A 53,407-nucleotide genomic window follows, 5' to 3' on the forward strand; every position below is an offset into this window, starting at 1 on the left:
TTTTGGTCTAAGCTGACTGATAAATCTGCTTCCCACTTTGCAATAGGAAGGAATATTGATTCATCTAATTTAGAAAGTGTTCTGTATATTTTAGATAATAATTTGGGGGACTTAAGAGTAAGAAAATGTGCCGCACTTAGTGGTGTTTGTAATTCAACTTGACTGAGGTTAAATTTCTTTTTTACTATGGATTTAATTTGTTGATATTCTAAAAATCTTGTCTTGTTGATCCCATATTGTGCAACTAGTCTGTCAAATGGAATAAATTCTGTTCCCTCTAATATATGTTCTAAGTATTTAATTCCTTTACAACTCCATTCTGGGAAATTAATCATATTATTGTTTTGTAATATGTCAGGGTTATTCCAGATAGGTGTACGTTTGCATGGGATTAATGAAGACTCCGTTATTTTTAGAAACTCCCACCATGCTGTCAGAGAAAAGCTGATGTTGATACTTTTAAAGCATTCATGTCTTTTGATGTTTGAGCTAATAAATGGTAGGTCTGAAATCTCTAGATCCTTGCATAGTGCCTGTTCAACATCTAGCCAGGGCTCAACTAAGAAGGTATGTTTTAACCATTCTGAGACGAACTGAAGCCTGTTGGCTAAGAAGTATTGGTGAAAATTAGGCAGATCTAATCCTCCTCTATCCTTGGTTCTTTGTAGCGTTTTTAAGCTGATACGCGGGGGTTTATCTTTCCAAAGGAATTTGGAAATACAGTGGGGCAAAAAAGTATTTAGTCAGCCACCGATTGTGCAAGTTTCCCCACTTAAAATGATGACAGAGGTCAGTAATTTGCACCAGAGGTACACTTCAACTGTGAGAGACAGAATGTGAAAAAAAAAATCCATGAATCCACATGGTAGGATTTGTAAAGAATTTATTTGTAAATCAGGGTGGAAAATAAGTATTTGGTCAATAACAAAAATACAACTCAATACTTTGTAACATAACCTTTGTTGGCAATAACAGAGGTCAAACGTTTACTATAGGTCTTTACCAGGTTTGCACACACAGTAGCTGGTATTTTGGCCCATTCCTCCATGCAGATCTTCTAGAGAGCAGTGATGTTTTGGGGCTGTCGCCGAGCAACACGGACTTTCAACTCCCGCCACAGATTTTCTATGGGGTTGAGGTCTGGAGACTGGCTAGGCCACTCCAGGACTTTCAAATGCTTCTTATGGAGCCACTCCTTTGTTGCCCGGGCGGTGTGTTTTGGATCATTGTCATGTTGGAAGACCCAGCCTGGTTTCATCTTCAAAGTTCTCACTGATGGAAGGAGGTTTTGGCTCAAAATCTCACGATACATGGCCCCATTCATTCTGTCCTTAACACGGATCAGTCGTCCTGTCCCCTTGGCAGAAAAACAGCCCCATAGCATGATGTTTCCACCCCCATGCTTCACAGTAGGTATGGTGTTCTTGGGATGCAACTCAGTATTCTTCTTCCTCCAAACACGACGAGTTGCGTTTATACCAAAAAGTTCTACTTTGGTTTCATCTGACCACATGACATTCTCCCAATCCTCTGCTGTATCATCCATGTGCTCTCTGGCAAACTTCAGACGGGCCTGGACATGCACTGGCTTCAGCAGCGGAACACGTCTGGCACTGCGGGATTTGATTCCCTGCCGTTGTAGTGTGTTACTGATGGTGACCTTTGTTACTTTGGTCCCAGCTCTCTGCAGGTCATTCACCAGGTCCCCCCGTGTGGTTCTGGGATCTTTGCTCACCGTTCTCATGATCATTTTGACCCCACGGGATGAGGTCTTGCGTGGAGCCCCAGATCGAGGGAGATTATCAGTGGTCTTGTATGTCTTCCATTTTCTGATGATTGCTCCCACAGTTGATTTTTTCACACCAAGCTGCTTGCCTATTGTATATTCCCTCTTCCCAGTCTGGTGCAGGTCTACAATACTTTTCCTGGTGTCCTTTGAAAGCTCTTTGGTCTTGGCCATGGCGGAGTTTGGAGTCTGACTGTTTGAGGCTGTGGACAGGTGTCTTTTATACAGATGATGAGTTCAAACAGGTGCCATTCATACAGGTAACGAGTGGGGGACAGAAAAGCTTCTTACAGAAGACGTTACAGGTCTGTGAGAGCCAGAGATTTTCCTTGTTTGAGGTGACAAAATACTTATTTTCCACCCTAATTTACGAATAAATTCTTTACAAATCCTACCATGTGAATTCATGGATTTTTTTTTCACATTCTGTCTCTCACAGTTGAAGTGTACCTCTGGTGCAAATTACTGACCTCTGTCATCATTTTAAGTGGGGGAACTTGCACAATCGGTGGCTGACTAAATACTTTTTTGCCCCACTGTATATGAATCCAGAGATCTGAACCAATCTTGTGATGGTTTGTTAGGGATCATCAAAAATAAGTAATTTATTTTTGGCAAGATCATCATTTTTATAGTGGCGACCCTTCCCATGAGTGATATGGGTAAAGATTTCCATCTAGTCAGATCGCCTTCTACTTTCTTTAGAAGTGGGATGTGGTTTAATTTAGTTAAGTCTGAAAGCTTAGGAGAGACATTAATACCTAAATATTTAATATTTCCGGATTGCAGTGGGGCAGAGGAAAAATTATGGAAGGAGCAGTTAATGGGGAGAACTGTAGATTTTGGCCAGTTAATTGAATAATCTGAAACTCTTGAAAACCAGTTTATTAAAGTAATTACCTCAGAGAGGTTGGTTTGTGTGTTTTGCAGAAAAAGCAACACATCATCCGCATAGAGACTGATTTTATGTTCTATGTTCTTACATTTTATGCCCTTAATTGTTGTAGCCTGTCTAAATGCTGCTGCTAGAGGTTCGATAAAAATTGCAAAAAGTGAAGGGCAGAGTGGGCATCCCTGTCTGTGTCATGGTCTGGGTCTGATGACCCAGAGCTCATGTATTTCTTGTATATGTTTTTCCATATGTTATGGTGGTTTTCTCTCCCTTTTTGTCCTTTCTCCCTGGGTGCTCCCGGATGTTTTGGGGTCGCTGAGGGGACTGCGACCCGGAAGTGTTCCCGCACTGGGGACTGCCGCACCTGCCGCCCATTAGCCCTCACCAGCTGATGGCTTCATGAGGGGCGCCTTATTTAAGAAGGTGGCGGAGCCCCAGTAGGCGCGGGATTATACTAAGTCGAACCTGTTAAGTACCTCCGTAGATTAGTGTGTTGTGATCGGCTTCGCTACTGAAGGCTGCCTGCTGAGCTGTGTGTGTTTTTGTGTCACCAGGAGTCGGGAGTCAGGAACGTCGTCACGAGGGGAAATCACAGAGTGGAATCGGGTTTTTGGAGTTGTCACCTTTTCACTGCTATGGACACGTGCACTGTGTGGGATTCTTGGAGGAATCGCCACAGGAGTCACAGTGCTTGAATTGTATATAGTTGTCGTTTCTGTCCACTCGCCATAAATAAATCCACTGTCCTTCACTTGAGTCTCGCGTTTGGGCCCTACTTTCTCTACAACTCCACGGTCTGCCGTCGCAGCCCGTGACAGTCTGGTGCCCCTCAGGAGATAGAAGCTGGAGGATGTCTGGTCATTTGTTCTGATACGAGCTGTTGGGGAATTGTATAATATTCTTATCCAGTTTATGAAAGAGTTTCCAAAACCAAATTTGTGTAAAGTTGCGAATAAAAATTTCCAGTTAACTCTGTCAAATGCTTTTTCTGCATCTAGAGATAATATTATGGTTTCGATGTTTTTATCGTATGAGTAGTCTATTAAATTAAGTAATCTACGAGTGTTTGTTGAGGAGTGCCGACCTTTTATGAAACCAGTTTGGTCAGGATGAATTAAGAGGGGGGTCATTTTCTCTAATCTCTTTGAGAGAGCTTTGCAGATTATTTTAAGATTTTAAGATTAATTTTTCAAAAATATTAATGATTTAAGCAAGGAAAGGGCTACATGTCAACATACAACTCTTTATTTCTATTAATGTCTTACTTCATTCCTACCTGATTGACATGTTTAGGAATTATGAGTGATTGGCTCACTGTAGTGGCAAAAGTTGCTACCAATCAAATTATGATATGTTAAAGTTAAAACAAAACACAACTGTTTTAGATGTTATCTAATATACATTTTGTAATTATCCTTATAATTACAAAATGTTTTATGTAAGATTTAAGTTTTGTGATTTAAATCTGACATCACAAAAGTATTTTGGAATTTGAATAATGTATTTTGTAACTGCAGTACACATAATACTGATTTTGAACAATTTTGTCCAGGTTCCTTGTCACCGGGGACTCCTTCACGACCAAGCATTCAGTTTCAGAGTCGGTGTGTCCACGGTGAGCCAGATCACCCCCCAGGCAGCGACGGCCATCTAGGACTGTCTAGTGGACGACTTCATGGCTGCGCCTTCACCTGGAGACTGGCGGTCCATCACAGAGGGATTCCAGGAGCGCTGGAACTTTCCTCTGTGCTGTGCAGCTCTGGATGGGAAGCACGTCCAGACAAAGGCACCCTATATATCATATAGGAGACACACACATTGATATACACTAAATATTTATTTCATTTCTTTTTTGTGGTGCCCAAATTTATGCACCTGCTTGATTTTGTTTAAACAATTATTGCACACTTTCTGTAAATCCAGTAAACTTCTTTTCACTTCTCAAATATCACTGTGTGTGTCTCCTGTATGATATTTAACTGACATTTTTTATTGTAACAACCAAGGATTTATACAGGAAAATAATGTCTATTAACAAGGTTGCCCAAACTTTTGCATCCCACTGTATTAGTATATTTTGTCATTAGTATAACATGAAATAAATTCTACATGTGTCAAGTCGTGTGCCAACATTTGCTGTGTAGTAGAACTGAGACATTAGTCATTATAAAAATTTATTTGAAATATTAGAATTCTCAAACAGAAAAACATTAAACATAAATATATAAAATATAAGAATTTACAGAGAGACAGGAATAAAAAGGACCAGCTGCTCTCCAGAGCAGGAACAAGGCTGAGGAGGAAATGCTCCATTGGAGACTGGTGTGGCCTCTTCAGGGACACCAGGATGGCCAGCTCCACCGCCGATGGACCGTCCTGGGACCCGTCCCTCATCTGCCTCGGAGCCGTCCTCCCCCGTGGGCCTGTAAAACAGCACAAAACACAAAGAAATGAGAAGACTGCTACTAGATTTTAATTTCAACATTGAAAAAACAAAACAAAACAAAAACAGGATATAATCAGATTGGTTGTAGATATTTAGTAAAGGTGATCACATGGCAATCCCACCGACTAAAAAGGTATCAGTGCTTGCTGTAGATATCTGTGGGTGCAGCAGCAGGAGCTCAGGGACTGGGGATGCTCTGCTGCAGAATCAGTTGGTTCTATCAATACAATATTAAATGTTAACAGGTTGAATATAATAATCATAGAGTAGACAGTGGTCCCTCATTTATTGCAGCAGGAGTTCTCAGAATAACTAGCCCCTGGTCACGCACTTTATACACTGTTTTCCCCACACACATGAACATTGGTCACAGTTCTCACAATTGATTCTCAAAGTGCAAACCTTTGTAGATTGCAAAACGTAAAAGTATTATTATGCCGCGGTTTGTCTTCATCTGCCTGCCACTTTCGTGCGCCTTTTTCCCTCGCGGTGCAGGTGTCTATTTCCGAATGAGGCTCATAGTTATGGGTGTTTTTGTGCTGTTTTTTCCATTGGACGTGATGGTTATGAAAACCAAACGTGATAAATTTGGCAAGCGCAGGAGACACAGCACGGAGCAGATTTGTCAATCAGGCTGCAGAATGCAATGCTGTACGGTGCAATAAAAAATCAGCGAAAAAGCGAGGCAGTGACGGATGAACAGCGGGACCACTGTGTGCTGTTTATTAATAAACAATAAAATATATTCCTAAATGACAACATGCATAAAAGCAGAACGGTATTTGTACGTCAGTGGAAAAATAGCGGTGGCTTGCTAGCTTTAGCGCGGCTTCCCCGGGTCAGTAAAAACTTTCAAAAGCGAAATGAATGAACTTACCAGGTTGCCCGATCTCTTCACATATCTTCCTCCAAGCTCGGTCCTTTATATTCCTGTCTCGGTACAGAAAGCAGCTGTTGTACAGCTCCCAGTTGTTTGCTACCGCATTGATTAGCCTTCCCCTCCATTGAAGTATGAAAGGCTTTGGCTGGACCTGCCCCTTTGACCTAGGTAACAGCCACGTCACCAGGCTCCTGATTGGTTGTCGCAGCGCGATTTGACGCTGGAATTCAGATTTTTCCAACTCGAGCGGTAGACGCGAAACACGCGTATGCACAAAATGCAACACAAAAACTCACGCGCGTGGTTTTATTCGCGCGCCAGACGCGCTACACTGACACGCGTTTCACGTGTTTTGGCATTTTCGCGACGCAAATCTGCTTCCGAATTTTCGCGGGACCCGCAATCGTGTGAACACACTGTAAGGCTGTCATGGGTCTGTAGCTCTGTCACCGTTTTAGGGAACATATTTAGTCTTAAAGTAAGTTACAGGGCTTTTCCTGCCTTTCTGGAGGGATTATATTTCACTAAAAAACGATCTAATATGCATGTCCACATAATTATGATTTATTGTAATATATTAAAACACAAGCTGTATTTTAAAGAACATACATTAAGAAGCAGATTATATTAGATTTATATTTTAAATAAGACAAAATTTGGATTTTACAGCAGTAAAATCATTGTATCTACAGTTTAAAAATGTAATAAGCTTTGCCCCTGCACAGAGTGGATGGTGAAACAAATGGAATCATGATAAATACATTATTTCATATTTATTACTTCCCCCTCCTCATTGCTTTATTATTGTAGCTCTAGTAATAAATAATAATGTAAGGATTCTGGGTCAGCACCGTGATGCCCATAGTATATACAGTATTCTGAAGACGGTCTAAAATGTCACTGTGTGTGCGTGCATGTGTGTGTTTTATTTAGATGGATTTTTAAAAAAAATATTACTCATGATATAACATTGTCCAGACATGCCTGGTGAGGACATGAGGAGGAAACAGTAGGAGCTGTGTGAGGCTACTAAAGGCAGGGCTATAACATTTTTCTGTCATCATTTTATTTTAGATTAAGTGCAAGAGTTGTTAGGTGTGGATAATTAGATTATAGTTTATTGCAATAACAAGTTGTGCCTTGTTCTTAGATAGAAAGCAAGTGGAGAGTGATATATGAAATTATGGGATGGAAGGAAGAAGAGAAGCAAAGAGTGAATCACAGGCAGAGCCTAAATTATTTCTCAAAGTTTTTTGTTGCCTTATGGTTCCAAGCGCTGTCACCAATCTTTTCATTTTGTTATTATCTCATGACACTTGTTTAATCAGCTACCATCTCTCCTATGGACTTTTTAATGTCTACAGTCTCAGATCAACACAGCCCTGCCCTCCAGCACTATCCACAGCAACATTGTACCCATCAGGTAAAGCATCGGCTACGTTTGCTTTGCCTTGTTGCCCATATTAGATTCTTGATGAATGTGTGTTGTTGTTATTCAGCCTGGTTCAATGTGCCCCTTTTTAACTTTGAGCACCCGCCCCTTTAAACCTCTCTGCACAGCCCTGCTTACAGGTATTCTTGCTGCAGAGATCAAATGCAAATGTCTGATCATTCAAACTGGAAAACTAAAAGTTGATTACATTTTTAGAAGCATTAATCAGTGTGAATTCCTTAAATGAGGTTAAACATGAGAAAACATGATTTTCTTCAGTGCCATGTGGTATTTTTCTGAAGTGATTTTAAACCAGTTCATTAAAAAAAACATACATAATTAAACATTAAATGGCAAAACATCAGATATACATTACATTAAGTCATTAAGTGCAATATTATATTGCATCATTAAAGGAACACTGACCATTTTGGAATCCATACAGCCGATTTGTACGGTGATAACACTTTTAACATAACTTAGCATACATCATTGAATCTGAAGGGACCGTGAGCATTGCGTTGAAAAATGACCAAAGACTTAATGGTCAAACTCAACTTTTTAACTCTGAGGGAGATGGAGAATGAGCCTATTTCCAAAAAAAGTGGACTGTTTCTTTAAGTACTATATTGTATATATTGTCAAAAACTAAAGTGTATATAGCAGTTGTTGTATTTTGTGTATCACTGACAGATAAAAGTCAAGTGAATGCTAATATTGTGTAATGTGAAATACTGTAAGCAAATTAATAAATAACCTAATTCTTGCCAGACCTTTGACGCTGTTTTGTTTGAATCCAGCTGTTTTTGCAGATGCGATGAGATGCAGATGTTGTTACTTTCATTATTATTGCACTAAATAAATTTTAAATAAGGGATACTTTGATATACATTCAACTGTAAGGTTGGAAATGTATTTTCTTCAACGTAAATATCTTTTGAAATTGTGGGATTATAATATTATTTTATGCCATGTTATACCCCTAATTAAAGATTGTGAATTATTATGTAGTTTTAGTTTGCATTATTCTCCTGAATTAGAAGAAGGTGATAACTATTGCGTTTGTTAAACTGATTTGCGTTACATTAGACTGCTGATTTATTGTGAATGAATGATATTGTTTTATAATGCATTATACTGCTGAGTTATAAGAAATACTGTTCGCAGAAAGTCATCGCCTTGTGTGTCTGATTAGGAGGGAACAGAACATACTGGAGTTTTCTGCTCCATCTCAGCAGGAGCAGATAAACAGGGAGCCAAGGTCGTAGCTTAGGCGCTGTGTGAGAGAAAGAATGTGAATGTTTAGGCTTTTATGATTAGGTGGGGGCCACTAGAGGCTATAAGAGGTTGATCAATGCTCCACCATTTTGAGATCTGATGCTGTCTGCGTACGGTGTCCATCTGTAGAGGAAAGTGTATATAATCATTGGTCTCCACTCTGGAAGTCAGAAGCTACAAGTTGATGCTTAAAAGAGGAGACAATATTCTACAACAGGTGTGTTACACATACAGGGAGTGCAGAATTATTAGGCAAATGAGTATTTTGTCCACATCATCCTCTTCATGCATGTTGTCTTACTCCAAGCTGTATAGGCTCGAAAGCCTACTACCAATTAAGCATATTAGGTGATGTGCATCTCTGTAATGAGAAGGGGTGTGGTCTAATGACATCAACACCCTATATCAGGTGTGCATAATTTTTTTTTTTTTTTTTTGGCCTGTCCCGTTTGGCTGTTTTGCCATCAGAATTGTTGTCTAAAGGCAAAGAAAGATGCCCAACGGATTTACTTTACCAAACTGACCATCCCAGCCTTGCCGTAATGGTCCATTTGATTCACCTTTTATTGTTTATTTTATTTTCACTTACTGAATACGGGACAGACTTGACTGGGGGAAAGAAGGGGAGAAAGAAAGAGGGAAAGAGAAACAGCTGAGAAGAAGGACGGAGGAGAAGGGCAAAAGACAAAAACCAACAGAACGGGCAGAGAAAAAAAAATGCATATATCAATCACCTGGATCACCTGCTGAGAAAGAAAAAAGAAAGCAAGCAGAAGAGAACAAGAGTAATAGAATAAACAACATCACAATGATATATGGGAATATGACAGTAAATACTAAATGTTAAACATTATTGTGCAGCACATAAGATCAACAGAACACAGTGTGCTTTGAGGTAGGAGCCAAAAAGGGTGTAGTTTGTGGGTGTGATCACCCGTGTGTACACCTGTGAGCATGGACGCGCTTGTTTTTTGTTTTTTTAAAAGGTTCCTTCATGTAATAATCTGCTAGAGGGTGTGGGGGGGCCACAGCCCCGTCCTCCAGGGCGTGAAGCAGGTGTGGAGGAGATCAAAACTCCAGACATCCAGAGGCCCCCAGAACACAAGAGACCAAGGAAGACCAACAGAGGGGCAGCTGCGCCACTGTCCCGGAAAGAGCTGAGGAGAGTCCCAGATGAGGGCTCACTCAGCAGCCGCGGAGCAGAAGCCAGGGGGAGTTGCAGTGACGCGCCCGTGAGCTCCGCCGGCAGCCAGCTGCGCCTGAGTGACCGAGCCCCAGGCCGAGAGGCCGGGGGCACCCCACCTCCGAAGTGGCCCGAGCGAGCCCCAGGCTCCAGGCCCCGATAAGCGGCCGCCAAGGAGTGAGCCGGTGTGTACCTGGACGCCCATCCCCGGACACAAAGAACCACCAACGCACCGATGTCTGAGGGGGTCCGCCACTGGCAGGGGAAGTGGTGGTAGGGGGAGATAGGCCTCCAAACCTTGGAGGGCCTGAGATGTCCCCAGAGAGGTGGCGCCTGACACCCAACCTGACATATAGACACAGACATACAGGCACACACAGATACAAACATCCATTCCCACCCTCATGCTCTCATATGCACTTACTCCACACTCAACCAACGTGGAGACAGACATAAAGAGACGTTGTACACACGATCATACTCCCCAAGCGTACTCTACAAACCGGGTCTAGGTGCCCCCGCCCCTGGAGGGGGGAACTGCACCCAGACCCAGGTGGTGTTTCCCTTTTCCCTGCGGTGGGGGGAGGCAGACCGCCCCGACTCCGCAGCAGCAGGAAGGCTCCACACTCCAGACCGCAGTCGGACGGCCAACTCCTCCTCCTAGTCCTAGCCCCCCTGCTCCAGCAGGTCGCAGAGAATGGGGGTGAGAGAAGACTCCAAACCTCCCTCCACCCGCTCATTGTAATGTTGATGCATGTGTGTTCTAAGGTGCATTTAAAACCCAGGAGGGCTTGGAGCTACCTGCCAGAGAGCAGCAGGTAAGTGCATGGTCCCTCCTGCTAGCCCTCAATGTCTACGTGTATTTAAAATTGAGAGGTGGGCAACGATGCCAGGGGTGGGGTGTACACCCTGATGGTACTTTGGACTCCGTGTATCGTGCCCACCCCCAAGATCCTATATGTATGTGTAATGAGAGTGTGAGTAATGTGAATGTCTAAGTTGTGGGATAAAATTGAGGCAGAGGCAGCCAGAAGGGGACAGAGGGGGGGGGGGGGTAGCCTCCTCTGCACCCTGGTGACATACCCCTACTCCAAGGCCCTGCATGTGTGGGTGGTTGTGGTGGAGCGGGAAGAGGGAGGCAGCTGGAGATGGGGAGGGAAGGAAGGGAGGGGCAAGTGACCCCTCCCTGGGGCCAGCTCCCCCGCTGACCCCAGTAGGCACCCCCATACTCCGCGACCCGCCAGGGAAAGGGGGCCCAGGCCCATCCAGACCGGGCCCAGTGCAGCAGCGCCTCCCGGCCCCACAGAGCCCGGGACAGTCCACCCAACCCCACCACAGAGAAAACTGCACCCACCCCACCATCCACTCATCTTCCAGACTACATAAGACAATAAACACCCAGGCTGAGATCTTCCTCCACCTCTCCTGTATCTCCCCCTCCTGCAGGTGTGCATAATTATTAGGCAACGTCCTTTCCTTTGGCAAAATGGGTCAAAAGAAGGACTTGACAGGCTCAGAAAAGTCAAAAATAGTGAGATATCTTGCAGAGGGATGCAGCAGTCTCAAAATTGCAAAGCTTCTGAAGCGTGATCATCGAACAATCAAGCGTTTCATTCAAAATAGTCAACAGGGTCGCAAGAAGCGTGTGGAAAAACCAAGGCGCAAAATAACTGCCCATGAACTGAGAAAAGTCAAGCGTGCAGCAGCCAAGATGCCACTTGCCACCAGTTTGGCCATATTTCAGAGCTGCAACATCACTGGAGTGCCCAAAAGCACAAGGTGTGCAATACTCAGAGACATGGCCAAGGTAAGAAAGGCTGAAAGACGACCACCACTGAACAAGACACACAAGCTGAAACGTCAAGACTGGGCCAAGAAATATCTCAAGACTGGTTTTTCTAAGGTTTTATGGACTGATGAAATGAGAGTGAGTCTTGATGGGCCAGATGGATGGGCCCGTGGCTGGATTGGTAAAGGGCAGAGAGCTCCAGTCCGACTCAGACGCCAGCAAGGTGGAGGTGGAGTACTGGTTTGGGCTGGTATCATCAAAGATGAGCTTGTGGGGCCTTTTCGGGTTGAGGATGGAGTCAAGCTCAACTCCCAGTCCTACTGCCAGTTTCTGGAAGACACCTTCTTCAAGCAGTGGTACAGGAAGAAGTCTGCATCCTTCAAGAAAAACATGATTTTCATGCAGGACAATGCTCCATCACACGCGTCCAAGTACTCCACAGCATGGCTGGCAAGAAGGGGTATAAAAGAAGAAAAACTAATGACATGGCCTCCTTGTTCACCTGATCTGAACCCCATTGAGAACCTGTGGTCCATCATCAAATGTGAGATTTACAAGGAGGGAAAACAGTACACCTCTCTGAACAGTGTCTGGGAGGCTGTGGTTGCTGCTGCACGCAATGTTGATGGTGAACAGATCAAAACACTGACAGAATCCATGGATGGCAGGCTTTTGAGTGTCCTTGCAAAGAAAGGTGGCTATATTGGTCGCTGATTTGTTTTTGTTTTGTTTTTGAATGTCAAAAATCTATATTTGTGAATGTGGAGATGTTATATTGGTTTCACTGGCGGAAATAAATAATTGAAATGGGTATATATATTTGTTTTTTTTGTTGAGTTGCCTAATAATTATGCACAGTAATAGTCACCTGCACACACAGATATCCCCCTAAAATAGCTAAAACTAAAAACAAACTAAAAACTACTTCCAAAAACATTCAGCTTTCATATTAATGAGTTTTTTGGGTTCATTGAGAGCATGGTTGTTGTTCAATAATAAAATTATTCCTCAAAAATACAACTTGCCTAATAATTCTGCACTCCCTGTATACTGAAGATCTTCTATTCTTTCAGCCACTAACTGCCAGTTACCTATTTCATCTGTTTCTTACAGAGATACTAAATATCATCATGAAGCTGCTGACTGCGTCTTCCTTGCTCTGTGCAATGATGGCACAGAGGGTGGTATTTGAGGCCACTAAAGCAAATGAGCGAACTTGGATTGGCAGATATTTTAGTTTTTACTGTACAAAGTCTGACAGTTAAAAAGAATCTTCCCATGAATATTTACTTTGAGAAAATAGTTTGGACATACATCTGTTTATGATCTGGGAGTAAAAATCCATTTATTGTATTATTCTGTTTTTAAGGAGGGTTACTGGTTTTGGATCGAGCTGGTATCAGAAGGAGCCTAACAACTACAGGGACAATGAGCAATGCATGGGGATGAAGTTTTCAGGTACATTTTCTAATAAATTCTTCTGCCCTCAGCTGAATGTCTCTATCCCGCTTATGCAGAGAGCTAAATATTAAATGACTTGAGTAAACACTCAGGAGACTGTGTCGTATTCTTCAGAGCCTTACTGATTGGCATTTGTAAATACTTTCATTCTTTAGTAAAACTGTAATTACAGAAACAGAGTAAGGTGTGTTTAGTCTCCATGTAAATACACAAATGTTAGGGCCAGGCCATCAGACTGCTGAACACGTCATGGACACCTCACCTTCACTACTGGAACTCCAACATTATGCACTCCATACAGTAATGCCACTGTTTTGCACATGTCTCAACTCTGTATATTTTTATATATTTTATTTATTGTTTACTCTATTTAATTTGTAAAATATGTGTACACACACACACACACGTAGAAAAATATTTAGTATACACATCCAGAAATGCATATACTATTATATATTGTACATATATTTATTAGTTACAGATGTAGCCATATTTGTATTTTGCTTGTTTACATTATTGTATTTTGCACAACTCTTTGCTTGTGAAGCTCGCACACAAGAATTTCACTCACATGTGCTGTACCAATGTACCTGCACATGTGATGTGACAATAAAAGTGATTTGATTTGATTTGATTATTCAATATTGTTGCCATGTGTAAACAACCAGTACAAGATCTCAACATCTCAATGAACTAATAAGTGAGATCAATCAATCATTTCGCCACGCTTACAGATTATGTCTTTTCAAGTGCAACAGATGCAGGAATTGTCAGAGAGACGGAGAAAAAAACCTTCCCTGTCGAGTGCTGGGAGAAAACCCCTGCTTGTGCTCTTGAGTGGCACTTCCTCTGTCTACCCACTAGGCAGGCTTTGCCATGAGAAGATCATTGAAATGTGTATCCCATTACTTAGAGAAGAAATGACTATGACCCATCATATAACAAACTTATAAAAAACATACCTCAGAAATAACTAGTTGCTAGTATTCTTAAAGAAAACAATGTAAAATTAAAATGTTAGAATTTGCCATTGTATTTTTAGTGCAACAAATACTATTAAAAAACAGAAATTAATAAGGAATTAGTAGTATTCTGATTATGTAGTATAAATGCTATAATATTGGTATTACAGTTTTTTTTTGTCATATTATGTTTTTGTCATATTATGTTAATTCTTATCAAAATTATGACAATTATTGTCATAATTTTGAGAAAAATATGTCCCTCAGGTCAGGGCTGGACTGGGGCAAAAAAATCGGCCCCTAACCCTAACCCATTAGGTATTAAAGGAAAAGCCATAAAGCATTTGAATGAAAACAAACGCTGTTGTCACAGTGATGTACACTGTCTTGTTGGTATATATGTATCAGTCTAATAAACTTAAACCTAAACCATCCTCCCAAATCTGGTATTCTAAACAAAAGACTGCTTGGTCGAGTTAACCTCCTGAACTATCTACAACACATGGTGGAAACCTGAAATTAAGACAGAGAAGACTAGAAGTGAGAGATGATCAATAATGAATGTTGTGGTGTATTGGAGAGCAGCTAGTTCTCTCCCATCATGCCTTGGGACATGTGCTGCTGTTTAAATGTTCTTGTTTTATTGTTTATGGTTAAGTTACTTTTAACTGTTGTGTTTATAATGCGGTAATAATAATAATAATGGACTGCATTTTATATAGCGCTTTTCGGGGCCCTCAAAGCGCTGTACAAGTCCACTCTTCATTCACTCTCACATTCACACACAAGTGAAAGCAAACTACAAGCTGCCCTGGGGCAGACTAACAGATGCGAGGCTGCCATATTGCGCCATCGGCCGATCTGGCCATCACCAGTAGGCGGTAGGTGAAGTGTCTTGCCCAAGGACACAACGACCAAGACTGTCCAAGCCGGGACTCGAACCGGCAACCTTCTGATTACAAGGTGAACTCCCAACTCTTGAGCCACGTTCGCCCCAAGAAAAAAAAAAAAATATTCTGACTTTCTTGCTAAGGACTGTTGTCCATATTTCTTCCATGGACTGCATTTCTCACCCTAGTATGAATTATACATGTCTCTCCAAACTACTAGACCTGTCCAATATACTCATTGCTAATCCTGTGCCTTTTGGTCACTTTGATTGAATATCTTGGCATCTTTAACTCTGCTACTTCCAGCTCAGCCTCCTGTCTTTTTGCCAGTGCTACCCTATCCTAACCATGCATCGCAGCAGGACTCACTACCATCTTGTAAACCTTCCCTTTCAACTCTGCCTCACTGGCTTGTGCAAATATCAGTTACATTACATAATGAGCCACAAGACTGAGCACTTTGGAGTTGTGGTGTTTAACAACGGAGGTATGTGCTGTAATTGTGTCTAACTCCTGCCTCCTTGTGGTTACCACTATGTATCATAAATAAATCAGTGTTTAGTTTTTTTGCAAAATAATTAAATAAGATCCTTAAATTAAAATCTATTTAAAAAGTTTAAAGTTTTCTCAAAATAGTTACTGATTCAATTAAATCACATTGGACAGTAACAGTTGTGTTCAAAAATGGGAGTCATTGTTTCAGGAAAAAAATAAATAAAAGAAACAGTATTTGTAGTTTTAAGATAATTTTTTTTTACTCTTGATTCTCTCTCTCTCTCTCTCTCTCTCTCTCTCTCTCACACACACACACACACACACACACACACACGGTTTGTGCACGTGTGTGTGTTTGTGACAAAGACAAAGAAAGAGAGGTTCTGGGTTCACTAACATCCTTTCTAGCAGATAAAGACATTATTAATTACATAAAGAGTAATGAGTCCCTTCAGCAGCCCGATGGACTCCACCAGGTGGTCTGATGAGAGAGTGGAGAATGATGTGATGTATACAGAGGTCAGATGGCACCAACCTCACTAAAATAAAGAGAAAAAAGGACTCCCACCTGTTAGCTATCAGGCGTGCATTGTGAAGGTATTTACAAAATGTACTAAGTTCTTCTGGGCATCAAAACATGGCAGTACGCACACGGTCTGTTTGACAGGTGGAAAGAAGGTGGAGCCAAAACACAGAGTCGACTCCTAAATCCGTGGAGACATAATCAGTTTTTATCCAATTTAAGAAGGAAAACACAAGATAGCATTAACACCATCGTCCTCGTGGAGGGAGGAACACAAATGATATTCCCACAATGCAAATTATGACCAAGGTCATACCACCGTTTTAATAAAGTACAAGCAAGTCTTCTGCCTCGAGAAATATGTGACCAAAGAGCCTACACAGGATAAACAATCTGGCAGTCGCTTCTGAAATGTTTAATCCAGCAAAAAAAAAAAAAAAACATCAGTCCCACAAAATAAGAAAGAACTTCCTGTACACAGTTTGTCACTGTTTCACATGTAGCTGCTGTTTGGTCACAGCAATAATACCAAAAACAGATATTTCCATAGGGAACAACAAACATTTCAGAAAGTTTAGACCTGATTTTAGACACGGAAAGAAATCACAAAGTGATGTCAGCTACACTCAGTGTGACCTACTAATGGCATCCATTGCTTATGGGATCATAATTATTATTTAACACTGCAGACAATTACAAAAGAAGTATTAAAACTGATCTTTGTCTTCATAAACACAGAAATCAGGGATCTAGGCATCAGTGTCACATGAAATAAATGATGAAGACAACACTTTAGACTTTAAACTATTCTTTAATATCAGTTTTTAGTTTTATTTATTCAGGCTGTTGGTTGAGCACATAACCTTAGAGCAACATCCTGATTCAGTTTCATGTGTGGCTGATGATGCAAACACAGTTTGTTTCTTTAACAAGAGTTGGTAACACATGTGATACTTTAGCTGATACAGTGGATCTGAAAACATTCTCATATTACAGTAAATATACTAACTGCAATTCTCCCACAATAGTTTTAATGTCTAAAGGGAAGGAAGGATGTAGATTTTTAAATTCATCACAGTTTACTCTGTGAACAACCTTTGAAACCTGACAGTGTACTCTTGCACCCTCAGCCTCATGCCATCCCAAAGATCTTTACAACAGAAACACTTTTTTGAGGTTACAGAATCTACAGCTTGCAGCACAATAATGTCAGACATTATTTCACCTGTAGCTGCAGTTTCCATGTTCAATAATATTACTCAATCAAAGATCCATCATTATCAAAGAATGACTTGAAAATACTGATAATACTATAATAACAAGCTTCAAACCATTGTTTAATTTCTCTGATATTTATTCAGTGTGTTGACTGAGCACTCAACCCTTTTCTAAACATCCTTATTCAGTATCATGTGAGACTGATGGTGCCAAAAACACGTTTCTTTAATGGGAGTTGGAAGAACATTCTCATATTACAGAACAGAGTAAACATGTGTGTCTCATGCACGTCAAGCATTTTGTGAAGTGATGTGACATAAATAAAACTGAACTGAACTGAAAATTATAATGAATTCCTGCATCTCTGTGGTCAGTATGAAAAGCACATAAATCACTGATCAGAATATCATTAACTTCCTTTTCTCTTCAAGTCTTCAGAGATACTGGTTTCCTAAAATACTTTTGTTCTGGTTTCAATCATGGTCATGATTTTTCCATTACTGTTAATCCAGACTGTGTCTCACAAATTTTTAATTCTATTAAATTTAAAGAACATCGTAAATCATCTCAGGACAATTGGTTGCGTAGCAATAGCAATTGTATTCATATATTATATTTCCTTACGTGTAAGCTTAACGTGCTTAACACAGAAGACAAAAATATAAAAACGTGTATCTTTTGTTACATTTAATTTTGTAAGGTGCTGTTTTTAAAATCTGTTTTTAAATCTAAGTGTGGAAGGACAACTATGGATTGGTTACCCAAATGGAGATGACATATAAGATGACACTGCCGCAGACTGCCATTACTTCAACCTCTGCTCATCCCAACCAGCCACACCATTACCTGTGAAGCACCTCTGTAAATACCTTTAATGGTAGTTGCTACATCAAGGGGTTTGTAGGAGTAGACTGCCTTTTATTTGATCCTAGTTTCCTCCCATTTATCTTAGTTAGGAAGGTAAGTTATTGTCATCTGATTCATTTTGAATCCAGTCTTTAAGTGATGATGTGATGAATCCTGCTTCCGGGCCCAAACTACCCTGTGTTTAATAAGGCTGTTGTGTTTTAATGCTTTGTATCCGTTTCTATTTAATCTCAACAAGCCCCTAAAAACAGTCATTGATCACTGTCAGCCTCTCTTAGGTTTTATTACCGCTATTCATTTTAAAGCTCAGTTTTTAAAACCTTACAATGTAACTACAGCTCAGCCCATGCAGCAGTATATTAATAACTAACCTCGTATTGTGGATGGATTATCTCAGTTGTTCTCCTGGCTGTAGTTTGGTCCTTTTACAGCATCCTGCCATGCGATTGCATTTGTCGCTGACCTTCGGGAACCCTCACATGAACTTTTATCGAGTGCAAAAAAGTTTGCGTTCATCCTCCAGCTTCACTGTTTATATTATGCTAACCATAGCTGAGTCGCTAGTGATCACGTAGAACATTTTTATATGCCAGCTACCCAAACTTCAGTAACCCTACAAATGTCACTGCTGTTTACTTTTCTGTCTTCATTTATGTCGGAAGTGATAGCACAGCTGTCCCTTTTAATTTGTTTCAGAAATCTCTCTATATAATGTTTAGGTGGAAACTAGTGAGCTAACTTCCTGCTAACTTCTAACTCAGTTAAATTTCATAAATTCAATTTTCATGGATGCCTGGATGTTAAACTTAATTGTTACACCTGGTAGAGCAGCCACACTGATCATTTTATTACAGATGAAAGAATTTAGACAGTTTTTCAACTATCAGTGATGCTGCAGTGATCGTTTGACTTTTGGACCTGCAGTGGAGTTTGGGCCCAGACATGGCTAACAGTGTTGGGGAGTAACGGAATACATGTACCGCCGTTACGTATTTAGAATACAAAATATGAGTAACTGTATTCCGTTACAGTTACCGTTTAAAAAGGTGGTATTCAGAATACAGTTACTTTGTTGAAATAAATGGAATACACTGGGGTACTTTCCTGTTTCATTTTGTCGCGGGTCAGGACTGTTTGGGTTTTGTTTGACAGCTACGATCTGTTGTTCCAGGCGGCAGCGTTACGGTTGCCATGGTTACAGGGCGACGCTCTCTCTCTCTGCGACTGTGTGTTTCCTGGGTGAGAGAGCGCCTTTTCGTTGTTGTTGTTGTTGTGCTAAGCTAACAGGCAGAATGCTACAAGTATAGCTCTAAAGAATGTAGCATCATGTTCAGTGTAGTCCGTGCTGCTGGGAGAATGGACTGCCATACGCGTTATGTGTCTGTGAGCGCTAGGAGGGAGAAAAAGGGGAGTGGAAAGGTACGAGCAGTCATCGAGCAAAAACGGGAGCTGGAAGCATGTAAATATAATAATAACCACTTCAGCCAAGAAGAGTGCCTGACGAGCCCAGTTGTAAGTAAGCTATTAAGACTCGACTGTACACTGTGTTCGTGTTTTCCTCCGAAAACAACAAGTTCCGTTGGAGCAGCCTTTCAACGCCTCTCTCTGTCTGTCGCAAGAAAAGCTGACCCACACAACAAAGTAGAGCTATTTTTCGGCTACCAGCCAACAGGGACCCCGCCGTATTATGCTGGGCTTACAATGTGCAATTTTTTCAGTCGCGCGATTCAGCTCCTGCTCAAACTGTACGATTGACTCGCAGGGGTTAGAAGTTCATAGGTCACGATGCAGGGTCTCACACTATACGGCCCGATGCTCTGATGCGACCTGAGTGCTCACACTGTGCGTCCATAAAAATGAAGGTTATAACAGAAATTCTGTCGCTCGCTCTCCCTCTCCGTCTTTCACTCACACAGACACACCACCACCATCAACTTTGCTAAATTGCTAATGAAAAACATTGGTCAGGCAGCTGTGATTGAGCAGCAGTGTCGATCCAACTATTTTCACGGTTGTTGTGGTCGTGATAATTTTGTGAGGCCACATCGAAAGGGCTCGGATGGTTCTACAGGTTGTGCCTCCATCGCTTGTGTCCAGATCACACGCTGCACTGCCGTGCTACGCCGTCTTTTTCGCTGACATTTGTGTTTGCGCGTGCGCAGTGTGGCAAACTGCGGTGACACCCTCACGACCAAGCGATTGATGATCGGGAGCTGGTCGTGAGGTGTCAATCGCTTCTCGTTACCCCACGTATACTACACGATGCACGACGCACGATGAAGGCCAAAATTGGGCCGATCGCCAAAACAATCGCACGACTCAAAAATCGGCTCAAAATGGGCCAAAAATCGCACAGTGTAAGCCCAGCGTTAGTCAGAGGTCCCTTTACTACAGTTCGGAGTCGCGGACCTTCAGTAATAGTAATAAATCACACAGCAATAGTACATTCACGTTGTTGTAAAAAGCATGATAATATTGTAGCGGGTCAGGGCTGTTCGGGGTTCTGCTTGTACAGTTATGTTTTGTGTATGTTGCCATGGTGACGGGTGACGCCCTCTCGCTGCGACGGTGTGTCCTTCTGGGGTCAGAGGGCGCCCTATGTGTGTTGTGGTTGCCGCGCTGAGCAGTTAGCTAGCGGCAGTGTGTTCTTCTGCAAATGTAATAAACGGCTGTGCTCCCTGGCTAGCTCACGGGAAGCAAGACCAAACGATACCTCCGTCTCCTCCTTGTCTGAACTCGCCACAATATATTAAGTAATCCAAAGTATTCAGAATACGTTACTGTCATTGAGTAACGTAACGGAATAGGTTACAGAATACATTTTGGGGCATGTATTCTGTATTCTGTAATGGAATACATTTTAAAAGTAACCTTCCCAACACTGATGGCTAATGACGTCATACTTAAAAACTGGATAGGTAAGTTATAATATTTCAGATAGTTTCCTTTGGTCCACCCTGAAGTTGCATCCAGCTCCTTCTCTGTGTTAATCATTGTAAAATTGTACTAACTGTGTGCTGTGGCTCCTTGAGGTCTGACGAGGATGGATCACCTTTATGTTGTGGTCTGACCACCCCTAGACAGGCCATAACACTTTAAAATGCCTTGAAATAGTGAAAACAGCAAAAACAAAAGGGTCACATGCTACTCTCCGTGTGACAGCACAGCCTGGTTGAAACACTGTAGGAAGGTGGAGCTCAGTCTAATCAAGCCCCAGTAAAGAGGAAGAAGAGATTCATCTTCATGAAGAGAACAATTAAAACAATATAAACACACTCAATACACATTATGACCTGTGTAACTGCAGTTTGGTTATAGAAACCATGCATCTTACCCACAGATGAGACAGCACTAACAACACCTCATATTGCCATAGGGAACAGACCATTTGAAAAATGTTAACCTACCTTAAATTTGAGAAACAAAACTATCACAAAGTGACATCACCTGTACTCTTCCAGTGCATTTTCTGCCATCCATTATTTATGGAATAATCGTTATTATTTAATACTGCAGACAACTATTTAATCCAAATTAGTAAATATGCATATCAGAGATGTGGTGATACATAACCATCCTTTTTTTTATTTACAAAAACATAAAATAGTTATAAAGACATTAAGTTTAAGAAAACTACTCAATTTCACTGGTATTTGTTGAGTATGTTGACTGAGCATCCAGCTTTCCCTGAAGAAACATCCTGATTCAGTTTCATGCAGGACTGATGGTGTAAACCCAATGTTTTTTATGGGAGTTGATAGCACATGGAGAGGTGTGTGGTGATAGAGTTGCTATATTTCTTTCAAGACAACTGAAAGTCCTAACAATATTTGGGTTGACACTAAAGTCAGACAGAAAGTCTCCACTAAAAAGTGGAAGCTGTTATACCTGCAACAGGAAACAGTTCAGAACGAGATATCATAAAATCTCATGTAGGGTTAATCTTTAGTCAGCTCAATAGTTTTTGTCTGCAAAGTGTATTTTAGAATTCAAAAACTGAAACGTAAAAAGCACATTACATTTTACCCTGAACACTGCTTTCCTTTACAGAGACAAAGCCCTTAAAGAGAAACTTACACTTCGTTTGTTTAGCACATGATTCTCCTTATGGGGACCTGATATGTTTAATATGCTGCTGAGAGTATAGCCCAGAAGAAGCATATAGTATAGCTTTTATTTTGGAAAGAGACATTTCTCCATAATAAACTCTCTTTTCCAAAGATGAGTGATTTCTCGATCGGATAGATTAAATTTTTTATTATTTTGTTGTTTCAGCAACGTTAAATTTAAAAACTGTGCTTTTCAGTTAAAATATATATTTATAACTTTAATAAATGACAAATTAAAAAGGCATGAACACTTTTTTGTATTGAAAAAATATCGAACCGTGACACCAAAGTATCGAACCGAACCGAACTATGAATTTTGTGTATCGTTGCACCCGCAGTACTAGTGTCAATGAAACCAGTTTATCACATACAATGAATCAATTCAAAATCATGTTGTTTGTCAATAGGAGAATGGTATCTTGTGAAGAAGTCCCCATCTTGTCCCTGTGGTTGGACTGAGTACTACAACCAGTGCTTCATCTATGTTGCTAAGCCCATGAGCTGGGCTCAGGCTGAGGTAATATCAGTCATTATCACCAATGAGTTATTCTGAAAATGTTTTCTCTGATACTTAGGTTATTAAGTATCATCTTCAGGATCAACAACTGCTCTTAAATTGATGTTTCACAACAACAATACTTACATTCTGATGACATTTGCACACAAAACAATTCATCCATCCATCCAGTGATTTATTTTCTGCTGCTTATTGTTGCTGTAGTGGGTGGGAGCAGTAAACTAAATATAAAAGTTTAAGAAGTTTAAGACGTCCCTCTCCCCGACCACATCTTCAAGCTCATCCAGATAAACAGTGACATTCCTGGGCCAGCCAAGAGATGTAATCTGCATGATCCATCAAGTCCTGGGTTTGTCCCAGAGACTCCTAGGAGATGCCTGGAACAACTGACCCAGGAGGTACCCAAGAGATATCCACATCATCTGGCTCCTTTTGATGTGGATGAGGAGCAGCTATACTCTCGTTCCTTTTTGAATGTCTGAACTCTTCACCATTAAGGACATTAAGGGAGAAAACAAATGCTATTTGGAGAAAACTAATGTTGGCTGCTTGCAGTCTCACTCTTTTGGTCAATAGCCAGTAGTGATGTGTCGGTTGCGAACGAAATGGCTCTTAGAGCCGGATCTTTGACGTGAACGACTCAAACCAGCTCCTTATCGCAAGCCGTGGGTTTTTTTCTTTCGCTCTCTCGCACTTTTTTTCGCTTGGGCTTTGCACTGGGAAGAGGGGGGGAGGGGCGGTAGTTATACTCGCAGTAGCACAGGAACAGAGTGGGAGGGAAAGAGAGCGTAAAGAGCCAGGGACAACAATATTAGAGACAACATTAGAAAGGTATAGTAATCATCCACAACTATTTTCAGTTGTGTATGATAAAGGATTCAGAAAGTTTATTCATGCAGGTCCATATGACAGAGAATATGCATCTTGTTTTTGTTTTCATATTATAATTTATAATTAATTGTGTTGTGGTTTGCAGTGTTGTTTCACTTTACATTTGTTTAAAAGGAAAAAGCTGAAAATTTAAATAGTTAAAAGTTTAAATGTGAATAGTTGGTTTTTTGTATTATATGATTTATTTATTACATTTTATGTGGAGTGAATAAATTAAAGTATATTTATGGTGGCTCCTAGAGACAAAGCAGGTACAAACTTCAAAACACGTACAAAACACAACAGAAGTGCTCCAGGATGCTAGTGACCGTGACACCAAAGTATCGAACCGAACTGATACCGTGAATTTTGTGTATCGTTGCACCCCTAATAAAAAAAAAAAAAAAAAATATATATATATATATATATATATATATATATTAGGGCTGTCAAATGATTAAAATTTTTAATCCGATTAATCACAGCCTAAAAATTAATTAATCATGATTAATTGCAACTCGAAATAGGACCAAAATGTGTGCAAACATACGGACAGATAGCGGATTTTTACACACTTGTTAGTGTTATTTAATGCTAAGACCACGCTGAGTGGCCTGCGTTCACTCAGCGTGTTCTGACGTAGGCTGGGTGTTGTGCTGGAAGCGAATTAATCACAGCCTAAAAATTGATTAATCGCAACTCGAAATATATGTGTATATGTGTATATGTGTATATATGTGTAAAAATCGGGACAGATAGTGGTTTTTAACACACTTGTTTGTTTTATTTATTATTAATTGTGAGTACAAGCAGTACAAGCAGAACAGGGCTTCAAATAATTGTGAGGGATTTTTACTGAATGTTTTCCACCCATTTAAATCTAGCACATTGTTTTATCCATATACATCTTCAAGTTCACAGAACATAGGCCTAATTCAACAGGCAAAATAGAAAAAATCTCCAATCATCCTTTTGGGTAAGGTAGATTAGTGCAAAATAAATATGAACAACAGTGAAAAGTATTGTTTAAATCACATTCAACCATAGAACAAGCTCTAAACACACGGTCCTCTGGTCTACTCATCCTTCAGCCAGTTGCTGAGACAAACCAACTTGTCCACGTTCTCTGAGTGCAGAGCAGACCTCTTCTTGTTCACAATGTGCCCTGCTACAGAGAACAGCCTCTCACAGGGCACTGTGGAGGCAGGAGTGGCCAGGTATCTGCGAGCAAGGCGGGCCAGCTGGCTGTGGGCTCCTGCATGAGCTGCCCACCACTGTAAGGGACAGTCCTCTAAGGCAGTGCAGGGCTCTGCTCTGTAGCGCTGTATGGCTCTGTCCTGCTGTACCTCCTCCTCTGACTCAGAGTCAGAGTCCATCTGCAGCAGGCTCAGCCTCTTCTTGGCTGGACCTTCTTCTGCAGTGTGTGATCTTCTAGGAGAGTCTTCATGCAGCATGCCTGCCAGTGTGGTCCACACTGCTTCTCTGTCAGTCTTGGGCACACTGCGTAGGTCTTTAAAACGTGGGTCCAGTGCAGTTGCGATCTGGAGCCATGCATAGTTGGTATGTTCCTGGCGGGAAGCAAGGTCTTCCTTAAACTTCTCTTTAAACCTCACCACATATGCAGGGTCCTCATCAGTTACTTCCATGACACGGCGCAGGTGGCAGAAGGCTGGTAGAGGAGAGGTAGGCCTCTCCTCCCAGCAGTTCAGTCACATATCTGCAGTGGAATACACACACACACACACACACACACACACACACACACACACACACACACACACACACACACACACACACACACAGATAAGACAGCAAATTAAAAAAAGCTTTTTATTACTAGGTATTAAGACATTTTCATAATAACAAAACTGATTTAAGATGTATGTTTGATAAATTTAATCTAAACCTACAATTATGGTCACAATGACAGGCTCACCTGCAGGGCTCTAGAAGTGTCTCCAGTCTCTGGAGTTTGTCCCACTCTGGAGGCGTCAGGAGGACAAGTTTATGCTTTTGTTTATCCAGAGTCGCGGTTACTGCAGTTTGGTTGCGGATCAAGTGCTTCACCATCTCCAGCGTTGAGTTCCAGCGTGTAGGCACGTCCTGGGCCAACGGCTCCTACTTGCGCCCCAGTGACACCTGCTCTGCGTTCAGCTCTGCTGTGTTTGCTGGGCTGTGCTTAAAATGGCCAACAATTTTGCGGCATTTGGCCAGCGCAGTGACAAAGCCACTGTCTGCGAGACTCACTGTGATGCATCTCTGTAGAATGTGCGCAGTACACGGCATGTGATTGAATGGCATGATGCGAGCCGCGGCGATCATATTGCGCGCACTGTCCGTGCCTACTGTTGTCACCTTCTCCTCAATTCTCCACCTGCGAGCAACAGTCTGGAACTGCTCTGCACAAGCCTCCGCAAAGTGCCGCTCTTCCGTTTTCATTATAGTCAGCGCAAAGGATGTCAGACCCCAGGCTTCAGGGTTTAAATGCGCAGTAACTCCTAGGTAATTGTCATTACTCAATGATGTCCAGTGGTCTCCTGTCAGAGCCACGCATTCTGTGTGAACTAAAGCCTCTTCTTTTTTCTTTTTCTCCGTTTCATACAGTTCGTGGATTCAAATTGTTATTGTGCTTCTCGCTGGGGGCTTGTAGGACGCGTCCTGAGATGCAACCTTTAAAACATCCGCAAAGCCCTTGTCCTCCACAATGCTTAGCGGTCTACAGTCCTTTGCTATCCATTTGGCTATATTGTCGGTCAGTTTGTCCAAAGAAGACTTACCGAGTGGCCTGCGTTCACTAAGAGTGGTCTGACGCAGGCCGGGTGAAGCTGCTGCCCCGACAAACGCGTGTTTGGCATTAAGGTGGTATTTTAAGGTCGAATTTGAACGGTGAAATTGAAACTCTTTACTACAGTGAGTGCAAATTACAACGCGTTTGTTTATTGTCCCATCTATGTTCTTCTTGTATTTAAATTCCCCATCCAGAAGGCCATCCTGTTCCTGCTTCTCCATTTTCATATATAAAATATATATATATATATATATATATGTTTACCAATGTAAAGAAAAAAATTTTTTTTTGGCAATTCTGCTGTCTCTTCGCTGTAGATAAACTGTCAGTCCATGAATGCAAACCTTGCATCTATGCAAAGCCTTGAGGAGTACCAGATGATTCAGAGGCTGATATCTGATGCTATTCAGCAGGATGGACCTGCTTGGATTGGCGCTTCGGATGCAATAAAGGTATGCTAACATACACAAAGTTATTCACCAGGAAATTAAGAAAAACAAGAATAAAAAAGAATTCCACATGCACAAAACAAAAAGGGTTTTTTGGTGCCTAAATAGACAAAAGACGAAAGAAAACTATCAATGTATCAATGTGCCATTTTTTTAGAAAGTATAATTTATTGTTTTGTGTTTCCCAGGAAAAGTTTTGGTTTTGGAGTGATGGGACCCCTCTCAAATACACAAACTGGTGTACTGGACAGCCTGATAACTTTCAGGGCAATCAGAACTGTGCATATGTAAATTGGTCAGGTAAATCACTGTGTGGTCATGATAAAATAATCATGTGTTTACTTAGCACTAACTAGGTTTTTGGTACTTACAGACAAAAAGTGCTGGGATGACGGTGGCTGTGAATCTGTTATTCCATCTGTCTGCGCCAAGAAAATCTGATGAAAGCACAAATACTTCACACAAGATATCACCTGAAGAATCTGTGTGTCATTATACATATTTTATCTCCTTTATTGCTGTAATGCTACGCAAGGAATGAAGCGACAAGTAACATAAACAAGAGCTGGGTTGTCACTTAATACAAGAGAAATGAATTTGTTGTGGAAAGAATGCTTTTAGCCCAGTTTCATTTAGATGTAGACTGAACTCTTATCTCTCATCTTCTAAATCAATAAAAAAAAAAGAGCATTGAATGAAGGTGTGTCATTAATCTGTCTTAAATTTATTAAAGCTTTGCAATATGTACTTCAGAATATGTACAGTTCTGCAACTATCACTGTGTGGTTTAATATTTGCAACATCTGGAGCTACAAAGTCATGGAATATAATAGAAAATCTGGAAATCTTTTTTTAAGTGGCGTTTGTAGGGTTACTGAAGTTGGGCTAGCTGGTATATAATGATGTGCTATATGGTGGCTAGCTACACAGCTATGGTTAGCATAATATAAACACAGTGAAGCTGGGGGATGAATGCTAACTTTTTTCCACTTGATAAAAGTTAACATGAGGGTTCCCAAAGGGTTAGGAACAAATGTAACTGCATGGGAGGATGCTGTAATCGGACCAAAATTCAGTGAGGAGAACAACTGCAATATAAGGTTAGTCATTAATATACTGCTGTATGGGCTGGGCTGTAGTTGCATCATACTCTTTTCTCTCTGCAGAACATTTCAGTGCATGTGCCAAAGAAAAGGAAACAAAATGGCTATTGTTCAAGTCATTACTACTGCAAGAAAGTGCTTGTATAAACAAGAGCTGTGCTACCCTACTATTGCCAATGTAAGGTACCAATGCAATGCTACCCTAGGAAAGACACATACAAACTCACACTTGGCTCTCTCTCTCTCTCTTTCACACACACACACACACACACACACACACACACACACACACACACACACACACACACACACACACACACAGTGCATTTCTATTTATGTTGTATCTTATACCCCTACACCCCTCTCTTTTTTCTGCCTGTCCTGCCTCAGATATGTCAAACTGTATACTATAAATAATGTAGTAGCACAAAAAGAACACGAATGGAAATGAAGAAATAAACAGATAAAAGAAAAACCTGAACAAGAGGAGCCTATAGAAAATTTATCAAGCAATCTTGGAAAAGAAAAAGAGAGACGGAACTTTCATGACTTTAGCAACATTTCTAACGGGTTGAGTTCACTTTTTAGACCACACACACGTCTGAGAAACATATCTTTGTATGTTTAGATATTTTGGGCTGTGTCAGATTTCAGTGAAACAAAGCAGTGTTTATTGAATTAGGCTCCAAGTTCCATTAAATTGTTTGGTCTTATGTGTTATTTTCCTATAGTTGTTTCTTCTGTTTTTCAGCTTCCTAATAACCTTGAATACTGTTCAGGCCTTGGGGCACAATTCTCTGATCTTCTGTTGTCTTACAAGAAGATATTTTACCATTCCTGTTGGAAACTTCCAATCTGATAAGGTTGAAGTTGCTCAAAGATCAGATTTTAGCCTGCTGGGTGTGTATTTCTGGTGGACTGGTTTGGGGAAACTAAACATTAGAATGCTTGTCTGTCTAAATCGTTACATTCCAAGAAGATTCTATTTAAACATGAGCTAGGGTCAAGTCCGGCGTTTTCAGGACGAGAGTGTTGTGTACTTCAGTAAACCCAGGGGAGCTTTGAGGTAACAAGCTCTTCACACAGGAGAATTTGTGTTGGTGTGTAATTTAAAAAAAAAAAATTTTTAAAACAACAAAGCAATAATTATATGTTTTATTTTTAAGAAAATAATTCCAACTTTATTTGTCACGGCTGGGGCACCAGTCGTGTGATGGAGTGAATGAGGACCCAAGTTGCAGACAGCGATGGAGATGCGAGTGAGGTTTTATTTACAGTGTTGCAAAGTGACAAACAGGAAATGAGTAACAAGCTAAGCAAAACCTAAACTGGGAAAACTAAAAACCAAACCTGAAATCATAACACAAAGGGAGGACACGAGGCGAGGGGCAGAGAAACACCAAAATAACACAGAGTGACACAGACAAACCGACAAGGAACACTGACTGACACCCACTATATATACACACACAAGGTAATCAGGTAATGGCACACAGGAGAGGAGCACAGCTGATCCTAATTCACAAGATGACAGGAAGACACAAGCTGACACAGTGATAACAGACACAGAACTTCAAAGTAAAACAGGAAATTCACAAAGACAAACTCAGGGACACAAACAGAGCAAAGGAGGGAGAACACTAAAGCGCTACACAGAAGAACCAAACCCTAAGCACTAATACAAAATAAAAATTACCACAAAACATAAGATGAATCCAAAATGAAACACAAAACACTGGGTAAACGACCCAGGATCATGACAGTACCACCACCACCACCCGCCGGCTGGCTCCCGACAGCCTCAAAATACACCACCAGATCCAGGTGATTCAGGACGGAGGGCCAGGAACAGAACAAAACAAGAGCCCCCAGGAGTCCAAACAAAGCGTCCATAATACACTCACAGGAGCAGAGTCCAAAACATAGTTCAGGGGGCCGGCTCGGGGACTGATAGCACAACAGTTCACATGGTTGCTGGCTCAACGACCCAGGATCATGACATCATTGTTTACTTTCAAAAAACAAAATCAGCCCAATATGGTGAATGTATCTGCCACATATACCACTGTTAAGATAAATTGCAGAAATATATTTAATATACATATTATAAAAGCCCCTTGATGGAAATTTTGGATTGTTTTTAGGTCATGAGTAGGGATGGGTATCGTTTAGGTTTTATCCGATACCAGTACCAAACCGGTACTTTTGAAACGGTGCCGGTGCTTAAACGGTGCTCGAACCGGTGGTTAAAGAATGGAGAACACAAAATTGGTCCAAAAACCTCTCGTGTTCAGCTGTTTTTTTGTAAAAAGATAACAATGTCAACCTTTTCTGCAGCTATGGGGCATATATGGTATCACTCTTGGCTGGAAGCAGTGCTTAAACAATGGAAAAAAACACAAACTCTGTCCTAAAACCTCTCATGTTTAGCATTTTTCCACTTTTTCTTTGGTCATTTTAGCCTTTTTGGCCAGGGTGAAGGGAGCATCTGCCATCAAACAAGAAGACAGCCGCATGTAGCTATGATGATGTTTGCTAGTTCACCTTACATGCATTAATGTAATAACGTGGTTAGCCTACTCAACGTAAATTACACACGAACAACATTAAGCTACTCACGCAGAGAAGAACGGCTGCTGCTGCCATCATCATCTGTGATCATTTCTGCTACACTAGCAGGGCTAGGGGCCAGGACTCTCCTCTTCGGGTTTTTGGGGGATGTTGCTAACTCCGGGTCCGATAACAGGCACCACACCCGTAGTAGATGTGCACGGTGTGAGGTCTCGCAGCAAGCTATCAAATACGGCAAATTTCTCGGCTTTTAACAAAATGCTATACGTCGCCAGGTGTTTCATCAGATTTGAGGTGTTACCTCCTTTGCACAGTATCACAGTATCACCTTAAAGCATTTGTTGCAGGCTGCTGAGTTTGCATATTTTGCTGTGAAGTACAGCTAGACTTTTGACCGCTTCGCCTTGGGCATTTTTAATCTGTAGCTTTGCTCTAAAAGAACGTACGTACCTGGACCCGCCTACTACGCTTGCAAAGGTAAAATGATTGGCTAGAATCCGAAGTGTATGACATTTTAGGAAAAATGGTCTGGTTACTACCGTTTATGTCAGAACCGCTTCCTCTAAAGTGACAAAGTGAATCCTGTGTGCCTACTAAATAATTTGAAGAAACTTTCCATTTTATGAGTTTATATGTCATTATGACCACTGATTATTAAATGTTTGTATTGTTCCTTGTCTATCCATTAGCATTTTACATTAAAAATTTGCTGTAACACTGAACTGGAAGAGAGAACAAAACTTTCTGACATGTAAGCAACATGATGTAACTTTGGTTACCGGTACCGGTCCGTGGCCGGGGGGGTTGGGGACCACTGGCGTAGTGTGTTACTGATGCTGTGGATGACACATTAGCAAATCACATAGTAAGGACAGTCAGCAGCACCATATTCTTTAACCTGTGCAGGTACATAAAGTTTCGTTGGTATGCAGATGTGAATTTAAATGAAATGTTTTTAAACAAATAAACAAATACTTTATACTTTAAGACAATTTCCCAGGACATAAATATCTTCAACAGAGGGTTAAAGTAGGAGCTTCTCTGGGAGTCAGTCACTCAAGATACTCTTCACAGCAACAGTCTTTGACAGGACATACATCTCCCACCTTATGTCATGTGCCGGGTAATGTCTGTAAAGTCAGTTCACTGTTTGTGCATGTTCTGTGTCAGACTGAAGGTTTTGATCTGTTTTGCTACCCTGTAACCTATTACACATACACACATCTACTACTGTATGCCTCACATACATCCCAGTGTCTCTTTCTGTGTAAATGGTCTAGGTTCTAGTACTCACTGTTTGACTAACATAAACTATTATACTAATAATGTGAATGTGAATCAATGTGGTTGTTAGTTTCAAGAGCAGCTGGGTGTTCTCGAACCATAACAAATGACAACCAGTTTACCCTGTTGTCTCTGGTTCAGTACCGCTTCAGTTCTTTTTGGGAGGCATCACAATGCAAAACTAATGGTTTTTCAAAATCAGGATAGCCCAAGAGTGGTGGACTTAACAGATTGTCAATAAGATGGTAGAGCACTGCCTGATGTTGGTCTGTCAATGTGATTGGCTGGCTTGAGGGAATTTGGTCTGATTTCTTCTGTCTCTTCTTGTGCATGCTTCCATTCGATCCTTTGTCTTTGTCTTTTGGGCAGACAACAGACTGTAAAGTGGCGTGGGTGAGAAGTTTGGTATATATGGACGGTAGTAGAACAAGGAAAACCAGCATTTTTCTCAAATCTCCTACCGTCTCAGACTTGCAGGTTTTCAGTGCCTAAACGGGTGCTAACTCAGTGTGATCCATGCAGTAGCCTTTAGACACAATTCTTCCCAGAAATGTCACCTTGTCTTTGTCTTTGAATTGTCTTTGAATTTCTTTTACTGATGTATTGGTCACTTGGTTTTAATATGTATGTTTCACACTTTATTGGACATAGTTAGATGGTGGGGCCTGGTGATTGTGTCTTGGGAAGTGGAGGAATATTGAGCTTTAACTTTATTGCAGGCAGGCTGACCCCAGAGTGGAGCAGGATTCCACAGGTAGTGAAGTCTTTTGTTCACCATGTCTTTGAGAATGGGGGAAGTGGCAGAGTGGCAAAGAGCTGGGTTGACCCTGTAAAGAGGTGATTAGGGTAAACTCTTTCCGTGGAGGAAATCATGGGTGTAAACAATAGCTGTGTAATACCTTCTGTTCTCTTGACTGTATTTAAACTCAGGGCTGTGCAGGGAAGGACAGAGAGAGACTGCTGTCAGTGCTGTGATCGCCTCTCTTTCACTCAAGCTTGGTTTTTATTAAAATATGTTAGCTACTCCTCATTGTATCTCTGCAGGCTTTGTTAATTAAATGTCCAGAACTTCTTTAAACACCTCGCACGTGTTTGGAGTAAGCTCCACACCACGTGCTTGATAGTTATACATAATATCACACAGATGGTACTCAAATTATTTGCTGTGGACATCCACATATGGCTGAGATATTTCATCGGCACTCCTCCATACTGCACTGGAACTCTGCTGGAGTCAAAGGTGTAATAAAGGATGTTAGTGATCTGCTACTCTCCTCCAGAAAACCATAATGATACGTCCAACACTGAGAAGCAGTGCACTCCCATGCAGTCGCACACAGACTGTGGTTGATGAGTATTGGGGACCATGATTTCTGAATTCATCCTCTTCTTCAGCAGGTCCTCCAAATACTTCTTTAGCTCCTTGTGGAGTGGCTTGGGTAATGAGGTGTATGTGCACTTTACCAGGGTTGTGTCACTCCACGTAAACTTTCCTCCGCCTCAACTCTCTGTGATTTTAGTGTAGCTTTATTGTTTGACTGAGTTTGTTTCTTTGTATTGTTACGACCCCACATAGAGGTCTAGGTGGGTGTGTGGGGACTGGTTACAAATGGGTCAGGAACTGAATGAAAGGAAACCATACAGACTGTTCAGTATATATTACAGCTTCATTACAAATAATCTTTACTGAAAGAGCCGGCAACACCACCAACGTTTTCCCAATAACACTAGAAAAAGAAAAATGTCGCAACAACCAAACAAAAAACTCCACACTATAAAGAGGCACTTCTGGGGGCCCACAACAGCAGCAGCTGTTGAGGCCCACAAGCCCACACCACTCACATGCTACTCTTCCTACTGATCCTACAACTCCACACCACAGACAGGACAATCACATAATAGGACCTCTTTCGCCACCTTCACACACAACTTGGGGACACCAGAAAAAACCACCCTCCCACATCCAGTTCATCCCCAGCTTATATGACCTCACGGAGGTGATTGCTGACTGGGCCCAGGTGGTAAACGAGGCCAGTGAACAGCAGCTGTGTCCTGGGGAGAGAGAAGACTGAGAGAGAGACAGAGGGGTGGAGCAAGAGAGGAGGAGGTGGTACAAGGGCAGTTTCAGGAGGCCCTGCTAGGGCCTGTTAAGTCATAAAAACAGTTACCTTAATGGGCTTTATATTGTAAGGTAAAGACCCTTTACCTTAAAAGTAAAATGAGGGAATTTCTAATCATATTTTTCTCACATTTAATTTTCAGTAATGATCTGAATTAAAGATGTTTTTTCTACAATTTTACTAATTTTACCAGATTTTTAATCATAAAACAAGTACAGTGGAGTATACAGTACCACGAGCTACATTTGAGGTGAGATCCGTGCATTTATTGATGTGATGGACATTATTTCTTGTATTTTATTTGCCTGCTATTGTGGTTGAACTTGTCTGCAGCCACAGCAAAGACAGGAGGACACCAACCATGAAACATGAAATCATTTATCAGCTTAATTCTACAGGAAACAATAAAGTTAATCAAACTTTTACATGTAATGGCTTTAAACACTCGTGTTTTATTCTATATCCCTTCAAGCCAATATAAGAGTGCCATTTATATAACTTTGGTTCTGCTTCGTGTTATGTATGACTTATGTGTTAATGGTCCAGGTAAAAATGTAATGTCGAATACAGACATTTAACAAGTTGAAAAAACATGATTACAGCAACGTTCTGTTATCAAAATACCTTCATCACAGTTCAGTGTTTCACATGTCAGTTCTGCATTTCTCTGCATTTTTCTCACCAAGCATGCTGTGATCTTATCTCACAGTAAATGAAGAATGATGAATGTGTTAAACAGAGGTACTATTTTTTCAGTGACTTCTCTCTCAGAAAGGCTTCTCTTATGTTTATCCTCTTCAGTTCAGCTACCTCATACTTCAGTCCACCTTCAGTCTAGAGTCGGTGGTTCTCCTGGAGTCTGTCACTGGTTTGCTCTTTATGTTAAAACATTTGAGGTGTTTTTGAAAGTTAAAAAGGTCCTCTGATAATTTTACACATCACCACAAATGTCCCATCCCCATTTAAAGGGTTAAATGCTATGTCAGGGTTTTATGGCAGATTTTGTGCATGTACCTTTTTGTACAATAGGTGTTGACTCATTTTTGAGTCAAACTTTTATTAAAGGTCAGATTGTGGAATCTATTCAGTAAATATCTGGGAACAGTTGTTGATACAAAGTTTAATTTCACTTTAATTAAATTTTAGGCTGTGTGCAAAAATGGCCACCGGTGAGTCCCATGTTTGTTTCCACAGTGATTAAACCATGATGATTCTCTTTTATTGCATTTTAATGAATATGTTTCATGTTTTTCTTTATCATTATGGTTTGGATATCTGTAAAGAACAGAAGTTTAGTCAAATTGTTAAGTGGTCTAACTGGCTGATTGGGGAACCAAGCACCCCTCGAAACGAGTCGGTTACAGCAGTTGGTCGATGTTTCTTGAGGATTGATAACCTTTACAAAGTAAATTTCTGGTCCCACAACATAAAACAACACTGAATTAGCTTTGCTGTAGCAGCAACTTACTTTAATACAGTCATTGGTTGCACATGCAGAAATAAAATGATGAAATTGCAGCACTTTTAGTTGTCAGAAAGAGGAAGGAAACAGCAGGTTAAACTAAGAAGTTTGTGTCTCAAACACAGTGAGATTGCAAAGCAGGTTTTCTGCACTCCGATCACATTTTAGGCATTTACAGTAACTGTGCACACTAACTATAGTGGACAGCACCATCAGATACACATCAGAAATCATTTCTTGTATATATCATTTACCTGCTGATGTGTTTGAACTTGTCTGCAGCCACAGCAAAGAGAGGAGGACACCAACCATGAGACTGAAAGGAGCACAAGCTGCAATCATCTGTCTTCTCACTTTGTCAGGTATTTTATATTTACATTTTCATATATTACAGATAACAGACTCTTGATCAACTATAAGAAAATACACAGAAATATAGAACATTTGTAGTTTAGTACTTTCTAAATATTTTAAGCTCCAGCTCTGTTTATGCAAAAGTTGAAGAGAAGATAGTTTCTGTTAAAGTTTTCTCTGCCTCCATTTTGTCACATTAGCAAGAAAACACACAGACACAACACAAAGAAACAAACTGAGTTAAACAATGAAGCTACACTAAAATCACACAAAGGTCCAAGTGTCATTTTAATGATGTTGATAAACCACCTGAACGCAGTCTGTAAAACATTTCTTTAAATATTTTGAACCGTAAATTGTCTCGACCTCTCTTATAGCGAGCTTGTATCCTCAGTTACACAATGAGTACTTTAAATGTGTTGAGTTTACAACTGTGAATGCAGTCACGCTGGGACTGCTTGGTCTTATTCTGACTGACTCAGCTGTAACCTGCTTTTAGTTAGTTTCAGCATCAGTTTTTTTTCGAGAGCACTTTTCCTGTTTGACAATTCTTCCCGCAAGTGCATCATAAATAACTGCTCAGATGCAGGTTGACCAATGTTTTAAGAAACTTTCCCATCAGATGTAAAGTTCCACACATCAGTTTCTGCTTTTCTCATTTATTTCTGTCACATCTCTTTTCTCACAGAAACTTTTCTCTTCAGTTCAGCCTCCTCGTGGCTCACAGGTGAAATTCCTTCGCTGCACCTTCAGAGTGTGTGTCCTCCTGCCTCAGCTCACACACAGGTTAACTGCAGAGAGCGTGGACACACCTTTAAAAGCAGAAGAATTCATTGTTTTGTTTCTGATGTGTTTCAGCAGTTCAGGGTGAGGATGGTTGGTCAGTGACTTACACCTCTACACAGATTTGTGCCTTAAAAGGATCAACAGTGGACATACGCTGCACCTACACGTACCCATCCAGAGTGAATGGGAACGTGACTGTAGTTGAAAAAGCTGTGTGGTTTACTAAAATGAAAGGTGATGAATTTGTGGATGTGAGGACAGAGGCAGAGTTTGCAGGTCGTGTTCAGTATCATTGTGATAACAAAGACTGCACTCTGAGAATCACAGACCTGAGAGAGAGCGACTCAGCTGAGTACAAGTTCAGATTTGTGACAAACCAACCAGGAGGGAAATATACTGGATCACCTGGAGTCACTCTGTCTGTCACAGGTCAGATTTTTATATTTAAATGTATAACATGTTTTCAAAATAAAATGTTTTGGTGGAACTTTGAGACACTACAAGCTATGAATGTTGTGTATATTTTATATTTTGCTGTGTATAATTTTTACACATCTCTATTTAATATTAGTTCTCCAGGCACAAGTGATAAAAACTTGGCCAACCTTGTATCCTACTTGGAAAAAGGTGACGTGTCAGAGCAGCTGTCATCTACCTGATCCTCTTTCCTATGTCTGGTACCAGAATGAAGTGAATATTGACAGAAAGGAGTCTTCTTTTGAAAATTACTTTGATCAGACAGACAGCATTTCCTGTGCTGTAAAAGGATACGAGAAGCTTCCCTCTCCTCCAGTGTGTGAGTTTACTTCAGTCTTACACTGACAAAACATCATTAATTTCTGTTTCTAATAAAAAAGATGTTGCTGCATCTTCATGTTTATTTTATATCTCAGTAAAGCCAATAAATCAACAATAAGTTCCAACAGTCTCCTGCTCTGTGGTGCTGCAGTCAAATCTTCCTCTAACAAATCTGTTTCATATATTTTAGGTGTTGGTGATCAAACCTGTAACAGAGTGACTTACACCAGCAGAAGCATCTGTGCCCTCAAAGGTTCATCAGTGGACATTTCTTGCATCTACAGTCATACACATCCTGCTGTGTCCAAATTCTGGTTCAGTCCTGAACGTAGTCATCAGTGGCAGCATCGCTCACACCCCGAGGACCTCAGAACAGACTCCCACTATGCAGGTCGTGTTGAGGTCATTGAAACAGAGAGAGGAAGCTCCACTCTGAGAATCAGAGACCTGACAGAGAGGGATTCAGCCGAGTATCACTTTAAATTCAAAACACAAAGCTTTGAATGGAAGAGTAGTTTACCTGGAACAACTCTGAGTGTCACAGGTACTGAAGAACACACACTGTTAGCAGGTTTTTGTTTTTGTGATCTCAGATATCAAAGGTAGACTTACATATCCACACATAAAGCCTCTCTCTACATGATGTCACTGCTGTGCTGTCATATTCAGCTCTGCAGGTGAAGGTGAGCAGAATAATATCAGTCCAGCAGACTCAGACTGAGGCAGAGCTCAAGTGTCAAAGCAGCTGCAGTCCAGCTGGTCGTCTTTCTTACGTCTGGTTCAAGAACGGACAGAAAAACACGACACAGCAAACTTCTGCTTATACAGACTACTTTAATCCTGGAGACAACATCTCCTGTGCTTTCTCTGGATACGAGGATTACCGCTCTCCATCAGTGTGTGAGTTTAATTCACTGTGTCACCAACAACATATCACAGCTCCAAGCCAGCTACAGTTTATCATGCTGTAATGTTACATGAGTTTAAACGCCAACTTTAATAAAGAAATATTTTATCTGCAGATCCGTCAAAGCTTCCCTCTGTGTCAGTGAGTCCCTCTGGTGAGATAGTGGAGGGCAGTTCAGTCACTCTGACCTGTCGCACACATGCTAATCCAGCAGCTAATAACACTTTGTACAAAGGCAACCAAATCTTGCCTCTAACACCAGAAGGTATTTATAATTTCACCTCCATCAGCTCTGAGGACAGAGGCATCTACCACTGCAAGACTGAGGATCAGCTCTCTGTGTCTTTATTCATAGATGTCCAGTGTAAGTAAACAGCAGCAGATTGATCTGTCTTGATAACAGTTTCCTGTAATGTTTTCATTCTTGGTGGAAATTTTCTCACACTGAATATTAAAATGTTGCTGTAAAAATTTCACAATAATTTTTCTCGGTTTCCTCCAGATGCTCCAAAGATTCCCTCTGTGTCAGTCAGTCCCTCTGGTGAGTTAGTGGAGGGCAGTTCAGTGACTCTGACCTGTAGCAGTGATGCTAACCCAGCAGCTAACTACACCTGGTACAAGGAGGATGATAACTCAGCAAAAGCATCTGGACAGAACTTCATCATCACTGACTTCAGACCTGAACACAGTGGGAGTTATTACTGTGAAGCCCAGAACACAAGAGGACGTCGCAGCTCCACCTCCCATCATCTCACTGTTGTGACAGGTAAGTTACTGATGCACCTGATGTTGAAACTGATAATATTATTGTTTGGTTTTCACCTCACAATAAAAACTACTGTGAGGGGACTGTTGTAATTTTTCACAAATAAAATTAAACTGAAAAAAAAAAAAAAACATCCTGGAATCCTCGATTATCCAGTTTTGGTTTTAGTTCACAGCATTAAGTCCTGATATTCTAACATTTTTAGAGAAAATTGTATTATTTAATGATCAATCACTGATTAACCCATCAAGTTCAATGTTTCACTGTGTTCAATTTTAAAAGAGAGCTGCATAGAGATATGGCCTTATATCTAATTTTGACTTCCTTTGAATGTTTATCCAGACTTTTCTGCACTTTTCTGATATATTTACATTACAACTTATGCTCATAACATCACTTTCCTGCAGGTTAGGTTGGCTGAAGACTGCTTCTGTTAGCTGTGATAATTTATCTTGTTCATAGTTTGGGAATTTATTCCACTGGACATTTGTATCATTAAAACATGAATCCATCCTGTTTGCTGAAATGTGTATATTATTGTCTTATCAGAAGATCATTGAAACACCAATCAGAGGCTGCAGAGAGGCCAGACAACGGAGCACAGGTGAGTGATGAGACTTCAGATATTCCAGTGAAAACATCCTAAAACATAATGTTCAGACTTCAGAGTCACCAATTAGCTCAACCCATCACACAGACTGATTACATCCATTGTATCAATGTTCACCCATATTATTCATCTCGTCCTTCCACATTCATGCTTTTCTGCATTAACTTGTTAGCAAAATCAAGACACCTTGAGGTAGTAACAGATATTTAACTGTAAGAGGGGAGGAAGGAAGAAAGTGTTATGATATTAACGGTTTTAGTTTATTAGTTCCGTATGCAAAAAGTCAAAAAGCCCTAAAAAATGTTCATCCATGTGTTTGACAGACGGATGAAATTCAATATGCTGCTGTACAATTTAGTACAAACCGGCCAGACTTTGCTAACTCCAACTCCAGCTCAGCTCAGCGTGACAGATACCAGGAAGAGAGTGTTACATACTCCACCATGAATGTCAGAAGTGCTAGAAGGTGAGCAGCTCTTCACACAGGATAACTGCACCTCAAGTTTATTGTTTTAATACTTTGCATACAATAGTAGTATCATTTTATTGTTTACTTCACAGATCAAAACACCAAGCTGCTGTGGAGGATGCCGCTGCACTGTACAGCACCGTTAACAAACATCCCAGAGTATGAACACAGCCTGGAGCTGCTGTGTGTTTCATCAGGCTCCTCTGTTTCTGGGGGTAATAAGTGACTTGCCATGAATATAAATCATCAACACAAACCTCCAAAAGGACCATAAAGTACAACCAGCATCTCTTAAATCTAATGTGAACAAACTTCTCATTTTATGTTTGTGTATTTTTATTTCTTCGTCATCACAGCTCATAACCGAGTACTTTGCTGTATGTATGATCAATTTTGAAATGTCTCTTTCTGTTGCTTTATCTCACCAGTAGTTAGTAGGAACAAAGATGTTATTTCCCACACTAACTGTATCACAGTTTAGGTTAACTGTTGTTTAAATATCTTGTTTAAAGTTCAAAGAGACAGATTAGTGATCTCTGGTGCCACCTTCTGACAAAAATACTTTGTGCTCAACAAAAAAGGTAAAGTTGTGGCTGTCTCAGTTTTTCCAGATAATAAAGAAATGGTAATTTATTTAATTGGTACTTTATTGCCCAACCTGTCCTGTATTTATAAAATTTCTGTTTACAGTAATGTTGGCAAAAAATTGCTTTTTTTATGAACCCATTGTAAAGGCTTTATTTTTTATGGTCAGGAATTTTTTCTATTATTTAATATTTTATATATTATTTAATAACTACTTAGTTGTAGTATGAATAGTAATGAAGTGGTATGTATCAATAGGGAAAAAAGAGGGCATGTCATGATGTGCATGAATAGTTGTTGCAGTTCATGTGGAAGCCAGAGGGGGGAGGTGTTATGCGAATAATAAAAGTTATGGCAGAAACCTGAGAACATGGGGTCACGTCTGCTCCATAAAGCCATATTGTAACATCAGTAAAGAGTGACTTGCACTTTTGGCCCATGTGTAATAAACCAAATGCTGGGGTTGTTGATTTTGCACTTTAGGGAAACACTCAAGCAAATGACCAACGACTCTCAGAATTGCTGCTTCCAACAGGTTTTACTGTCAGCAAGGACTGAACCATGCAAATTCGTTGCCTCCTGAGTTACACAATCAGAGTTGGAATATCCCAGTGCATGTGTATTCAAAATGGACACTACATGGTCTTGTTTTTATTAGCCCTCAATGCAGCAGTGACCTGCTTTCAATAAGTTACAGGGTCGGTTTCCTTTTCATCAAGTCTTCTTACAAGTACGTCAGAATTATCTCCTCTCATGCAGACATACGTTGAGCAATGGTTTAACACAATTTTCCACAAACCATAAAGGGAAGCTGGATTTAAACTGAACATAGTCGTGTTGGATGCAAGTTAAGGAAATACAAGTATTAAGTGTGACTGTGGAGGACATCTCCATCAATGTTCACAATTACCAAAGTGAATGACTACAGGCATTTCTCTCAGTCACCTGATTGTTTGGTGCAGAGATGTCAAACCAACCAAAAGTAAGCACAAAGCCCTTCACACCAGCTTCTTTTTCTCTCCTCTTTGGATAGCTTCCCCAGAAGCATAGGCTCCTTGATGGAAATATTTTTGGCATTAGCAGCTGCTCTTTCAGAGGATGGAGGATGTGGTGGAGCTGTAGCTGTAGCATGAAGAAACCATGACACAATTTGTTGGTCTACCTGCAGAACAAGATCTACAGTCTCACCCAGAGTCTTGGGCGCCTCACGTAGTGCCATTTCATCTTGGATGTAATCGGCCAACCTCTCCATAAAAAATGACCGGGGCGCCGTATCTCCCCAGGTCAATTTTGTAGCAGGATCACAGAACTCTGAGATAAAGTGGCACATGGACTGATTACCCTGAATTACAACTATAATGAAGTAACTTTGACTCCACCTATACTTCCTGAAAAGGGGGATCAAAGCTTTTCTTTAACTCCTCCACAAACAAGGCTTAATTATTGCAGGCATGAAACCTGCCATCGTAAAGGGCTGTTGTCCACTCCTGGGCACGGCCAGACAAAATTAAGTCAACCCTGCTGGTAAACAGAAGCTGTTACTGAAAGCAACCACACAGACACTAGTGTACTTTTTACTTGCTAGGGGAGCGTTGGAGAGCAGTGTTGTCACTCGCCTGTCCAAGCAACTCGAACTCCTCTGCGTCCACCTCACTCTTTTATTGACAACAGAGGTTACACATAATTCAGTTAACCATGTGACAGTTTTATACGCCTGTCTGTGTGTTTGTGTTTCCAGCTATACATACATAGACATACGACCTTTCAATGAACTTAAACTGTGTGTATGAGGTATGCAGAAAAGCAGAAGTAAGCATCAGGAATTTGCAATGGGTCATGTCTCAAATGCACATTTAAAGGTATGAAGTCTTGCACTTGAACAGTTTGGTTTCTAAATCTATAATGGAAATTATAACGTCAAGGCTGGTTCTAACCTAAGAAAGTTCAATTGCAGAAATCAGTAAATGCATTTTTATTTTTTATAAGTCATATATATAAAGCATTCATATTAAATATTGTACTCTGAATTACAACTATAATTTATCTGCAGACAATACTGCTTGCCATAGCCATTACTGGGCTCTCCCGGGCGCCAGTGTGTATAGCGGAAATGGCTCCCATCATTCCACAACCAAACATTTTCCTAGAAGACAGGAGTTGATAGCATTATTTCAGGCAGGCCAAAAGATTTTGCCTAACCAAAGTCTTGTGAAACAGGAAAAAAAATGTAACGATTGAATAAAAGTACCCCAGATGCATCAGTTCCTCCAATCCAAGTAGTTTTGAAGCCATGAGGCTTCTGAATCAGAAGGTACTCGCTGCTGCTGTGCACAGATGCAAGGTGGACCCCCATGGACAAGCTGTTTCTCTTCACTTGCAAGAGACAGAGAGAGCAAATGTGTTTTAAGATATTTTTCTCAAGTACTGAAGGCAATACAATTAGAAGGAACTTACATCACCGTGAGCCCAACTCATGGCTCTTGGAATATAGACAAAGCAGCGACGATAGAACCAAGTCCAACCACGAGGATAACTAGAGGACATGTTGACCTGGTAACTACTTCCTGGGGAAAATAGTTTTATACGTGACTCCAGCTGATATTTATTCTACATTATTTTAGATAATGACAAATACAATGAAAGAAGAAAACAGGGCACTTTTACTCCTTCACAGTTATAAAGTGTAATTATATGTATGCAAGTGTAATTTTTTTCATAATTATTAATCATATAATTCTAGTTATTACAGTAATACCTAATCTGTTTATACCCCTATTTTGAATAAAGTTTAGAAAGTCCTTTTACAAACATTCAAAATCAAAATCATATTAACTTATGGTCGATAGAAAGTTTCCAAAGAGTCCAGCAACAGAACACCTTATAAAACTTTCTTGTAAAAGTTACGGTGTTAAAGAGAAACTCTGTTGAAGGAGAATAAAACGCATACAAAAATGTATTGCCACCCCTTGATGTCATCATTGTGACTGAAAATATTGTTGCTTTTATATATAAATTGGCAAATGAAAGTTCATCATGTTCAACTAATTCCCTGCTCTACATGGTGTTCTTCACCTTTTGGAGCCATCATCTAAACATAACCTTGACTTCCTCTGCTGCAATCTTTCACTGCAGTCTTTCAGGGTTCAAAACTTCCCTGGATGTCAGCCACGGCATGTACCTGGGCAGGAAGCTGAGGTTGTAGTGTAATTTGTACAGCATCACCTGTGATATGGCCAGAGGATATGGAAGCAAACCAAGTGGGCCCTCTGCTGCACATTGGAACAAAGTTGTTGCTCTGCTGAGTGGAGGAGGTCTCTGGTCCCGCAGTATACTGAAGGTCAAAGAGTTTGATTATCATACCTCAAGTGCATGTCTAACAAAATATCATAATAACGTTATCTACCAGAAGCATCTTGGCACAGTGATTTGAACTACTGCCTTATGTACCTGTGGGATAAAAAACGATCAAGAGCAAATCATAGGTTCTGATATGCTTTTCTTGGCAAACTGTATGGCGAAGAAAATAGATCTCCTTAGGAAAATAATTTTTTTTTCTACATAGCTCTGTCAGTTTTGGCCGGCGGTCATAGGTTCTTTCCAATAATATGACACGAGACTGGAATAAAATATATCCATGGACTGGCACTTTATTAAAGGAGGCACACTAACAACAACTTTTAAAACAAAATGTCTTCCTTTTATACTCTACCTATTCAGGTGAGCATCCGGACTAGCCCAAGTATAGGGGTTAACTAATCAAAATGAAAACATAACCCTCCACAGAAACAAACATACAATAACATTAAAGCACATAACAAACATGTACATATTTCCAACACGTACTATAAACAAACCAATAACATAAGCTTCAACCATTTCTATCTAAATTAAAACCCTCTTTAACCACACTCCCTAACTTGGCACACTGGTCTGCTCCAGGAGCTCTTAAGCAGGTGATTGAGCTGCTTTCACTCTTTTGCTCCAAATCCTGCAAGAAGCAACCAGGACAGGTGAGTACTTTTACAAATTCTCATTTTACACATATTTAGGTTACTGACAAATGATTAACTGTAAGCAGCTCTAACTTGGGCTCTTTTCTGACACAGGGAGGATGGCCAGTTTTGGTATGATTGTGTTACTGTGTAATCATGCTTATGCACATCTGGATAATGACACAAACTAGTGTGTGGCGCTTCACTTTTTAATAAACTAAAAGACAGAAATCAGATTATAGCATCTGTAGTGTTTATTTATATTATGTTACTTATCATTTGTGATATTTATTACTGTGTGCATAGCTACTTTAATAGGAGAGATGAAATGAAAAAATCTCTTCCTTGCTGGTTCCATCGAAGAAGAAATGCTCAAGTAACTATGTAGCACGTACATAATCCAATTCCACAACACAGTGTGATGGGAAATCAGCTGTGTTTTGCTGTCCATTTTATTTCGAATCTGGTGCGAACCAGTGAGCCAGGTCCTGAATCAGTCACGTGGTACGGACTGCCCGCGAGGCCTCGAACGTCACTGCATACGTAATCAAAGCAAGCCTCGATACGCGCTTCACAAAAACTCCCCCGAGATTACCTGACACACAGGATACATCACTACTCTTCATTTTTACAAGCTGTCAATTTAATTGTCAATACGTCAAGTGAACCTAATAAAGAATTCATAAGAACTAATGTGTGTTTTCTTTATACTATTTTAAATTCTCAATCCATCTATTAATTACTAACAGTGCCAACAAGGTAATGGTTTCCATTACAAGCTCCCTATCAATAGCCACAAAACTTTATTTACATTGACAATAAGTCACTGTGCTGTGTGGGAGGCTTGACTTTTGACTCTTACAAATTTGCCAAACTAACAAATATTACAACTAAGCATATTTTTTCTTTATGTAGGACCCTGCTAATGTTTAAGTAAAAGACATATTTTTAGCCACTGTACATCACCGCAGTGCATTGTAAATCAAACAATCAATATGTGACTGAAGTGCAGACTTTCAACTTTAACTAAAGGGGTTATCCATAAATTTTGCATGACCTACTTAACAATCAGGACCATTTTTATACACAGTTCACCATTTCCAATGGGACAGTTGACTGATAAGCATGGCCAGATGAGGCCTACTCCCTTATTCTTTCATGACAAATGAACTAGACATAATATCTGAAGTTGATTCAACTGTTACTTGTTACTTCAGTTTTATTGTTATTTCAATTAGAATAATATCATAAATACGAGAAATAAATTTCTCAGGCAATTTTAAGTCTTTGTCTTATAAATGAATTAATAAAACTATCAAGTAAAAAGGGGAACTGTTGTGTACATAAAAGCGATGATGAAATAAATTTTTCTTCCAAAACGGAAGTTACAAAACACCATATTGTCTAGACAGAAATTGTAGAACACCAGTTCCAAAGAAGTTTCAATGCGGAATAAAATATGAGTAAATAAATAAATAAGAAAATGAAATAACTCATTGATGTTTCAAACTGACAAGCCTAGATTTTATCCATAACTGAGCACAGAAAACATACAAACATGGGGCCAAAGCTGATTTAAAATGACAGGCAAAATTGCAAAATTACTGTTTTGTAGTCAGACAAATTCAAATTATTTTTGGAAAACGATGAAAGATGTCTAGGACATTATGTTTCAGTCCATCCAACGCCACTAGATTGCTCCGGGTCAAAGAGATCAGTGATGCCTTGAGTTGTACAGTACATCATGGTACCCCTTTTGTAACAGGTTCAACACGGACAGCCAAACAAACATTTGCACTCACATCCATCCCTATGGCCAATTTAAATTTATCCTAACACGGATGTCTTTGAACTGTGGAAAGAAGCCATGGTACCCAGAATGAGCATAGATAAAGAAAGAACATGCCAAATCCACACAGAAATGCTCCAGTTATATGTTGGATTCTTCCTGCTGTGAGGCAACAATGCTCACCACCAACACAATACTGTACTGTGCAGTTATAAACGCCATGCAATTCTGTTCTTAAAAATTAATTTAGATCAAAGTATTGATAAAAAATGTCTATTTCTTACTCAAAAATTCAGCCAATTAAATCATGACTTCCTTTTTTCAAAATGACTTGTGTCACTACTAAACCAGTCATTCTCTGATAACCCTCAAATGAATTACTTAGGAACCAAAATATGCAATTTCCTGTTTTTTTAAGCAGTTTCATCCAGTTTAATGAAATGGTTCCTGCTTCTCATTATCAGCGACATCAAAAATTGTTATTTCAAATTACACATTTATTTTTAACATCAGGGGTTTTTAGTTTTGTTCTTTCCCTATCCAATTGGACAGGTACGACCGTATGTTGATGTTGCATGGGATGGCCAAAATAAGTATCTGGACTAATGCAATGAAAAAAAAGAGAGAACAAAACATGCAACTCTTGAGAGAAAATATAGATGTCATGTTTTCCCTACGGAGAAAGGACATTTGGGAGATGGAGTCCAATGTCTCTGAAATCCAGGGGGGTTGCCTCTACTTCTTGAAGAACAAGTAAGACAGACTTTTACAAATGTATTGTATTTATTTAGTGATCTGGATTGACCCCAGCATTTTCTATAACAGAAACTGCTTCCCAAGGCCTTCCTGGAGGTCTTTCAAGCGGCTAACCCCTTTTATTCTGGGCTTTCTCCACAGGTCCCAGCCATTATAGACACCACAGCCAGCTCACCGGGGGCTGCACAGGCACCGGGGCAGAAGTGCCAAAAACAGAAGGTGCAGGGTCAAGTACCAAGGTCCCCATCACTAAATGTTATCTGTAGATGGGCCATCTTTGATTAACCCTTTGTTTTGCCTTATCACAACAGGTCATAACACGGTAAAAAGTTGCACATTAATCCTAATTATTAAATCTTAAAACAAGGAGTATGTATAAATACTCCAGTGTAGATTTTTAGTGTGTGTGTGTGTGTGTGTGTGTGTGTGCATGCATACATGATTATTTAATTCTTAAGGTGATTTTCCTTGTAATGTATTGTCTGTGAAGGTTCTCAGTCATCCAGGTCATCGTAATCTAAGGAGCTTGCAAAGAAAAGCGTCTGGACTTCTTTGAGTTGCTTGAAGACGTTTCACCTCTCATCCGAGAAGCTTCTTCAGTTCTAAGGTCAAATGGTGGAGAGTCCTAGATTTAAACCCAGTGGGAGTTTCCCCCCAAAGAGGGACAAAGGACCCACTGATGATCCTCTACCTAATCACATGAGCCAAGGTGTGAAAACAGGTGTGGGTCACAATCAGCCAGAGTTTCGGGTGAGCTCATTGTGAAACCTGGCCCCACCCTATCATGTGATTTCCTGGGGTCAGATGGCCCAGGATGTGAGTGGGCGTTAAGGCGTCTGGGGAGGGATCTCAAAACTGGATTATAGATGGCAGAGAGTTGGTGTTGTAAACAACCGCCTCTGTTCAAAGATGGTCGCTCACAGTGGACATAGATGGCTTCTTTCACTCCTCTTTCAAACCATCTGTCCTCTCTGTCCAAAATGTGAACATTGGCATCCTCGAAAGAGTGTCCTTTATCCTTAAGATGCAGATGGACAGCTGAGTCTTGTCCCGTGGAGGTGGCTCTTCTGTGTTGTGCCATGCGCTTGTGAAGTGGCTGTTTGGTCTCTCTGATGTAGAGGTCTGGGTTACCCTATCCTAACCCCCTAACCCTAACCCTAAGGTTAACTAAACTTGAAATATGCCCATTTCTATCAAGACCTAACCATTCTAATATAAACAGAGCTAGTGCTTCTATCTGAATACCTCCCCGATCGGAATATGGCTTTGGGGGGTGGGGTGGCTATTAGCAGCTAGCATCGCATCGACAGTAAAACATCTTTAGCTCAAAGCATTCAACACTTATAACACACTGTAAAGAACAACAAGAGAAGTAAAACAACACACCAGATTCTCAAAGCTCCCGATTGTTTTTCGTTCAAAGGTTTCTGAGCTGAATCAGCTAGTGAAATACATTATCTAACTTAACAGGTACCTAACAAAAGCATATGACTCACCGGGATTTTCCAACACAAATAACTTGACAGACATTATTCCCTTTGTGGTCAGAGTTCGGGGCCTAATAAAACAGTAACTTTTTAGCATTTATACGTAACACAATCTGGTCTCATTAACGGGGTTGCAGCATTGCATACCAAGATATTTTTTCCATGCGCTCCGACACACACTTGACCACCATCAGAGGGAAGATCTCACAGGAAGAGACAGGTAATGCTTCCTGCGCACTGGACGCAAGGTTGTCAGAACACAAGACTGCATTACAGCACTTGTGACAATAACAGGCTAAAGCCTTAGATAACAAAAAGGGATTTTGCAGCCCTGTATTTCACATGGGTTACACCAGGAAACTCACCGTGTCTGCGGGGATATATACAGTTAACGTGGCGGGGCTTGGGTGTGTCGCATTGCCAAGACAGGGCGCCGGTCTCGCTGGTTGCCAGAGGGAGCTTTGAGTGCTGCACCACAGGCCTAGCTCTGTTAACAACTTGTGTGTTTCCGTGTCTGAGAGGCAAACATTTTTCTGTCCTGCCACAGGAGCATGTTGTAAACGGTAATCATCCAATTCTGAGATGTCTAAACAGTTTGAAAAATATAAGATGGTTAATGTTATTGTGTACAATTAACTGTTAATCGGGAGAGCAAGAATGAAAAAACGTAACAATATCATTGAGAGAAAGGGGGATAGAACCCAGCTGGCTTAATTCAGAGTCTAAAAAAGATAAAGAAAAACAAAGAGCTTTCAAAAAGTAAGCACAAGTTTAACTAAGTACTCTGCTATGGTTTAACACATTTTCGCACACACACAGGCCCATAAACAGATGGCATTTTTGGCCATAAAAAAGTTAACTTATTTTTTGGCTTAAAATGAGAAAAATGCTCTTGATGATAAATAACTCTACACAGCAAATCCAGCATGTCCAAATTAACACTGTCGGATTTGATTTCAACACTATTAAAGTGTCTATATGGGTCCACACCAGAGAGTGTTAATTTAACTCTTTTTGGAGAGTTGGTACGTTAACTCTGATTTAGTGTTAAACACCAAATCTGTCTGGAGTTGATAATTTAACACTTGGTGTTAAGAGTTTATATATTAACTCTCAAAGAGTATTTTAGTTTAACTACGTAAGAGTTATCTTCTAATTCATTCTAAAAAGCGGGAATTTTACTGTTCTGAACTTCTAGAAATTTCTTTTGGAAATAAACATTTACTAAAAAGATGCAATGGTTTTTGAAAAACATTTATTCTGAACTGTGCACCACAATTTCAAAACATTTTCTGAAAGATGTAACAGTATACATGTTCTCACTTTCATTAGAATGTTGTTTATCAAAAGGTCTGACATGGTAAATGCAAATAACAGCATTCATCACTTATTTCTTCAATACAATATGCATGTCCTTCATTCATCCCTTTGTGGAACTTCAGTGCACTTCTGCTCTCCCCCATATTCCATCTTCACAAGCATATCCTGTGTGGAGATTGAATAAAAATTAGTTGACACTAATTAATGGCACAAATAATCCAGTAAACAATTGCAGCACAGTAAAAGAAAAAAAAGGAATCCTCTTTGAGCCATTACTTGTGTAAAGTATTTTCCCAAAAGACAAGGACACAGGCAACAGGTAATACTGAACTAAATGTAAAACCTCAACCTTTTTCATTTTTACCTAAACCGTGTGCACAAAACTCTGGAGGGATCTATGCTAACGTAGAACCCAGTCAGGACATCTGCTACTGCTGTTTGCTCGTTTTTTTTTTTATGGGCGATCGTTTTCAGGCTTCAAGTAGCACCATTATACCAACATTTCACATTCTAGACATTGTTTTAGGTGTATTTGACCAAAGGTTTGACTGAAAATTCACATGCAAGCTTTTTTCAAGGCTGTGGTATTTGCCCGCAGACAATACCTTTCAGCTAGCTAAAACAGAATATTATGCTATCACCGAGCAACATGGCTAATGCCTTTCACACAGCTTTGTCTCAACTCCAAAGAGCCACAGAAGTAAAAGCTAATAGAAATAATTGAAACAATCTTTGAAAAAATGACTTACCAAGCATGGCAAACAACTCAAATATGTAGAGCAAAATGTTCCGAAACGGCTTCACTTCAGCTTCGATTGGAGCCGTGCTGGGGGCGGAGTCTGTGAATTTACTCTGTTGGTGTCATAGCCCCTGTAGGAGTTCAGAGTTAAGAGGTCAAGAGTTAATGTTTCCATTTTAACACCTCCAGATTTGAAATAGAAACACTAATTTTTAACACTCGATTTTAACTACTATCATTTTACACCTCAGAGTTACATTAAAAGAATGTGACTCTGCTTAGAGTAAAATTAACTCTACTTTTGCAAGGAGACTATTAACACCAAAAAATTTAACACTTTTGAATTTGCTGTGTATATTTTTCATGATCATATTTTTCAGTTATTGAAAAATCTTTTTTGAAAAAGTTTTTCTTAGATATAGTGCAGTCTCTCATCGACCTGTACTGCTTGCCTGAAAGCATTAAACTGAAAAGCTGATGAGCTGGGTGGAAGAAGTGTCTTAATAACTGTAGATATATCTAATCAACAGTTATTTGTGATCCTAAATTTTGATTAAACTTTGATATTTAATGCCCTTTAACACAACAGCAAAGCAACGAAACTCATGGCTGCAGCAAGAAAACTGAACCTGACCGGAAGCCTGTGCAGAAACTTTAACGAGTTTGTATGAGAAGATCCGTGAGGCTGAGTTCAATGTTTTAAAAGCAAATTTCAAAAAAAAGAATTACACACGACAAGAAGAAAGTTAAACAGTAAAACATGAAGAAAAGAGGACAAAATGAACAGTAAATGCCTTTTACTTGGAGGGAAATTGCATAATTCGCATGATTAATTTTCAAGGTTGACTTTAATGTCTTTTCTTTTTTCTAAGATTTCCAAAATGCATCTGTGGAGGTGTCAATAATCCTTTAGAGGTTACAGAACCATGATTTTACAGCACATAATTGTCTGCCTTCTCTGATACCCAGAGGTGAGTTCATAGTTTTATTAACGTGTTGTCTTTGCACATCAGATTGCACACGCTGCCTCTTAACTACGTGCTAAACAGTTGTGGCTTTATGAGATCAGTAACTTCCTCCTAGAGAAGCAAACAACCAACCCACAAAGCACTTCACACAACAACCCCCATCAAGCATTTCTTTGTGTAGTATTTTGTATACTTTGTTCTACTGAACGCTCCTTTGATGTCGCCATTAGATGCATATTAATTTTTTTAGTGCGTAATTGTTAAGTGCTGTATGTTTTATTAAACAACCTTTTGTGTTTCCCCTGCTTAAACTATTACTAAGAAAAAAAAGTAAAAATGACATTTTGAAGAAATCGTTTGGTTTTTGTTGCCTGAACAGATCATGATTGTTGTCACATATTGTATTTTTGTCTTTAGAATGGAGACACTGTCTTGTTGTTCTCATGGAAACATCACAAAGTAGTTCAGATCAAGTTATCCTTTAGTGCCATGAAGTAGAGGAATTTTTCATTCACAGATAGCGACTAAGGTAAACATGTCTCTCTTTTTAAAATAGTGTTTTTTGTCATTAGATAAACATGAAATTGTCTATACTGATATCTGTGAAACCATCGCAAACATGTCCCTAAACTTCTTTTTTTCAATTATGAAGAATCAAAATAAGTCAATTCCAAATTTTCAGAAAAATACTTTAAAAAGTGGGATAAACTGAACCATTAAAGAAACAAAAGTGAATTCTCTCCTCTGTGAATTGTATACATTGTTTTATGTAATCACAAAGAACACAAAATGACAAGGTAACATGGTATTTTTTAACTAGGATTACTGAACATGCTGAAAAAGAGGTGATGCTCAAGAATCCAGATGTGTAAACACCACAAGGAACAGCTTTGATAAAAAAAACAACACACACACACACACACACACACACACACACACAAATCCAGAGTGGCGAGAACTTCAGATCAAGTAAGATCAGGAAGTGGAGCTTCTGAAATATCTGGAGGAAGCAGGAGAGCAGCTGAAGAAGCTACACATTTCAATGACAGGAAAACAGGCTTTGAGAAAGAGTTTATATGAATACAGTGACTGTCATTGTCAATATCCCTGAACAAAGCACCTGTGCTTAAACAGTCTTCAGTGTGGCTTTAGTCTCTCAGTCTGGACTTCTGCATGCATTTATGAATGGCAATAACTCAAACAAGCCCTGAGTTCATCTGTGCAAATTAGTTGTTACATTTCTTACTTTGTTAGAGGGCTTCTAGCATCTGTAGTGTCCATGACTGTTCCACAACTTTAAATGTGTATTTATTATTGAACCAATGATGAAAAAGGCCCTTTGACCTCCATGGAGTACGTATTAAAGGAATCTTTACCCAACTTAAACCACATAAATTGTAGTTGTGAATGTTCACTATAATAGATGGGAAAGTTTCAGATAATGGGATCATGTAAACTTTGTAAGCCGAACGCTTCATAATGCTCTAGACATTCACATTTATTCGGTTATATCTTCAATATTTTCATCTGAGACACGCAGTTCTGACCATGAGCACAAAAGGTCCCCTTACAATTCAAATCTTCTTTCTATGAGGGAAACCAATCAGATGAAAGTTATAGGGAGAGAAGCCAAGAAAAGACAGAAGATGAACTGAAGTGTCAAACTGAGGCTAAAATCAAAGTATTTTGAACTCTGAACCATCCAA

The 53,407-nt window shown here is 40.1% G+C and overlaps 2 protein-coding genes, 1 long non-coding RNA gene and 1 other non-coding gene across 4 annotated transcripts; 3 read left to right on the plus strand and 1 right to left on the minus strand.

Moving 5' to 3' along the window:
- Nucleotides 1–15,437: 15,437 nt before the first annotated feature.
- On the plus strand, nt 15,438–27,502 carry LOC143416682 (ladderlectin-like). The gene is made up of 5 exons (XM_076882144.1): nt 15,438–15,486; nt 22,619–22,728; nt 26,704–26,838; nt 27,024–27,135; nt 27,209–27,502. Exons 1-5 carry the CDS (start codon nt 15,438–15,440, stop codon nt 27,274–27,276), a joined length of 474 nt encoding a protein of 157 aa, XP_076738259.1. The 3' UTR covers nt 27,277–27,502.
- An 8,925-nt stretch (nt 27,503–36,427) lies between these two features.
- LOC143412339 (sialoadhesin-like) lies at nt 36,428–39,398 on the plus strand. Its single transcript, XM_076882145.1, has 7 exons — nt 36,428–36,944; nt 37,087–37,311; nt 37,504–37,857; nt 37,983–38,213; nt 38,336–38,584; nt 38,723–38,986; nt 39,394–39,398. Exons 1-7 carry the CDS (start codon nt 36,743–36,745, stop codon nt 39,396–39,398), a joined length of 1,530 nt encoding a protein of 509 aa, XP_076738260.1. The 5' UTR covers nt 36,428–36,742.
- Nucleotides 39,399–39,534: 136 nt separating this feature from the next.
- LOC101468690 (uncharacterized) lies at nt 39,535–40,576 on the plus strand. The gene is made up of 3 exons (XR_013095646.1): nt 39,535–39,590; nt 39,920–40,062; nt 40,158–40,576. It is a non-coding gene; the product is annotated as an uncharacterized LOC101468690 (transcript).
- A 9,336-nt stretch (nt 40,577–49,912) lies between these two features.
- LOC143415039 (uncharacterized) lies at nt 49,913–51,074 on the minus strand. Its single transcript, XR_013095645.1, has 2 exons — nt 50,744–51,074; nt 49,913–50,159 (listed from the first exon to the last, which is right to left on the minus strand). It is a non-coding gene; the product is annotated as an uncharacterized LOC143415039 (long non-coding RNA).
- Between the last annotated feature and the right edge of the window lie 2,333 nt (nt 51,075–53,407).

The sequence above is a fragment of the Maylandia zebra genome, linkage group LG3 (genome assembly GCF_041146795.1).
Source record: "Maylandia zebra isolate NMK-2024a linkage group LG3, Mzebra_GT3a, whole genome shotgun sequence".
Classification (NCBI taxonomy): domain Eukaryota; kingdom Metazoa; phylum Chordata; class Actinopteri; order Cichliformes; family Cichlidae; genus Maylandia; species Maylandia zebra.

What these genes read in the sequence shown, in the direction of transcription:
- LOC143416682 (XM_076882144.1), top strand. Translation starts at nt 15,438, where the DNA reads ATGAGCCACAAGACTGAGCACTTTGGAGTTGTGGTGTTTAACAACGGA. An exon ending in TGAGCTGGGCTCAGGCTGAG is followed by an intron (nt 22,729 to 26,703) that starts GTAATATCAGTC and finishes TCTTCGCTGTAG; the next exon opens with ATAAACTGTCAGTCCATGAA. An exon ending in TGCATATGTAAATTGGTCAG is followed by an intron (nt 27,136 to 27,208) that starts GTAAATCACTGT and finishes TGGTACTTACAG; the next exon opens with ACAAAAAGTGCTGGGATGAC.
- LOC143412339 (XM_076882145.1), top strand. Translation starts at nt 36,743, where the DNA reads ATGAAAGGTGATGAATTTGTGGATGTGAGGACAGAGGCAGAGTTTGCA. An exon ending in AACAACTCTGAGTGTCACAG is followed by an intron (nt 37,858 to 37,982) that starts GTACTGAAGAAC and finishes TGTCATATTCAG; the next exon opens with CTCTGCAGGTGAAGGTGAGC. An exon ending in TTTATTCATAGATGTCCAGT is followed by an intron (nt 38,585 to 38,722) that starts GTAAGTAAACAG and finishes GGTTTCCTCCAG; the next exon opens with ATGCTCCAAAGATTCCCTCT.